Below are 72,089 nucleotides of genomic sequence, written 5' to 3' on the forward strand. Positions count from 1 at the left end.
GCTAACCCTAGTTGTCCTGACGCTAACCCTAGTTGTCCTGACGCTAACCCTAGTTGTCCTGACGCTAACCCTACTTGTCCTGACGCTAACCCTAGTTGTCCTGACGCTAACCCTAGTTGTCCTGACGCTAACCCTAGTTGTCCTGACGCTAACCCTACTTGTCCTGACGCTAACCCTAGTTGTCCTGACGCTAACCCTAGTTGTCCTGATGCTAACCCTACTTGTCCTGACGCTAACCCTAGTTGTCCTGACGCTAACCCTACTTGTCCTGACGCTAACCCTAGCTGTCCTGACGCTAACCCTAGTTGTCCTGATGCTAACCCTAGTTGTCCTGACGCTAACCCTAGTTGTCCTGACGCTAACCCTAGTTGTCCTGATGCTAACCCTACTTGTCCTGACGCTAACCCTAGTTGTCCTGACGCTAACCCTACTTGTCCTGACGCTAACCCTTGTTGTCCTGACGCTAACCCTAGTTGTCCTGATGCTAACCCTAGTTGTCCTGACGCTAACCCTAGTTGTCCTGACTCTAACCCTAGCTGTCCTGACGCTAACCCTAGTTGTCCTGACGCTAACCCTAGTTGTCCTGACGCTAACCCTAGTTGTCCTGACGCTAACCCTAGTTGTCCTGACGCTAACCCTACTTGTCCTGACGCTAACCCTACTTGTCCTGACGCTAACCCTAGTTGTCCTGACGCTAACCCTAGTTGTCCTGACGCTAACCCTAGTTGTCCTGACGCTAACCTTAGTTGTACTGACGCTAACCCTAGTTGTCCTGACGCTAACCCTAGTTGTCCTCATGCTAACCCTAGTTGTCCTGATGCTAACCCTAGTTGTCCTGACGCTAACCCTACTTGTCCTGACGCTAACCCTACTTGTCCTGACGCTAACTCTACTTGTCCTGACGCTAACCCTAGTTGTCCTGATGCTAACCCTAGTTGTCCTGACGCTAACCCTAGTTGTCCTGACGCTAACCCTAGTTTTCCTGACGCTAACCCTACTTGTCCTGACGCTAACCGTAGTTGTCCTGACGCTAACCCTAGTTGTCCTGACGCTAACCCTAGTTGTCCTGATGCTAACCCTACTTGTCCTGACGCTAACCCTAGTTGTCCTGACGCTAACCCTAGTTGTCCTGACGCTAACCCTACTTGTCCTGACGCTAACCCTAGTTGTCCTGACGCTAACCCTAGTTGTACTGACGCTAACCCTAGTTGTCCTGACGCTAACCCTAGTTGTCCTCATGCTAACCCTAGTTGTCCTGACGCTAACCCTAGTTGTCCTGACGCTAACCCTACTTGTCCTGACGCTAACCCTACTTGTCCTGACGCTAACTCTACTTGTCCTGACGCTAACCCTAGTTGTCCTGATGCTAACCCTAGTTGTCCTGACGCTAACCCTAGTTGTCCTGACGCTAACCCTACTTGTCCTGACGCTAACCCTAGTTGTCCTGATGCTAACCCTACTTGTCCTGATGCTAACCCTACTTGTCCTGACGCTAACCCTAGTTGTACTGACGCTAACCCTAGTTGTCCTGACGCTAACCCTAGTTGTCCTGACGCTAACCCTTGTCCTGACGCTAACCCTAGTTGTCCTGATGCTAACCCTAGTTGTCCTGACGCTAACCCTAGTTGTCCTGACGCTAACATTACTTGTCCTGACGCTAACCCTACTTGTCCTGACGCTAACCCTTGTTGTCCTGACGCTAACCCTAGTTGTCCTGATGCTAACCCTAGTTGTCCTGACGCTAACCCTAGTTGTCCTGACGCTAACATTACTTGTCCTGACGCTAACCCTACTTGTCCTGACGCTAACCCTACTTGTCCTGACGCTAACCCTATTTGTCCTGATGCTAACCCTAGTTGTCCTGACGCTAACCCTAGTTGTCCTGACGCTAACCCTAGTTGTCCTGACGCTAACCCTAGTTGTCCTGACTCTAACCCTAGTTGTCCTGACGCTAACCCTAGTTGTCCTGACGCTAACCCTAGTTGTCCTGATGCTAACCCTACTTGTCCTGACGCTAACCCTAGTTGTCCTGACGCTAACCCTAGTTGTCCTGACGCTAACCCTAGTTGTCCTGACGCTAACCCTAGTTGTCCTGACGCTAACCCTAGTTGTCCTGACGCTAACCCTTCTTGTCCTGACGCTAACCCTAGTTGTCCTGACGCTAACCCTAGTTGTCCTGACGCTAACCCTTCTTGTCCTGATGCTAACTCTACTTGTCCTGACGCTAACCCTAGTTGTCCTGACGCTAACCCTAGTTGTCCTGACGCTAACCCTAGTTGTCCTGACGCTAACCCTTCTTGTCCTGATGCTAACCCTACTTGTCCTGACGCTAACCCTAGTTGTCCTGACGCTAACCCTAGTTGTCCTGATGCTAACCCTACTTGTCCTGACGCTAACCCTACTTGTCCTGACGCTAACCCTAGTTGTACTGACGCTAACCCTAGTTGTCCTGACGCTAACCCTAGTTGTCCTGACGCTAACCCTTGTTGTCCTGACGCTAACCCTAGTTGTCCTGATGCTAACCCTAGTTGTCCTGACGCTAACCCTAGTTGTCCTGACGCTAACATTACTTGTCCTGACGCTAACCCTACTTGTCCTGACGCTAACCCTACTTGTCCTGACGCTAACCCTACTTGTCCTGATGCTAACCCTAGTTGTCCTGACGCTAACCCTAGTTGTCCTGACGCTAACCCTAGTTGTCCTGACGCTAACCCTAGTTGTCCTGACGCTAACCCTAGTTGTCCTGACTCTAACCCTAGTTGTCCTGACGCTAACCCTAGTTGTCCTGACGCTAACCCTAGTTGTCCTGATGCTAACCCTACTTGTCCTGACGCTAACCCTAGTTGTCCTGACGCTAACCCTAGTTGTCCTGACGCTAACCCTACTTGTCCTGACGCTAACCGTAGTTGTCCTGACGCTAACCCTAGTTGTCCTGACGCTAACCCTACTTGTCCTGACGCTAACCCTAGTTGTCCTGACGCTAACCCTAGTTGTCCTGACGCTAACCCTAGTTGTCCTGACTCTAACCCTAGCTGTCCTGACGCTAACCCTAGTTGTCCTGACGCTAACCCTAGTTGTCCTGACGCTAACCCTAGTTGTCCTGACGCTAACCCTAGTTGTCCTGACGCTAACCCTACTTGTCCTGACGCTAACCCTACTTGTCCTGACGCTAACCCTAGTTGTCCTGACGCTAACCCTAGTTGTCCTGACGCTAACCCTAGTTGTCCTGACGCTAACCTTAGTTGTACTGACGCTAACCCTAGTTGTCCTGACGCTAACCCTAGTTGTCCTCATGCTAACCCTAGTTGTCCTGATGCTAACCCTAGTTGTCCTGACGCTAACCCTACTTGTCCTGACGCTAACCCTACTTGTCCTGACGCTAACTCTACTTGTCCTGACGCTAACCCTAGTTGTCCTGATGCTAACCCTAGTTGTCCTGACGCTAACCCTAGTTGTCCTGACGCTAACCCTAGTTGTCCTGACGCTAACCCTACTTGTCCTGACGCTAACCGTAGTTGTCCTGATGCTAACCCTAGTTGTCCTGACGCTAACCGTAGTTGTCCTGATGCTAACCCTACTTGTCCTGACGCTAACCCTAGTTGTCCTGACGCTAACCCTAGTTGTCCTGACGCTAACCCTACTTGTCCTGACGCTAACCCTAGTTGTCCTGACGCTAACCCTAGTTGTACTGACGCTAACCCTAGTTGTCCTGACGCTAACCCTAGTTGTCCTCATGCTAACCCTAGTTGTCCTGACGCTAACCCTAGTTGTCCTGACGCTAACCCTACTTGTCCTGACGCTAACCCTACTTGTCCTGACGCTAACTCTACTTGTCCTGACGCTAACCCTAGTTGTCCTGATGCTAACCCTAGTTATCCTGACGCTAACCCTAGTTGTCCTGACGCTAACCCTACTTGTCCTGACGCTAACCCTAGTTGTCCTGATGCTAACCCTACTTGTCCTGATGCTAACCCTACTTGTCCTGACGCTAACCCTAGTTGTACTGACGCTAACCCTAGTTGTCCTGACGCTAACCCTAGTTGTCCTGACGCTAACCCTTGTCCTGACGCTAACCCTAGTTGTCCTGATGCTAACCCTAGTTGTCCTGACGCTAACCCTAGTTGTCCTGACGCTAACATTACTTGTCCTGACGCTAACCCTACTTGTCCTGACGCTAACCCTTGTTGTCCTGACGCTAACCCTAGTTGTCCTGATGCTAACCCTAGTTGTCCTGACGCTAACCCTAGTTGTCCTGACGCTAACATTACTTGTCCTGACGCTAACCCTACTTGTCCTGACGCTAACCCTACTTGTCCTGACGCTAACCCTACTTGTTCTGACGCTAACCCTAGTTGTCCTGACGCTAACCTTAGTTGTCCTGACGCTAACCTTACTTGTCCTGACGCTAACCCTAGTTGTCCTGACGCTAACCCTAGTTGTCCTGACGCTAACCCTACTTGTCCTGACGCTAACCCTAGTTGTCCTGACGCTAACCCTACTTGTCCTGACGCTAACCCTAGTTGTCCTGACGCTAACCCTAGTTGTCCTGACGCTAACCCTAGTTGTCCTGACGCTAACCCTAGTTGTCCTGATGCTAACCCTACTTGTCCTGACGCTAACCCTAGTTGTCCTGACGCTAACCCTAGTTGTCCTGACGCTAACCCTAGTTGTCCTGACGCTAACCCTAGTTGTCCTGACGCTAACCCTAGTTGTCCTCATGCTAACCCTAGTTGTCCTGACGCTAACCCTAGTTGTCCTGACGCTAACCCTACTTGTCCTGACGCTAACCCTACTTGTCCTGACGCTAACCCTACTTGTCCTGATGCTAACCCTAGTTGTCCTGACGCTAACCCTAGTTGTCCTGACGCTAACCCTAGTTGTCCTGACGCTAACCCTAGTTGTACTGACGCTAACCCTACTTGTCCTGACGCTAACCCTACTTGTCCTGATGCTAACCCTAGTTGTCCTGACGCTAACCCTAGTTGTCCTGACGCTAACCCTAGTTGTCCTGACGCTAACCCTAGTTGTCCTGACGCTAACCCTAGTTGTCCTGACGCTAACCCTAGTTGTCCTGACTCTAACCCTAGTTGTCCTGACGCTAACCCTAGTTGTCCTGACGCTAACCCTAGTTGTCCTGATGCTAACCCTACTTGTCCTGACGCTAACCCCAGTTGTCCTGACGCTAACCCTAGTTGTCCTGACGCTAACCCTACTTGTCCTGACGCTAACCGTAGTTGTCCTGACGCTAACCCTAGTTGTCCTGACGCTAACCCTACTTGTCCTGACGCTAACCCTAGTTGTCCTGACGCTAACCCTAGTTGTCCTGACGCTAACCCTAGTTGTCCTGACTCTAACCCTAGCTGTCCTGACGCTAACCCTAGTTGTCCTGACGCTAACCCTAGTTGTCCTGACGCTAACCCTAGTTGTCCTGACGCTAACCCTACTTGTCCTGACGCTAACCCTACTTGTCCTGACGCTAACCCTAGTTGTCCTGACGCTAACCCTAGTTGTCCTGACGCTAACCCTAGTTGTCCTGACGCTAACCTTAGTTGTACTGACGCTAACCCTAGTTGTCCTGACGCTAACCCTAGTTGTCCTCATGCTAACCCTAGTTGTCCTGATGCTAACCCTAGTTGTCCTGACGCTAACCCTACTTGTCCTGACGCTAAACCTACTTGTCCTGACGCTAACTCTACTTGTCCTGACGCTAACCCTAGTTGTCCTGATGCTAACCCTAGTTGTCCTGACGCTAACCCTAGTTGTCCTGACGCTAACCCTAGTTGTCCTGACGCTAACCCTACTTGTCCTGACGCTAACCGTAGTTGTCCTGACGCTAACCCTAGTTGTCCTGACGCTAACCCTAGTTGTCCTGATGCTAACCCTACTTGTCCTGACGCTAACCCTAGTTGTCCTGACGCTAACCCTAGTTGTCCTGACGCTAACCCTACTTGTCCTGACGCTAACCCTAGTTGTCCTGACGCTAACCCTAGTTGTACTGACGCTAACCCTAGTTGTCCTGACGCTAACCCTAGTTGTCCTCATGCTAACCCTAGTTGTCCTGACGCTAACCCTAGTTGTCCTGACGCTAACCCTACTTGTCCTGACGCTAACCCTACTTGTCTTGACGCTAACTCTACTTGTCCTGACGCTAACCCTAGTTATCCTGACGCTAACCCTAGTTGTCCTGACGCTAACCCTACTTGTCCTGACGCTAACCCTAGTTGTCCTGATGCTAACCCTACTTGTCCTGATGCTAACCCTACTTGTCCTGACGCTAACCCTAGTTGTACTGACGCTAACCCTAGTTGTCCTGACGCTAACCCTAGTTGTCCTGACGCTAACCCTTGTCCTGACGCTAACCCTAGTTGTCCTGATGCTAACCCTAGTTGTCCTGACGCTAACCCTAGTTGTCCTGACGCTAACATTACTTGTCCTGACGCTACCCCTACTTGTCCTGACGCTAACCCTTGTTGTCCTGACGCTAACCCTAGTTGTCCTGATGCTAACCCTAGTTGTCCTGACGCTAACCCTAGTTGTCCTGACGCTAACATTACTTGTCCTGACGCTAACCCTACTTGTCCTGACGCTAACCCTACTTGTCCTGACGCTAACCCTACTTGTCCTGATGCTAACCCTAGTTGTCCTGACGCTAACTCTAGTTGTCCTGACGCTAACCCTAGTTGTCCTGACGCTAACCCTAGTTGTCCTGACGCTAACCCTAGTTGTCCTGACTCTAACCCTAGTTGTCCTGACGCTAACCCTAGTTGTCCTGACGCTAACCCTAGTTGTCCTGATGCTAACCCTACTTGTCCTGACGCTAACCCTAGTTGTCCTGACGCTAACCCTAGTTGTCCTGACGCTAACCCTACTTGTCCTGACGCTAACCCTAGTTGTCCTGACGCTAACCCTAGTTGTCCTGACGCTAACCTTAGTTGTCCTGACGCTAACCTTACTTGTCCTGACGCTAACCCTAGTTGTCCTGACGCTAACCCTAGTTGTCCTGACGCTAACCCTACTTGTCCTGACGCTAACCCTAGTTGTCCTGACGCTAACCCTACTTGTCCTGACGCTAACCCTAGTTGTCCTGACGCTAACCCTAGTTGTCCTGACGCTAACCCTAGTTGTCCTGACGCTAACCCTAGTTGTCCTGATGCTAACCCTACTTGTCCTGACGCTAACCCTAGTTGTCCTGACGCTAACCCTAGTTGTCCTGACGCTAACCCTAGTTGTCCTGACGCTAACCCTAGTTGTCCTGACGCTAACCCTAGTTGTCCTCATGCTAACCCTAGTTGTCCTGACGCTAACCCTAGTTGTCCTGACGCTAACCCTACTTGTCCTGACGCTAACCCTACTTGTCCTGACGCTAACCCTACTTGTCCTGATGCTAACCCTAGTTGTCCTGACGCTAACCCTAGTTGTCCTGACGCTAACCCTAGTTGTCCTGACGCTAACCCTAGTTGTCCTGACGCTAACCCTAGTTGTACTGACGCTAACCCTAGTTGTCCTGACGCTAACCCTAGTTGTCCTCATGCTAACCCTAGTTGTCCTGACGCTAACCCTAGTTGTCCTGACGCTAACCCTAGTTGTCCTGACGCTAACCCTAGTTGTCCTGACGCTAACCCTAGTTGTCCTGACGCTAACCCTAGTTGTCCTGACGCTAACCCTAGTTGTCCTCATGCTAACCCTAGTTGTCCTGACGCTAACCCTAGTTGTCCTGACGCTAACCCTACTTGTCCTGACGCTAACCCTACTTGTCCTGATGCTAACCCTACTTGTCCTGAAGCTAACCCTAGTTGTCCTGACGCTAACCCTAGTTGTCCTGACGCTAACCCTAGTTGTCCTGACGCTAACCCTAGTTGTACTGACGCTAACCCTAGTTGTCCTGACGCTAACCCTAGTTGTCCTCATGCTAACCCTAGTTGTCCTGACGCTAACCCTAGTTGTCCTGACGCTAACCCTAGTTGTCCTGACGCTATCCCTACTTGTCCTGACGCTAACTCTACTTGTCCTGACGCTAACCCTAGTTGTCCTGATGCTAACCCTAGTTGTCCTGACGCTAACCCTAGTTGTCCTGACGCTAACCCTAGTTGTCCTGACGCTAACCCTACTTGTCCTGACGCTAACCATAGTTGTCCTGACGCTAACCCTAGTTGTCCTGACGCTAACCCTAGTTGTCCAGATGCTAACCCTACTTGTCCTGACGCTAACCCTAGTTGTCCTGACGCTAACCCTAGTTGTCCTGACGCTAACCCTACTTGTCCTGATGCTAACCCTAGTTGTCCTGACGCTAACCCTAGTTGTACTGACGCTAACCCTAGTTGTCCTGAAGCTAACCCTAGTTGTCCTCATGCTAACCCTAGTTGTCCTGACGCTAACCCTAGTTGTCCTGACGCTAACCCTACTTGTCCTGACGCTAACCCTACTTGTCCTGACGCTAACTCTACTTGTCCTGACGCTAACCCTAGTTGTCCTGACGCTAACCCTAGTTGTCCTGACGCTAACCCTAGTTGTCCTGACGCTAACCCTAGTTGTCCTGACGCTAACCCTACTTGTCCTGACGCTAACCGTAGTTGTCCTGACGCTAAACCTAGTTGTCCTGACGCTAACCCTAGTTGTCCTGACGCTAACCCTACTTGTCCTGACGCTAACCCTAGTTGTCCTGACGCTAACCCTAGTTGTCCTGACGCTAACCCTACTTGTCCTGACGCTAACCCTAGTTGTCCTGACGCTAACCCTAGTTGTCCTGACGCTAACCCTACTTGTCCTGACGCTAACCCTACTTGTCCTGACGCTAACCCTAGTTGTCCTGACGCTAACCCTAGTTGTCCTGACGCTAACCCTAGTTGTCCTGACGCTAACCCTTCTTGTCCTGACGCTAACCCTAGTTGTCCTGACGCTAACCCTAGTTGTCCTGACGCTAACCCTAGTTGTCCTGACGCTAACCCTACTTGTCCTGACGCTAACCCTACTTGTCCTGACGCTAACCCTAGTTGTACTGACGCTAACCCTAGTTGTCCTGACGCTAACCCTAGTTGTCCTGACGCTAACCCTTGTCCTGACACTAACCCTAGTTGTCCTGATGCTAACCCTAGTTGTCCTGACGCTAACCCTAGTTGTCCTGACGCTAACATTACTTGTCCTGACGCTAACCCTACTTGTCCTGACGCTAACCCTTGTTGTCCTGACGCTAACCCTAGTTGTCCTGATGCTAACCCTAGTTGTCCTGATGCTAACCCTAGTTGTCCTGACGCTAACATTACTTGTCCTGACGCTAACCCTACTTGTCCTGACGCTAACCCTACTTGTCCTGACGCTAACCCTACTTGTCCTGACTCTAACCCTAGTTGTCCTGACGCTAACCCTAGTTGTCCTGACGCTAACCCTAGTTGTCCTGACGCTAACCCTAGTTGTCCTGACGCTAACCCTACTTGTCCTGACGCTAACCCTAGTTGTCCTGACGCTAACCCTAGTTGTCCTGACGCTAACCCTAGTTGTCCTGACGCTAACCCTACTTGTCCTGACGCTAACCCTACTTGTCCTGACGCTAACCCTAGTTGTCCTGACGCTAACCCTAGTTGTCCTGACGCTAACCCTACTTGTCCTGACGCTAACCCTAGTTGTCCTGATGCTAACCCTACTTGTCCTGACGCTAACCCTAGTTGTCCTGACGCTAACCCTACTTGTCCTGACGCTAACCCTACTTGTCCTGACGCTAACCATACTTGTCCTGACGCTAACCCTAGTTGTCCTGACGCTAACCCTAGTTGTCCTGACGCTAACCCTAGTTGTCCTGACGCTAACCCTTCTTGTCCTGACGCTAACCCTAGTTGTCCTGACGCTAACCCTAGTTGTCCTGACGCTAACCCTACTTGTCCTGACGCTAACCCTACTTGTCCTGACGCTAACCCTAGTTGTACTGACGCTAACCCTAGTTGTCCTGACGCTAACCCTAGTTGTCCTGACGCTAACCCTTGTCCTGACGCTAACCCTAGTTGTCCTGACGCTAACCCTAGTTGTCCTGACGCTAACCCTTCTTGTCCTGACGCTAACCCTAGTTGTCCTGACGCTAACCCTAGTTGTCCTGACGCTAACCCTAGTTGTCCTGACGCTAACCCTACTTGTCCTGACGCTAACCCTACTTGTCCTGACGCTAACCCTAGTTGTACTGACGCTAACCCTACTTGTCCTGACGCTAACCCTTGTTGTCCTGACGCTAACCCTAGTTGTCCTGATGCTAACCCTAGTTGTCCTGACGCTAACCCTAGTTGTCCTGACGCTAACATTACTTGTCCTGACGCTAACCCTACTTGTCCTGACGCTAACCCTACTTGTCCTGACGCTAACCCTACTTGTCCTGATGCTAACCCTAGTTGTCCTGACGCTAACCCTAGTTGTCCTGACGCTAACCCTAGTTGTCCTGACGCTAACCCTAGTTGTCCTGACGCTAACCCTAGTTGTCCTGACGCTAACCCTAGTTGTCCTGACTCTAACCCTAGTTGTCCTGACGCTAACCCTAGTTGTCCTGACGCTAACCCTAGTTGTCCTGATGCTAACCCTACTTGTCCTGACGCTAACCCTACTTGTCCTGACGCTAACCCTAGTTGTCCTGACGCTAACCCTACTTGTCCTGACGCTAACCCTAGTTGTCCTGACGCTAACCCTAGTTGTCCTGACGCTAACCCTAGTTGTCCTGACGCTAACCCTACTTGTCCTGACGCTAACCCTAGTTGTCCTGACGCTAACCCTAGTTGTCCTGACGCTAACCCTAGTTGTCCTGACGCTAACCCTAGTTGTCCTGACGCTAACCCTACTTGTCCTGACGCTAACCCTAGTTGCCCTGACGCTAACCCTAGTTGTCCTGACGCTAACACTAGTTGTCCTGACGCTAACCCTAGTTGTCCTGACGCTAACCCTTCTTGTCCTGACGCTAACCCTAGTTGTCCTGACGCTAACCCTACTTGTCCTGACGCTAACCCTACTTGTCCTGACGCTAACCTTAGTTGTACTGACGCTAACCCTAGTTGTCCTGACGCTAACCCTAGTTGTCCTGACGCTAACCCTTGTCCTGACGCTAACCCTAGTTGTCCTGATGCTAACGCTAGTTGTCCTGACGCTAACCCTAGTTGTCCTGACGCTAACATTACTTGTCCTGACGCTAACCCTACTTGTCCTGACGCTAACCCTTGTTGTCCTGACGCTAACCCTAGTTGTCCTGATGCTAACCCTAGTTGTCCTGACGCTAACCCTAGTTGTCCTGACGCTAACATTACTTGTCCTGACGCTAACCCTACTTGTCCTGACGCTAACCCTACTTGTCCTGACGCTAACCCTACTTGTCCTGATGCTAACCCTAGTTGTCCTGACGCTAACCCTAGTTGTCCTGACGCTAACCCTAGTTGTCCTGACGCTAACCCTAGTTGTCCTGACGCTAACCCTAGTTGTCCTGACTCTAACCCTAGTTGTCCTGACGCTAACCCTAGTTGTCCTGACGCTAACCCTAGTTGTCCTGATGCTAACCCTACTTGTCCTGCCGCTAACCCTAGTTGTCCTGACGCTAACCCTAGTTGTCCTGACGCTAACCCTACTTGTCCTGACGCTAACCCTACTTGTCCTGACGCTAACCCTACTTGTCCTGACGCGAACCCTAGTTGTCCTGACGCTAACCCTAGTTGTCCTCATGCTAACCCTAGTTGTCCTGACGCTAACCCTAGTTGTCCTGACGCTAACCCTACTTGTCCTGACGCTAACCCTACTTGTCCTGACGCTAACTCTACTTGTCCTGACGCTAACCCTAGTTGTCCTGATGCTAACCCTAGTTGTCCTGACGCTAACCCTAGTTGTCCTGACGCTAACCCTAGTTGTCCTGACGCTAACCCTACTTGTCCTGACGCTAACCGTAGTTGTCCTGACGCTAACCCTAGTTGTCCTGACGCTAACCCTAGTTGTCCTGATGCTGACCCTACTTGTCCTGACGCTAACCCTAGTTGTCCTGACGCTAACCCTAGTTGTCCTGACGCTAACCCTACTTGTCCTGACGCTAACCCTAGTTGTCCTGACGCTAACCCTAGTTGTACTGACGCTAACCCTAGTTGTCCTGACGCTAACCCTAGTTGTCCTCATGCTAACCCTAGTTGTCCTGACGCTAATCCTAGTTGTCCTGACGCTAACCCTACTTGTCCTGACGCTAACCCTACTTGTCCTGACGCTAACTCTACTTGTCCTGACGCTAACTCTAGTTGTCCTGATGCTAACCCTAGTTGTCCTGACGCTAACCCTAGTTGTCCTGACGCTAACCCTAGTTGTCCTGACGCTAACCCTACTTGTCCTGACGCTAACCGTAGTTGTCCTGACGCTAACCCTAGTTGTCCTGACGCTAACCCTAGTTGTCCTGACGCTAACCCTACTTGTCCTGACGCTAACCCTAGTTGTCCTGACGCTAACCCTAGTTGTCCTGACGCTAACCCTACTTGTCCTGACGCTAACCCTAGTTGTCCTGACACTAACCCTAGTTGTCCTGACGCTAACCCTACTTGTCCTGACGCTAACCCTAGTTGTCCTGACGCTAACCCTAGTTGTCCTGACGCTAACCCTAGTTGTCCTGACGCTAACCCTTCTTGTCCTGACGCTAACCCTAGTTGTCCTGACGCTAACCCTAGTTGTCCTGACGCTAACCCTAGTTGTCCTGACGCTAACCCTACTTGTCCTGACGCTAACCCTACTTGTCCTGACGCTAACCCTAGTTGTACTGACGCTAACCCTAGTTGTCCTGATGCTAACCCTAGTTGTCCTGACGCTAACCCTTGTCCTGACGCTAACCCTAGTTGTCCTGATGCTAACCCTAGTTGTCCTGACGCTAACCCTAGTTGTCCTGACGCTAACATTACTTGTCCTGACGCTAACCCTACTTGTCCTGACGCTAACCCTTGTTGTCCTGACGCTAACCCTAGTTGTCCTGATGCTAACCCTAGTTGTCCTGACGCTAACCCTAGTTGTCCTGACGCTAACATTACTTGTCCTGACGCTAACCCTACTTGTCCTGACGCTAACCCTACTTGTCCTGATGCTAACCCTTGTTGTCCTGACGCTAACCCTAGTTGTCCTGACGCTAACCCTAGTTGTCCTGACGCTAACCCTAGTTGTCCTGACGCTAACCCTACTTGTCCTGACGCTAACCCTAGTTGTCCTGACGCTAACCCTAGTTGTCCTGACGCTAACCCTAGTTGTCCTGACGCTAACCCTACTTGTCCTGACGCTAACCCTACTTGTCCTGACGCTAACCCTAGTTGTCCTGACGCTAACCCTAGTTGTCCTGACGCTAACCCTACTTGTCCTGACGCTAACCCTAGTTGTCCTGATGCTAACCCTACTTGTCCTGACGCTAACCCTAGTTGTCCTGACGCTAACCCTACTTGTCCTGACGCTAACCCTAGTTGTCCTGACGCTAACCCTAGTTGTCCTGACGCTAACCCTACTTGTCCTGACGCTAACCCTAGTTGTCCTGATGCTAACCCTACTTGTCCTGACGCTAACCCTAGTTGTCCTGACGCTAACCCTACTTGTCCTGACGCTAACCCTACTTGTCCTGACGCTAACCATACTTGTCCTGACGCTAACCCTAGTTGTCCTGACGCTAACCCTAGTTGTCCTGACGCTAACCCTAGTTGTCCTGACGCTAACCCTTCTTGTCCTGACGCTAACCCTAGTTGTCCTGACGCTAACCCTAGTTGTCCTGACGCTAACCCTACTTGTCCTGACGCTAACCCTACTTGTCCTGACGCTAACCCTAGTTGTACTGACGCTAACCCTAGTTGTCCTGACGCTAACCCTAGTTGTCCTGATGCTAACCCTTGTCCTGACGCTAACCCTAGTTGTCCTGACGCTAACCCTAGTTGTCCTGACGCTAACCCTTCTTGTCCTGACGCTAACCCTAGTTGTCCTGACGCTAACCCTAGTTGTCCTGACGCTAACCCTAGTTGTTCTGACGCTAACCCTACTTGTCCTGACGCTAACCCTACTTGTCCTGACGCTAACCCTACTTGTCCTGATGCTAACCCTTGTTGTCCTGACGCTAACCCTAGTTGTCCTGACGCTAACCCTAGTTGTCCTGACGCTAACCCTAGTTGTCCTGACGCTAACGCTACTTGTCCTGACGCTAACCCTAGTTGTCCTGACGCTAACCCTAGTTGTCCTGACGCTAACCCTAGTTGTCCTGACGCTAACCCTACTTGTCCTGACGCTAACCCTACTTGTCCTGACGCTAACCCTAGTTGTCCTGACGCTAACCCTAGTTGTCCTGACGCTAACCCTACTTGTCCTGACGCTAACCCTAGTTGTCCTGATGCTAACCCTACTTGTCCTGACGCTAACCCTAGTTGTCCTGACGCTAACCCTACTTGTCCTGACGCTAACCCTAGTTGTCCTGACGCTAACCCTAGTTGTCCTGACGCTAACCCTACTTGTCCTGACGCTAACCCTAGTTGTCCTGATGCTAACCCTACTTGTCCTGACGCTAACCCTAGTTGTCCTGACGCTAACCCTACTTGTCCTGACGCTAACCCTACTTGTCCTGACGCTAACCATACTTGTACTGACGCTAACCCTAGTTGTCCTGACGCTAACCCTAGTTGTCCTGACGCTAACCCTAGTTGTCCTGACGCTAACCCTTCTTGTCCTGACGCTAACCCTAGTTGTCCTGACGCTAACCCTAGTTGTCCTGACGCTAACCCTACTTGTCCTGACGCTAACCCTACTTGTCCTGACGCTAACCCTAGTTGTACTGACGCTAACCCTAGTTGTCCTGACGCTAACCCTAGTTGTCCTGACGCTAACCCTTGTCCTGACGCTAACCCTAGTTGTCCTGACGCTAACCCTAGTTGTCCTGACGCTAACCCTTCTTGTCCTGACGCTAACCCTAGTTGTCCTGACGCTAACCCTAGTTGTCCTGACGCTAACCCTAGTTGTCCTGACGCTAACCCTACTTGTCCTGACGCTAACCCTACTTGTCCTGACGCTAACCCTAGTTGTACTGACGCTAACCCTACTTGTCCTGACGCTAACCCTTGTTGTCCTGACGCTAACCCTAGTTGTCCTGATGCTAACCCTAGTTGTCCTGACGCTAACCCTAGTTGTCCTGACGCTAACATTACTTGTCCTGACGCTAACCCTACTTGTCCTGACGCTAACCCTACTTGTCCTGACGCTAACCCTACTTGTCCTGATGCTAACCCTAGTTGTCCTGACGCTAACCCTAGTTGTCCTGATGCTAACCCTAGTTGTACTGACGCTAACCCTAGTTGTCCTGACGCTAACCCTAGTTGTCCTGACGCTAACCCTAGTTGTCCTGACTCTAACCCTAGTTGTCCTGACGCTAACCCTAGTTGTCCTGACGCTAACCCTAGTTGTCCTGATGCTAACCCTACTTGTCCTGACGCTAACCCTACTTGTCCTGACGCTAACCCTAGTTGTCCTGACGCTAACCCTAGTTGTCCTGACGCTAACCCTAGTTGTCCTGACGCTAACCCTAGTTGTCCTGACGCTAACCCTACTTGTCCTGACGCTAACCCTAGTTGTCCTGACGCTAACCCTAGTTGTCCTGACGCTAACCCTAGTTGTCCTGACGCTAACCCTACTTGTCCTGACGCTAACCCTAGTTGTCCTGACGCTAACCCTAGTTGTCCTGACGCTAACCCTAGTTGTCCTGACGCTAACCCTAGTTGTCCTGACGCTAACCCTAGTTGTCCTGACGCTAACCCTTCTTGTCCTGACGCTAACCCTAGTTGTCCTGACGCTAACCCTACTTGTCCTGACGCTAACCCTACTTGTCCTGACGCTAACCCTAGTTGTACTGACGCTAACCCTAGTTGTCCTGACGCTAACCCTAGTTGTCCTGACGCTAACCCTTGTCCTGACGCTAACCCTAGTTGTCCTGATGCTAACGCTAGTTGTCCTGATGCTAACGCTAGTTGTCCTGACGCTAACCCTAGTTGTCCTGACGCTAACATTACTTGTCCTGACGCTAACCCTACTTGTCCTGACGCTAACCCTTGTTGTCCTGACGCTAACCCTAGTTGTCCTGATGCTAACCCTAGTTGTCCTGACGCTAACCCTAGTTGTCCTGACGCTAACATTACTTGTCCTGACGCTAACCCTACTTGTCCTGACGCTAACCCTACTTGTCCTGACGCTAACCCTACTTGTCCTGATGCTAACCCTAGTTGTCCTGACGCTAACCCTAGTTGTCCTGACGCTAACCCTAGTTGTCCTGACGCTAACCCTAGTTGTCCTGACGCTAACCCTAGTTGTCCTGACTCTAACCCTAGTTGTCCTGACGCTAACCCTTTTTGTCCTGAAGCTAACCCTAGTTGTCCTGATGCTAACCCTACTTGTCCTGCCGCTAACCCTAGTTGCCCTGACGCTAACCCTAGTTGTCCTGACGCTAACCCTACTTGTCCTGACGCTAACCCTACTTGTCCTGACGCTAACCCTACTTGTCCTGACGCGAACCCTAGTTGTCCTCACGCTAACCCTAGTTGTCCTCATGCTAACCCATGTTGTCCTGACGCTAACCCTAGTTGTCCTGACGCTAACCCTACTTGTCCTGACGCTAACCCTACTTGTCCTGACGCTAACTCTACTTGTCCTGACGCTAACCCTAGTTGTCCTGATGCTAACCCTAGTTGTCCTGACGCTAACCCTAGTTGTCCTGACGCTAACCCTAGTTGTCCTGCCGCTAACCCTACTTGTCCTGACGCTAACCGTAGTTGTCCTGACGCTAACCCTAGTTGTCCTGACGCTAACCCTACTTGTCCTGACGCTAACCCTACTTGTCCTGACGCTAACTCTACTTGTCCTGACGCTAACTCTAGTTGTCCTGATGCTAACCCTAGTTGTCCTGACGCTAACCCTAGTTGTCCTGACGCTAACCCTAGTTGTCCTGACGCTAACCCTACTTGTCCTGACGCTAACCGTAGTTGTCCTGACGCTAACCCTAGTTGTCCTGACGCTAACCCTAGTTGTCCTGACGCTAACCCTACTTGTCCTGACGCTAACCCTAGTTGTCCTGACGCTAACCCTAGTTGTCCTGACGCTAACCCTACTTGTCCTGACGCTAACCCTAGTTGTCCTGACACTAACCCTAGTTGTCCTGACGCTAACCCTACTTGTCCTGACGCTAACCCTAGTTGTCCTGACGCTAACCCTAGTTGTCCTGACGCTAACCCTAGTTGTCCTGACGCTAACCCTTCTTGTCCTGACGCTAACCCTAGTTGTCCTGACGCTAACCCTAGTTGTCCTGACGCTAACCCTAGTTGTCCTGACGCTAACCCTACTTGTCCTGACGCTAACCCTACTTGTCCTGACGCTAACCCTAGTTGTACTGACGCTAACCCTAGTTGTCCTGATGCTAACCCTAGTTGTCCTGACGCTAACCCTTGTCCTGACGCTAACCCTAGTTGTCCTGATGCTAACCCTAGTTGTCCTGACGCTAACCCTAGTTGTCCTGACGCTAACATTACTTGTCCTGACGCTAACCCTACTTGTCCTGACGCTAACCCTTGTTGTCCTGACGCTAACCCTAGTTGTCCTGATGCTAACCCTAGTTGTCCTGACGCTAACCCTAGTTGTCCTGACGCTAACATTACTTGTCCTGACGCTAACCCTACTTGTCCTGACGCTAACCCTACTTGTCCTGATGCTAACCCTTGTTGTCCTGACGCTAACCCTAGTTGTCCTGACGCTAACCCTAGTTGTCCTGACGCTAACCCTAGTTGTCCTGACGCTAACCCTACTTGTCCTGACGCTAACCCTAGTTGTCCTGACGCTAACCCTAGTTGTCCTGACGCTAACCCTAGTTGTCCTGACGCTAACCCTACTTGTCCTGACGCTAACCCTACTTGTCCTGACGCTAACCCTAGTTGTCCTGACGCTAACCCTAGTTGTCCTGACGCTAACCCTACTTGTCCTGACGCTAACCCTAGTTGTCCTGATGCTAACCCTACTTGTCCTGACGCTAACCCTAGTTGTCCTGACGCTAACCCTACTTGTCCTGACGCTAACCCTAGTTGTCCTGACGCTAACCCTAGTTGTCCTGACGCTAACCCTACTTGTCCTGACGCTAACCCTAGTTGTCCTGATGCTAACCCTACTTGTCCTGACGCTAACCCTAGTTGTCCTGACGCTAACCCTACTTGTCCTGACGCTAACCCTACTTGTCCTGACGCTAACCATACTTGTCCTGACGCTAACCCTAGTTGTCCTGACGCTAACCCTAGTTGTCCTGACGCTAACCCTAGTTGTCCTGACGCTAACCCTTCTTGTCCTGACGCTAACCCTAGTTGTCCTGACGCTAACCCTAGTTGTCCTGACGCTAACCCTACTTGTCCTGACGCTAACCCTACTTGTCCTGACGCTAACCCTAGTTGTACTGACGCTAACCCTAGTTGTCCTGACGCTAACCCTAGTTGTCCTGATGCTAACCCTTGTCCTGACGCTAACCCTAGTTGTCCTGACGCTAACCCTAGTTGTCCTGACGCTAACCCTTCTTGTCCTGACGCTAACCCTAGTTGTCCTGACGCTAACCCTAGTTGTCCTGACGCTAACCCTAGTTGTTCTGACGCTAACCCTACTTGTCCTGACGCTAACCCTACTTGTCCTGACGCTAACCCTACTTGTCCTGATGCTAACCCTTGTTGTCCTGACGCTAACCCTAGTTGTCCTGACGCTAACCCTAGTTGTCCTGACGCTAACCCTAGTTGTCCTGACGCTAACGCTACTTGTCCTGACGCTAACCCTAGTTGTCCTGACGCTAACCCTAGTTGTCCTGACGCTAACCCTAGTTGTCCTGACGCTAACCCTACTTGTCCTGACGCTAACCCTACTTGTCCTGACGCTAACCCTAGTTGTCCTGACGCTAACCCTAGTTGTCCTGACGCTAACCCTACTTGTCCTGACGCTAACCCTAGTTGTCCTGATGCTAACCCTACTTGTCCTGACGCTAACCCTAGTTGTCCTGACGCTAACCCTACTTGTCCTGACGCTAACCCTAGTTGTCCTGACGCTAACCCTAGTTGTCCTGACGCTAACCCTACTTGTCCTGACGCTAACCCTAGTTGTCCTGATGCTAACCCTACTTGTCCTGACGCTAACCCTAGTTGTCCTGACGCTAACCCTACTTGTCCTGACGCTAACCCTACTTGTCCTGACGCTAACCATACTTGTACTGACGCTAACCCTAGTTGTCCTGACGCTAACCCTAGTTGTCCTGACGCTAACCCTAGTTGTCCTGACGCTAACCCTTCTTGTCCTGACGCTAACCCTAGTTGTCCTGACGCTAACCCTAGTTGTCCTGACGCTAACCCTACTTGTCCTGACGCTAACCCTACTTGTCCTGACGCTAACCCTAGTTGTACTGACGCTAACCCTAGTTGTCCTGACGCTAACCCTAGTTGTCCTGACGCTAACCCTTGTCCTGACGCTAACCCTAGTTGTCCTGACGCTAACCCTAGTTGTCCTGACGCTAACCCTTCTTGTCCTGACGCTAACCCTAGTTGTCCTGACGCTAACCCTAGTTGTCCTGACGCTAACCCTAGTTGTCCTGACGCTAACCCTACTTGTCCTGACGCTAACCCTACTTGTCCTGACGCTAACCCTAGTTGTACTGACGCTAACCCTACTTGTCCTGACGCTAACCCTTGTTGTCCTGACGCTAACCCTAGTTGTCCTGATGCTAACCCTAGTTGTCCTGACGCTAACCCTAGTTGTCCTGACGCTAACATTACTTGTCCTGACGCTAACCCTACTTGTCCTGACGCTAACCCTACTTGTCCTGACGCTAACCCTACTTGTCCTGATGCTAACCCTAGTTGTCCTGACGCTAACCCTAGTTGTCCTGATGCTAACCCTAGTTGTACTGACGCTAACCCTAGTTGTCCTGACGCTAACCCTAGTTGTCCTGACGCTAACCCTAGTTGTCCTGACTCTAACCCTAGTTGTCCTGACGCTAACCCTAGTTGTCCTGACGCTAACCCTAGTTGTCCTGATGCTAACCCTACTTGTCCTGACGCTAACCCTACTTGTCCTGACGCTAACCCTAGTTGTCCTGACGCTAACCCTAGTTGTCCTGACGCTAACCCTAGTTGTCCTGACGCTAACCCTAGTTGTCCTGACGCTAACCCTACATGTCCTGACGCTAACCCTAGTTGTCCTGACGCTAACCCTAGTTGTCCTGACGCTAACCCTAGTTGTCCTGACGCTAACCCTACTTGTCCTGACGCTAACCCTAGTTGTCCTGACGCTAACCCTAGTTGTCCTGACGCTAACCCTAGTTGTCCTGACGCTAACCCTAGTTGTCCTGACGCTAACCCTAGTTGTCCTGACGCTAACCCTTCTTGTCCTGACGCTAACCCTAGTTGTCCTGACGCTAACCCTACTTGTCCTGACGCTAACCCTACTTGTCCTGACGCTAACCCTAGTTGTACTGACGCTAACCCTAGTTGTCCTGACGCTAACCCTAGTTGTCCTGACGCTAACCCTTGTCCTGACGCTAACCCTAGTTGTCCTGATGCTAACGCTAGTTGTCCTGATGCTAACGCTAGTTGTCCTGACGCTAACCCTAGTTGTCCTGACGCTAACATTACTTGTCCTGACGCTAACCCTACTTGTCCTGACGCTAACCCTTGTTGTCCTGACGCTAACCCTAGTTGTCCTGATGCTAACCCTAGTTGTCCTGACGCTAACCCTAGTTGTCCTGACGCTAACATTACTTGTCCTGACGCTAACCCTACTTGTCCTGACGCTAACCCTACTTGTCCTGACGCTAACCCTACTTGTCCTGATGCTAACCCTAGTTGTCCTGACGCTAACCCTAGTTGTCCTGACGCTAACCCTAGTTGTCCTGACGCTAACCCTAGTTGTCCTGACGCTAACCCTAGTTGTCCTGACTCTAACCCTAGTTGTCCTGACGCTAACCCTTTTTGTCCTGAAGCTAACCCTAGTTGTCCTGATGCTAACCCTACTTGTCCTGCCGCTAACCCTAGTTGCCCTGACGCTAACCCTAGTTGTCCTGACGCTAACCCTACTTGTCCTGACGCTAACCCTACTTGTCCTGACGCTAACCCTACTTGTCCTGACGCGAACCCTAGTTGTCCTCACGCTAACCCTAGTTGTCCTCATGCTAACCCATGTTGTCCTGACGCTAACCCTAGTTGTCCTGACGCTAACCCTACTTGTCCTGACGCTAACCCTACTTGTCCTGACGCTAACTCTACTTGTCCTGACGCTAACCCTAGTTGTCCTGATGCTAACCCTAGTTGTCCTGACGCTAACCCTAGTTGTCCTGACGCTAACCCTAGTTGTCCTGCCGCTAACCCTACTTGTCCTGACGCTAACCGTAGTTGTCCTGACGCTAACCCTAGTTGTCCTGACGCTGACCCTAGTTGTCCTGATGCTGACCCTACTTGTCCTGACGCTAACCCTAGTTGTCCTGACGCTAACCCTAGTTGTCCTGACGCTAACCCTACTTGTCCTGACGCTAACCCTAGTTGTCCTGACGCTAACCCTAGTTGTACTGACGCTAACCCTAGTTGTCCTGACGCTAACCCTAGTTGTCCTCATGCTAACCCTAGTTGTCCTGACGCTAACCCTAGTTGTCCTGACGCTAACCCTACTTGTCCTGACGCTAACCCTACTTGTCCTGACGCTAACTCTACTTGTCCTGACGCTAACCCTAGTTGTCCTGATGCTAACCCTAGTTGTCCTGACGCTAACCCTAGTTGTCCTGACGCTAACCCTAGTTGTCCTGACGCTAACCCTACTTGTCCTGACGCTAACCGTAGTTGTCCTGACGCTAACCCTAGTTGTCCTGACGCTAACCCTACTTGTCCTGACGCTAACCCTAGTTGTCCTGACGCTAACCCTAGTTGTCCTGACGCTAACCCTACTTGTCCTGACGCTAACCCTAGTTGTCCTGACGCTAACCCTAGTTGTCCTGACGCTAACCCTACTTGTCCTGACGCTAACCCTACTTGTCCTGACGCTAACCCTAGTTGTCCTGACGCTAACCCTAGTTGTCCTGACGCTAACCCTAGTTGTCCTGACGCTAACCCTTCTTGTCCTGACGCTAACCCTAGTTGTCCTGACGCTAACCCTAGTTGTCCTGACGCTAACCCTAGTTGTCCTGACGCTAACCCTACTTGTCCTGACGCTAACCCTACTTGTCCTGACGCTAACCCTAGTTGTACTGACGCTAACCATAGTTGTCCTGACGCTAACCCTAGTTGTCCTGACGCTAACCCTTGTCCTGACGCTAACCCTAGTTGTCCTGATGCTAACCCTAGTTGTCCTGACGCTAACCCTAGTTGTCCTGACGCTAACATTACTTGTCCTGACGCTAACCCTACTTGTCCTGACGCTAAACCTTGTTGTCCTGACGCTAACCCTAGTTGTCCTGATGCTAACCCTAGTTGTCCTGACGCTAACCCTAGTTGTCCTGACGCTAACATTACTTGTCCTGACGCTAACCCTACTTGTCCTGACGCTAACCCTACTTGTCCTGACGCTAACCCTAGTTGTCCTGATGCTAACCCTACTTGTCCTGACGCTAACCCTAGTTGTCCTGACGCTAACCCTACTTGTCCTGACGCTAACCCTAGTTGTCCTGACGCTAACCCTAGTTGTCCTGACGCTAACCCTACTTGTCCTGACGCTAACCCTAGTTGTCCTGATGCTAACCCTACTTGTCCTGACGCTAACCCTAGTTGTCCTGACGCTAACCCTACTTGTCCTGACGCTAACCCTACTTGTCCTGACGCTAACCATACTTGTACTGACGCTAACCCTAGTTGTCCTGACGCTAACCCTAGTTGTCCTGACGCTAACCCTAGTTGTCCTGACGCTAACCCTTCTTGTCCTGACGCTAACCCTAGTTGTCCTGACGCTAACCCTAGTTGTCCTGACGCTAACCCTACTTGTCCTGACGCTAACCCTACTTGTCCTGACGCTAACCCTAGTTGTACTGACGCTAACCCTAGTTGTCCTGACGCTAACCCTAGTTGTCCTGACGCTAACCCTTGTCCTGACGCTAACCCTAGTTGTCCTGACGCTAACCCTAGTTGTCCTGACGCTAACCCTTCTTGTCCTGACGCTAACCCTAGTTGTCCTGACGCTAACCCTAGTTGTCCTGACGCTAACCCTAGTTGTCCTGACGCTAACCCTACTTGTCCTGACGCTAACCCTACTTGTCCTGACGCTAACCCTAGTTGTACTGACGCTAACCCTACTTGTCCTGACGCTAACCCTTGTTGTCCTGACGCTAACCCTAGTTGTCCTGATGCTAACCCTAGTTGTCCTGACGCTAACCCTAGTTGTCCTGACGCTAACATTACTTGTCCTGACGCTAACCCTACTTGTCCTGACGCTAACCCTACTTGTCCTGACGCTAACCCTACTTGTCCTGATGCTAACCCTAGTTGTCCTGACGCTAACCCTAGTTGTCCTGATGCTAACCCTAGTTGTACTGACGCTAACCCTAGTTGTCCTGACGCTAACCCTAGTTGTCCTGACGCTAACCCTAGTTGTCCTGACTCTAACCCTAGTTGTCCTGACGCTAACCCTAGTTGTCCTGACGCTAACCCTAGTTGTCCTGATGCTAACCCTACTTGTCCTGACGCTAACCCTACTTGTCCTGACGCTAACCCTAGTTGTCCTGACGCTAACCCTAGTTGTCCTGACGCTAACCCTAGTTGTCCTGACGCTAACCCTAGTTGTCCTGACGCTAACCCTACATGTCCTGACGCTAACCCTAGTTGTCCTGACGCTAACCCTAGTTGTCCTGACGCTAACCCTAGTTGTCCTGACGCTAACCCTACTTGTCCTGACGCTAACCCTAGTTGTCCTGACGCTAACCCTAGTTGTCCTGACGCTAACCCTAGTTGTCCTGACGCTAACCCTAGTTGTCCTGACGCTAACCCTAGTTGTCCTGACGCTAACCCTTCTTGTCCTGACGCTAACCCTAGTTGTCCTGACGCTAACCCTACTTGTCCTGACGCTAACCCTACTTGTCCTGACGCTAACCCTAGTTGTACTGACGCTAACCCTAGTTGTCCTGACGCTAACCCTAGTTGTCCTGACGCTAACCCTTGTCCTGACGCTAACCCTAGTTGTCCTGATGCTAACGCTAGTTGTCCTGATGCTAACGCTAGTTGTCCTGACGCTAACCCTAGTTGTCCTGACGCTAACATTACTTGTCCTGACGCTAACCCTACTTGTCCTGACGCTAACCCTTGTTGTCCTGACGCTAACCCTAGTTGTCCTGATGCTAACCCTAGTTGTCCTGACGCTAACCCTAGTTGTCCTGACGCTAACATTACTTGTCCTGACGCTAACCCTACTTGTCCTGACGCTAACCCTACTTGTCCTGACGCTAACCCTACTTGTCCTGATGCTAACCCTAGTTGTCCTGACGCTAACCCTAGTTGTCCTGACGCTAACCCTAGTTGTCCTGACGCTAACCCTAGTTGTCCTGACGCTAACCCTAGTTGTCCTGACTCTAACCCTAGTTGTCCTGACGCTAACCCTTTTTGTCCTGAAGCTAACCCTAGTTGTCCTGATGCTAACCCTACTTGTCCTGCCGCTAACCCTAGTTGCCCTGACGCTAACCCTAGTTGTCCTGACGCTAACCCTACTTGTCCTGACGCTAACCCTACTTGTCCTGACGCTAACCCTACTTGTCCTGACGCGAACCCTAGTTGTCCTCACGCTAACCCTAGTTGTCCTCATGCTAACCCATGTTGTCCTGACGCTAACCCTAGTTGTCCTGACGCTAACCCTACTTGTCCTGACGCTAACCCTACTTGTCCTGACGCTAACTCTACTTGTCCTGACGCTAACCCTAGTTGTCCTGATGCTAACCCTAGTTGTCCTGACGCTAACCCTAGTTGTCCTGACGCTAACCCTAGTTGTCCTGCCGCTAACCCTACTTGTCCTGACGCTAACCGTAGTTGTCCTGACGCTAACCCTAGTTGTCCTGACGCTGACCCTAGTTGTCCTGATGCTGACCCTACTTGTCCTGACGCTAACCCTAGTTGTCCTGACGCTAACCCTAGTTGTCCTGACGCTAACCCTACTTGTCCTGACGCTAACCCTAGTTGTCCTGACGCTAACCCTAGTTGTACTGACGCTAACCCTAGTTGTCCTGACGCTAACCCTAGTTGTCCTCATGCTAACCCTAGTTGTCCTGACGCTAACCCTAGTTGTCCTGACGCTAACCCTACTTGTCCTGACGCTAACCCTACTTGTCCTGACGCTAACTCTACTTGTCCTGACGCTAACCCTAGTTGTCCTGATGCTAACCCTAGTTGTCCTGACGCTAACCCTAGTTGTCCTGACGCTAACCCTAGTTGTCCTGACGCTAACCCTACTTGTCCTGACGCTAACCGTAGTTGTCCTGACGCTAACCCTAGTTGTCCTGACGCTAACCCTACTTGTCCTGACGCTAACCCTAGTTGTCCTGACGCTAACCCTAGTTGTCCTGACGCTAACCCTACTTGTCCTGACGCTAACCCTAGTTGTCCTGACGCTAACCCTAGTTGTCCTGACGCTAACCCTACTTGTCCTGACGCTAACCCTACTTGTCCTGACGCTAACCCTAGTTGTCCTGACGCTAACCCTAGTTGTCCTGACGCTAACCCTAGTTGTCCTGACGCTAACCCTTCTTGTCCTGACGCTAACCCTAGTTGTCCTGACGCTAACCCTAGTTGTCCTGACGCTAACCCTAGTTGTCCTGACGCTAACCCTACTTGTCCTGACGCTAACCCTACTTGTCCTGACGCTAACCCTAGTTGTACTGACGCTAACCATAGTTGTCCTGACGCTAACCCTAGTTGTCCTGACGCTAACCCTTGTCCTGACGCTAACCCTAGTTGTCCTGATGCTAACCCTAGTTGTCCTGACGCTAACCCTAGTTGTCCTGACGCTAACATTACTTGTCCTGACGCTAACCCTACTTGTCCTGACGCTAAACCTTGTTGTCCTGACGCTAACCCTAGTTGTCCTGATGCTAACCCTAGTTGTCCTGACGCTAACCCTAGTTGTCCTGACGCTAACATTACTTGTCCTGACGCTAACCCTACTTGTCCTGACGCTAACCCTACTTGTCCTGATGCTAACCCTTGTTGTCCTGACGCTAACCCTAGTTGTCCTGACGCTAACCCTAGTTGTCCTGACGCTAACCCTAGTTGTCCTGACGCTAACCCTACTTGTCCTGACGCTAACCCTAGTTGTCCTGACGCTAACCCTAGTTGTCCTGACGCTAACCCTAGTTGTCCTAACGCTAACCCTACTTGTCCTGACGCTAACCCTACTTGTCCTGACGCTAACCCTAGTTGTCCTGACGCTAACCCTAGTTGTCCTGACGCTAACCCTAGTTGTCCTGACGCTAACCCTAGTTGTCCTGACGCTAACCCTTCTTGTCCTGACGCTAACCCTAGTTGTCCTGATGCTAACCCTAGTTGTCCTGACGCTAACCCTACTTGTCCTGACGCTAACCCTACTTGTCCTGACGCTAACCCTAGTTGTACTGACGCTAACCCTAGTTGTCCTGACGCTAACCCTTGTCCTGACGCTAACCCTAGTTGTCCTGATGCTAACCCTAGTTGTCCTGACGCTAACCCTAGTTGTCCTGACGCTAACATTACTTGTCCTGACGCTAACCCTACTTGTCCTGACGCTAACCCTTGTTGTCCTGACGCTAACCCTAGTTGTCCTGATGCTAACCCTAGTTGTCCTGACGCTAACCCTAGTTGTCCTGACGCTAACCCTAGTTGTCCTGACGCTAACCCTTCTTGTCCTGACGCTAACCCTAGTTGTCCTCATGCTAACCCTAGTTGTCCTGACGCTAACCCTAGTTGTCCTGACGCTAACCCTAGTTGTCCTGACGCTAACCCTTCTTGTCCTGACGCTAACCCTAGTTGTCCTGACGCTAACCCTAGTTGTCCTGACGCTAACCCTACTTGTCCTGACGCTAACCCTACTTGTCCTGACGCTAACCCTAGTTGTACTGACGCTAACCCTAGTTGTCCTGACGCTAACCCTAGTTGTCCTGATGCTAACCCTTGTCCTGACGCTAACCCTAGTTGTCCTGACGCTAACCCTAGTTGTCCTGACGCTAACCCTTCTTGTCCTGACGCTAACCCTAGTTGTCCTGACGCTAACCCTAGTTGTCCTGACGCTAACCCTAGTTGTTCTGACGCTAACCCTACTTGTCCTGACGCTAACCCTACTTGTCCTGACGCTAACCCTACTTGTCCTGATGCTAACCCTTGTTGTCCTGACGCTAACCCTAGTTGTCCTGACGCTAACCCTAGTTGTCCTGACGCTAACCCTAGTTGTCCTGACGCTAACGCTACTTGTCCTGACGCTAACCCTAGTTGTCCTGACGCTAACCCTAGTTGTCCTGACGCTAACCCTAGTTGTCCTGACGCTAACCCTACTTGTCCTGACGCTAACCCTACTTGTCCTGACGCTAACCCTAGTTGTCCTGACGCTAACCCTAGTTGTCCTGACGCTAACCCTACTTGTCCTGACGCTAACCCTAGTTGTCCTGATGCTAACCCTACTTGTCCTGACGCTAACCCTAGTTGTCCTGACGCTAACCCTACTTGTCCTGACGCTAACCCTAGTTGTCCTGACGCTAACCCTAGTTGTCCTGACGCTAACCCTACTTGTCCTGACGCTAACCCTAGTTGTCCTGATGCTAACCCTACTTGTCCTGACGCTAACCCTAGTTGTCCTGACGCTAACCCTACTTGTCCTGACGCTAACCCTACTTGTCCTGACGCTAACCATACTTGTACTGACGCTAACCCTAGTTGTCCTGACGCTAACCCTAGTTGTCCTGACGCTAACCCTAGTTGTCCTGACGCTAACCCTTCTTGTCCTGACGCTAACCCTAGTTGTCCTGACGCTAACCCTAGTTGTCCTGACGCTAACCCTACTTGTCCTGACGCTAACCCTACTTGTCCTGACGCTAACCCTAGTTGTACTGACGCTAACCCTAGTTGTCCTGACGCTAACCCTAGTTGTCCTGACGCTAACCCTTGTCCTGACGCTAACCCTAGTTGTCCTGACGCTAACCCTAGTTGTCCTGACGCTAACCCTTCTTGTCCTGACGCTAACCCTAGTTGTCCTGACGCTAACCCTAGTTGTCCTGACGCTAACCCTAGTTGTCCTGACGCTAACCCTACTTGTCCTGACGCTAACCCTACTTGTCCTGACGCTAACCCTAGTTGTACTGACGCTAACCCTACTTGTCCTGACGCTAACCCTTGTTGTCCTGACGCTAACCCTAGTTGTCCTGATGCTAACCCTAGTTGTCCTGACGCTAACCCTAGTTGTCCTGACGCTAACATTACTTGTCCTGACGCTAACCCTACTTGTCCTGACGCTAACCCTACTTGTCCTGACGCTAACCCTACTTGTCCTGATGCTAACCCTAGTTGTCCTGACGCTAACCCTAGTTGTCCTGATGCTAACCCTAGTTGTACTGACGCTAACCCTAGTTGTCCTGACGCTAACCCTAGTTGTCCTGACGCTAACCCTAGTTGTCCTGACTCTAACCCTAGTTGTCCTGACGCTAACCCTAGTTGTCCTGACGCTAACCCTAGTTGTCCTGATGCTAACCCTACTTGTCCTGACGCTAACCCTACTTGTCCTGACGCTAACCCTAGTTGTCCTGACGCTAACCCTACTTGTCCTGACGCTAACCCTAGTTGTCCTGACGCTAACCCTAGTTGTCCTGACGCTAACCCTAGTTGTCCTGACGCTAACCCTACTTGTCCTGACGCTAACCCTAGTTGTCCTGACGCTAACCCTAGTTGTCCTGACGCTAACCCTAGTTGTCCTGACGCTAACCCTACTTGTCCTGACGCTAACCCTAGTTGTCCTGACGCTAACCCTAGTTGTCCTGACGCTAACCCTAGTTGTCCTGACGCTAACCCTAGTTGTCCTGACGCTAACCCTAGTTGTCCTGACGCTAACCCTTCTTGTCCTGACGCTAACCCTAGTTGTCCTGACGCTAACCCTACTTGTCCTGACGCTAACCCTACTTGTCCTGACGCTAACCCTAGTTGTACTGACGCTAACCCTAGTTGTCCTGACGCTAACCCTAGTTGTCCTGACGCTAACCCTTGTCCTGACGCTAACCCTAGTTGTCCTGATGCTAACGCTAGTTGTCCTGATGCTAACGCTAGTTGTCCTGACGCTAACCCTAGTTGTCCTGACGCTAACATTACTTGTCCTGACGCTAACCCTACTTGTCCTGACGCTAACCCTTGTTGTCCTGACGCTAACCCTAGTTGTCCTGATGCTAACCCTAGTTGTCCTGACGCTAACCCTAGTTGTCCTGACGCTAACATTACTTGTCCTGACGCTAACCCTACTTGTCCTGACGCTAACCCTACTTGTCCTGACGCTAACCCTACTTGTCCTGATGCTAACCCTAGTTGTCCTGACGCTAACCCTAGTTGTCCTGACGCTAACCCTAGTTGTCCTGACGCTAACCCTTCTTGTCCTGACGCTAACCCTAGTTGTCCTGACGCTAACCCTAGTTGTCCTGACGCTAACCCTAGTTGTCCTGACGCTAACCCTACTTGTCCTGACGCTAACCCTACTTGTCCTGACGCTAACCCTAGTTGTACTGACGCTAACCATAGTTGTCCTGACGCTAACCCTAGTTGTCCTGACGCTAACCCTTGTCCTGACGCTAACCCTAGTTGTCCTGATGCTAACCCTAGTTGTCCTGACGCTAACCCTAGTTGTCCTGACGCTAACATTACTTGTCCTGACGCTAACCCTACTTGTCCTGACGCTAAACCTTGTTGTCCTGACGCTAACCCTAGTTGTCCTGATGCTAACCCTAGTTGTCCTGACGCTAACCCTAGTTGTCCTGACGCTAACATTACTTGTCCTGACGCTAACCCTACTTGTCCTGACGCTAACCCTACTTGTCCTGATGCTAACCCTTGTTGTCCTGACGCTAACCCTAGTTGTCCTGACGCTAACCCTAGTTGTCCTGACGCTAACCCTAGTTGTCCTGACGCTAACCCTACTTGTCCTGACGCTAACCCTAGTTGTCCTGACGCTAACCCTAGTTGTCCTGACGCTAACCCTAGTTGTCCTAACGCTAACCCTACTTGTCCTGACGCTAACCCTACTTGTCCTGACGCTAACCCTAGTTGTCCTGACGCTAACCCTAGTTGTCCTGACGCTAACCCTAGTTGTCCTGACGCTAACCCTAGTTGTCCTGACGCTAACCCTTCTTGTCCTGACGCTAACCCTAGTTGTCCTGATGCTAACCCTAGTTGTCCTGACGCTAACCCTACTTGTCCTGACGCTAACCCTACTTGTCCTGACGCTAACCCTAGTTGTACTGACGCTAACCCTAGTTGTCCTGACGCTAACCCTTGTCCTGACGCTAACCCTAGTTGTCCTGATGCTAACCCTAGTTGTCCTGACGCTAACCCTAGTTGTCCTGACGCTAACATTACTTGTCCTGACGCTAACCCTACTTGTCCTGACGCTAACCCTTGTTGTCCTGACGCTAACCCTAGTTGTCCTGATGCTAACCCTAGTTGTCCTGACGCTAACCCTAGTTGTCCTGACGCTAACCCTAGTTGTCCTGACGCTAACCCTTCTTGTCCTGACGCTAACCCTAGTTGTCCTCATGCTAACCCTAGTTGTCCTGACGCTAACCCTAGTTGTCCTGACGCTAACCCTAGTTGTCCTGACGCTAACCCTTCTTGTCCTGACGCTAACCCTAGTTGTCCTGACGCTAACCCTAGTTGTCCTGACGCTAACCCTACTTGTCCTGACGCTAACCCTACTTGTCCTGACGCTAACCCTAGTTGTACTGACGCTAACCCTAGTTGTCCTGACGCTAACCCTAGTTGTCCTGATGCTAACCCTTGTCCTGACGCTAACCCTAGTTGTCCTGACGCTAACCCTAGTTGTCCTGACGCTAACCCTTCTTGTCCTGACGCTAACCCTAGTTGTCCTGACGCTAACCCTAGTTGTCCTGACGCTAACCCTAGTTGTTCTGACGCTAACCCTACTTGTCCTGACGCTAACCCTACTTGTCCTGACGCTAACCCTACTTGTCCTGATGCTAACCCTTGTTGTCCTGACGCTAACCCTAGTTGTCCTGACGCTAACCCTAGTTGTCCTGACGCTAACCCTAGTTGTCCTGACGCTAACGCTACTTGTCCTGACGCTAACCCTAGTTGTCCTGACGCTAACCCTAGTTGTCCTGACGCTAACCCTAGTTGTCCTGACGCTAACCCTACTTGTCCTGACGCTAACCCTACTTGTCCTGACGCTAACCCTAGTTGTCCTGACGCTAACCCTAGTTGTCCTGACGCTAACCCTACTTGTCCTGACGCTAACCCTAGTTGTCCTGATGCTAACCCTACTTGTCCTGACGCTAACCCTAGTTGTCCTGACGCTAACCCTACTTGTCCTGACGCTAACCCTAGTTGTCCTGACGCTAACCCTAGTTGTCCTGACGCTAACCCTACTTGTCCTGACGCTAACCCTAGTTGTCCTGATGCTAACCCTACTTGTCCTGACGCTAACCCTAGTTGTCCTGACGCTAACCCTACTTGTCCTGACGCTAACCCTACTTGTCCTGACGCTAACCATACTTGTACTGACGCTAACCCTAGTTGTCCTGACGCTAACCCTAGTTGTCCTGACGCTAACCCTAGTTGTCCTGACGCTAACCCTTCTTGTCCTGACGCTAACCCTAGTTGTCCTGACGCTAACCCTAGTTGTCCTGACGCTAACCCTACTTGTCCTGACGCTAACCCTACTTGTCCTGACGCTAACCCTAGTTGTACTGACGCTAACCCTAGTTGTCCTGACGCTAACCCTAGTTGTCCTGACGCTAACCCTTGTCCTGACGCTAACCCTAGTTGTCCTGACGCTAACCCTAGTTGTCCTGACGCTAACCCTTCTTGTCCTGACGCTAACCCTAGTTGTCCTGACGCTAACCCTAGTTGTCCTGACGCTAACCCTAGTTGTCCTGACGCTAACCCTACTTGTCCTGACGCTAACCCTACTTGTCCTGACGCTAACCCTAGTTGTACTGACGCTAACCCTACTTGTCCTGACGCTAACCCTTGTTGTCCTGACGCTAACCCTAGTTGTCCTGATGCTAACCCTAGTTGTCCTGACGCTAACCCTAGTTGTCCTGACGCTAACATTACTTGTCCTGACGCTAACCCTACTTGTCCTGACGCTAACCCTACTTGTCCTGACGCTAACCCTACTTGTCCTGATGCTAACCCTAGTTGTCCTGACGCTAACCCTAGTTGTCCTGATGCTAACCCTAGTTGTACTGACGCTAACCCTAGTTGTCCTGACGCTAACCCTAGTTGTCCTGACGCTAACCCTAGTTGTCCTGACTCTAACCCTAGTTGTCCTGACGCTAACCCTAGTTGTCCTGACGCTAACCCTAGTTGTCCTGATGCTAACCCTACTTGTCCTGACGCTAACCCTACTTGTCCTGACGCTAACCCTAGTTGTCCTGACGCTAACCCTACTTGTCCTGACGCTAACCCTAGTTGTCCTGACGCTAACCCTAGTTGTCCTGACGCTAACCCTAGTTGTCCTGACGCTAACCCTACTTGTCCTGACGCTAACCCTAGTTGTCCTGACGCTAACCCTAGTTGTCCTGACGCTAACCCTAGTTGTCCTGACGCTAACCCTACTTGTCCTGACGCTAACCCTAGTTGTCCTGACGCTAACCCTAGTTGTCCTGACGCTAACCCTAGTTGTCCTGACGCTAACCCTAGTTGTCCTGACGCTAACCCTAGTTGTCCTGACGCTAACCCTTCTTGTCCTGACGCTAACCCTAGTTGTCCTGACGCTAACCCTACTTGTCCTGACGCTAACCCTACTTGTCCTGACGCTAACCCTAGTTGTACTGACGCTAACCCTAGTTGTCCTGACGCTAACCCTAGTTGTCCTGACGCTAACCCTTGTCCTGACGCTAACCCTAGTTGTCCTGATGCTAACGCTAGTTGTCCTGATGCTAACGCTAGTTGTCCTGACGCTAACCCTAGTTGTCCTGACGCTAACATTACTTGTCCTGACGCTAACCCTACTTGTCCTGACGCTAACCCTTGTTGTCCTGACGCTAACCCTAGTTGTCCTGATGCTAACCCTAGTTGTCCTGACGCTAACCCTAGTTGTCCTGACGCTAACATTACTTGTCCTGACGCTAACCCTACTTGTCCTGACGCTAACCCTACTTGTCCTGACGCTAACCCTACTTGTCCTGATGCTAACCCTAGTTGTCCTGACGCTAACCCTAGTTGTCCTGACGCTAACCCTAGTTGTCCTGACGCTAACCCTAGTTGTCCTGACGCTAACCCTAGTTGTCCTGACTCTAACCCTAGTTGTCCTGACGCTAACCCTTTTTGTCCTGAAGCTAACCCTAGTTGTCCTGATGCTAACCCTACTTGTCCTGCCGCTAACCCTAGTTGCCCTGACGCTAACCCTAGTTGTCCTGACGCTAACCCTACTTGTCCTGACGCTAACCCTACTTGTCCTGACGCTAACCCTACTTGTCCTGACGCGAACCCTAGTTGTCCTCACGCTAACCCTAGTTGTCCTCATGCTAACCCATGTTGTCCTGACGCTAACCCTAGTTGTCCTGACGCTAACCCTACTTGTCCTGACGCTAACCCTACTTGTCCTGACGCTAACTCTACTTGTCCTGACGCTAACCCTAGTTGTCCTGATGCTAACCCTAGTTGTCCTGACGCTAACCCTAGTTGTCCTGACGCTAACCCTAGTTGTCCTGCCGCTAACCCTACTTGTCCTGACGCTAACCGTAGTTGTCCTGACGCTAACCCTAGTTGTCCTGACGCTGACCCTAGTTGTCCTGATGCTGACCCTACTTGTCCTGACGCTAACCCTAGTTGTCCTGACGCTAACCCTAGTTGTCCTGACGCTAACCCTACTTGTCCTGACGCTAACCCTAGTTGTCCTGACGCTAACCCTAGTTGTACTGACGCTAACCCTAGTTGTCCTGACGCTAACCCTAGTTGTCCTCATGCTAACCCTAGTTGTCCTGACGCTAACCCTAGTTGTCCTGACGCTAACCCTACTTGTCCTGACGCTAACCCTACTTGTCCTGACGCTAACTCTACTTGTCCTGACGCTAACCCTAGTTGTCCTGATGCTAACCCTAGTTGTCCTGACGCTAACCCTAGTTGTCCTGACGCTAACCCTAGTTGTCCTGACGCTAACCCTACTTGTCCTGACGCTAACCGTAGTTGTCCTGACGCTAACCCTAGTTGTCCTGACGCTAACCCTACTTGTCCTGACGCTAACCCTAGTTGTCCTGACGCTAACCCTAGTTGTCCTGACGCTAACCCTACTTGTCCTGACGCTAACCCTAGTTGTCCTGACGCTAACCCTAGTTGTCCTGACGCTAACCCTACTTGTCCTGACGCTAACCCTACTTGTCCTGACGCTAACCCTAGTTGTCCTGACGCTAACCCTAGTTGTCCTGACGCTAACCCTAGTTGTCCTGACGCTAACCCTTCTTGTCCTGACGCTAACCCTAGTTGTCCTGACGCTAACCCTAGTTGTCCTGACGCTAACCCTAGTTGTCCTGACGCTAACCCTACTTGTCCTGACGCTAACCCTACTTGTCCTGACGCTAACCCTAGTTGTACTGACGCTAACCATAGTTGTCCTGACGCTAACCCTAGTTGTCCTGACGCTAACCCTTGTCCTGACGCTAACCCTAGTTGTCCTGATGCTAACCCTAGTTGTCCTGACGCTAACCCTAGTTGTCCTGACGCTAACATTACTTGTCCTGACGCTAACCCTACTTGTCCTGACGCTAAACCTTGTTGTCCTGACGCTAACCCTAGTTGTCCTGATGCTAACCCTAGTTGTCCTGACGCTAACCCTAGTTGTCCTGACGCTAACATTACTTGTCCTGACGCTAACCCTACTTGTCCTGACGCTAACCCTACTTGTCCTGATGCTAACCCTTGTTGTCCTGACGCTAACCCTAGTTGTCCTGACGCTAACCCTAGTTGTCCTGACGCTAACCCTAGTTGTCCTGACGCTAACCCTACTTGTCCTGACGCTAACCCTAGTTGTCCTGACGCTAACCCTAGTTGTCCTGACGCTAACCCTAGTTGTCCTAACGCTAACCCTACTTGTCCTGACGCTAACCCTACTTGTCCTGACGCTAACCCTAGTTGTCCTGACGCTAACCCTAGTTGTCCTGACGCTAACCCTAGTTGTCCTGACGCTAACCCTAGTTGTCCTGACGCTAACCCTTCTTGTCCTGACGCTAACCCTAGTTGTCCTGATGCTAACCCTAGTTGTCCTGACGCTAACCCTACTTGTCCTGACGCTAACCCTACTTGTCCTGACGCTAACCCTAGTTGTACTGACGCTAACCCTAGTTGTCCTGACGCTAACCCTTGTCCTGACGCTAACCCTAGTTGTCCTGATGCTAACCCTAGTTGTCCTGACGCTAACCCTAGTTGTCCTGACGCTAACATTACTTGTCCTGACGCTAACCCTACTTGTCCTGACGCTAACCCTTGTTGTCCTGACGCTAACCCTAGTTGTCCTGATGCTAACCCTAGTTGTCCTGACGCTAACCCTAGTTGTCCTGACGCTAACCCTAGTTGTCCTGACGCTAACCCTTCTTGTCCTGACGCTAACCCTAGTTGTCCTCATGCTAACCCTAGTTGTCCTGACGCTAACCCTAGTTGTCCTGACGCTAACCCTACTTGTCCTGACGCTAACCCTACTTGTCCTGACGCTAACTCTACTTGTCCTGACGCTAACCCTAGTTGTCCTGATGCTAACCCTAGTTGTCCTGACGCTAACCCTAGTTGTCCTGACGCTAACCCTAGTTGTCCTGACGCTAACCCTACTTGTCCTGACGCTAACCGTAGTTGTCCTGACGCTAACCCTAGTTGTCCTGACGCTAACCCTAGTTGTCCTGACGCTAACCCTACTTGTCCTGACGCTAACCCTAGTTGTCCTGACGCTAACCCTAGTTGTCCTGACGCTAACCCTACTTGTCCTGACGCTAACCCTAGTTGTCCTGACGCTAACCCTAGTTGTCCTGACGCTAACCCTAGTTGTCCTGACGCTAACCCTACTTGTCCTGACGCTAACCCTACTTGTCCTGACGCTAACCCTAGTTGTCCTGACGCTAACCCTAGTTGTCCTGACGCTAACCCTAGTTGTCCTGACGCTAACCCTTCTTGTCCTGACGCTAACCCTAGTTGTCCTGACGCTAACCCTAGTTGTCCTGACGCTAACCCTAGTTGTCCTGACGCTAACCCTACTTGTCCTGACGCTAACCCTACTTGTCCTGACGCTAACCCTAGTTGTACTGACGCTAACCCTAGTTGTCCTGACGCTAACCCTAGTTGTCCTGACGCTAACCCTTGTCCTGATGCTAACCCTAGTTGTCCTGATGCTAACCCTAGTTGTCCTGACGCTAACCCTAGTTGTCCTGACGCTAACATTACTTGTCCTGACGCTAACCCTACTTGTCCTGACGCTAACCCTTGTTGTCCTGACGCTAACCCTAGTTGTCCTGATGCTAACCCTAGTTGTCCTGACGCTAACCCTAGTTGTCCTGACGCTAACATTACTTGTCCTGACGCTAACCCTACTTGTCCTGACGCTAACCCTACTTGTCCTGATGCTAACCCTTGTTGTCCTGACGCTAACCCTAGTTGTCCTGACGCTAACCCTAGTTGTCCTGACGCTAACCCTAGTTGTCCTGACGCTAACCCTACTTGTCCTGACGCTAACCCTAGTTGTCCTGACGCTAACCCTAGTTGTCCTGACGCTAACCCTAGTTGTCCTGACGCTAACCCTACTTGTCCTGACGCTAACCCTACTTGTCCTGACGCTAACCCTAGTTGTCCTGACGCTAACCCTAGTTGTCCTGACGCTAACCCTACTTGTCCTGACGCTAACCCTAGTTGTCCTGATGCTAACCCTACTTGTCCTGACGCTAACCCTAGTTGTCCTGACGCTAACCCTACTTGTCCTGACGCTAATCCTACTTGTCCTGACGCTAACCCTACTTGTCCTGACGCTAACCCTAGTTGTCCTGACGCTAACCCTAGTTGTCCTGACGCTAACCCTAGTTGTCCTGACGCTAACCCTTCTTGTCCTGACGCTAACCCTAGTTGTCCTGATGCTAACCCTAGTTGTCCTGACGCTAACCCTACTTGTCCTGACGCTAACCCTACTTGTCCTGATGCTAACCCTAGTTGTACTGACGCTAACCCTAGTTGTCCTGACGCTAACCCTTGTCCTGACGCTAACCCTAGTTGTCCTGATGCTAACCCTAGTTGTCCTGACGCTAACCCTAGTTGTCCTGACGCTAACATTACTTGTCCTGACGCTAACCCTACTTGTCCTGACGCTAACCCTTGTTGTCCTGACGCTAACCCTAGTTGTCCTGATGCTAACCCTAGTTGTCCTGACGCTAACCCTAGTTGTCCTGACGCTAACATTACTTGTCCTGACGCTAACCCTACTTGTCCTGACGCTAACCCTACTTGTCGTGACGCTAACCCTACTTGTCCTGATGCTAACCCTAGTTGTCCTGACGCTAACCCTAGTTGTCCTGACGCTAACCCTAGTTGTCCTGACGCTAACCCTAGTTGTCCTGACGCTAACCCTAGTTGTCCTGACTCTAACCCTAGTTGTCCTGACGCTAACCCTAGTTGTCCTGACGCTAACCCTAGTTGTCCTGATGCTAACCCTACTTGTCCTGACGCTAACCCTACTTGTCCTGACGCTAACCCTAGTTGTCCTGACGCTAACCCTACTTGTCCTGACGCTAACCCTAGTTGTCCTGACGCTAACCCTAGTTGTCCTGACGCTAACCCTAGTTGTCCTGACGCTAACCCTACTTGTCCTGACGCTAACCCTAGTTGTCCTGACGCTAACCCTAGTTGTCCTGACGCTAACCCTAGTTGTCCTGACGCTAACCCTACTTGTCCTGACGCTAACCCTACTTGTCCTGACGCTAACCCTAGTTGTCCTGACGCTAACCCTAGTTGTCCTGACGCTAACCCTAGTTGTCCTGACGCTAACCCTAGTTGTCCTGACGCTAACCCTTCTTGTCCTGACGCTAACCCTAGTTGTCCTGACGCTAACCCTAGTTGTCCTGACGCTAACCCTACATGTCCTGACGCTAACCCTACTTGTCCTGACGCTAACCCTAGTTGTACTGACGCTAACCCTAGTTGTCCTGACGCTAACCCTAGTTGTCCTGACGCTAACCCTTGTCCTGACGCTAACCCTAGTTGTCCTGATGCTAACGCTAGTTGTCCTGACGCTAACCCTAGTTGTCCTGACGCTAACATTACTTGTCCTGACGCTAACCCTACTTGTCCTGACGCTAACCGTTGTTGTCCTGACGCTAACCCTAGTTGTCCTGATGCTAACCCTAGTTGTCCTGACGCTAACCCTAGTTGTCCTGACGCTAACATTACTTGTCCTGACGCTAACCCTACTTGTCCTGACGCTAACCCTACTTGTCCTGACGCTAACCCTACTTGTCCTGATGCTAACCCTAGTTGTCCTGACGCTAACCCTAGTTGTCCTGACGCTAACCCTAGTTGTCCTGACGCTAACCCTAGTTGTCCTGACGCTAACCCTAGTTGTCCTGACGCTAACCCTAGTTGTCCTGACTCTAACCCTAGTTGTCCTGACGCTAACCCTAGTTGTCCTGACGCTAACCCTTGTTGTCCTGATGCTAACCCTACTTGTCCTGCCGCTAACCCTAGTTGTCCTGACGCTAACCCTAGTTGTCCTGATGCTAACCCTACTTGTCCTGACGCTAACCCTACTTGTCCTGACGCTAACCCTACTTGTCCTGACGCTAACCCTAGTTGTCCTGACGCTAACCCTACTTGTCCTGACGCTAACCCTAGTTGTCCTGACGCTAACCCTAGTTGTCCTGACGCTAACCCTACTTGTCCTGACGCTAACCCTAGTTGTCCTGACGCTAACCCTACTTGTCCTGACGCTAACCCTAGTTGTCCTGACGCTAACCCTAGTTGTCCTGACGCTAACCCTAGTTGTCCTGACGCTAACCCTAGTTGTCCTGATGCTAACCCTACTTGTCCTGACGCTAACCCTACTTGTCCTGACGCTAACCCTACTTGTCCTGACGCTAACCCTAGTTGTCCTGACGCTAACCCTAGTTGTACTGACGCTAACCCTAGTTGTCCTGACGCTAACCCTAGTTGTCCTCATGCTAACCCTAGTTGTCCTGATGCTAACCCTAGTTGTCCTGACGCTAACCCTACTTGTCCTGACGCTAACCCTACTTGTCCTGACGCTAACTCTACTTGTCCTGACGCTAACCCTAGTTGTCCTGATGCTAACCCTAGTTGTCCTGACGCTAACCCTAGTTGTCCTGATGCTAACCCTACTTGTCCTGACGCTAACCCTAGTTGTCCTGACGCTAACCCTAGTTGTCCTGACGCTAACCCTAGTTGTCCTGACGCTAACCCTTGTTGTCCTGACGCTAACCCTAGTTGTCCTGATGCTATCCCTAGTTGTCCTGACGCTAACCCTAGTAGTCCTGACGCTAACATTACTTGTCCTGACGCTAACCCTACTTGTCCTGACGCTAACCCTACTTGTCCTGACGCTAACCCTACTTGTCCTGACGCTAACCCTAGTTGTCCTGACGCTATCCCTAGTTGTCCTGACGCTAACCCTAGTTGTCCTGACGCTAACCCTAGTTGTCCTGACTCTAACCCTAGTTGTCCTGACGCTAACCCTAGTTGTCCTGATGCTAACCCTACTTGTCCTGACGCTAACCCTAGGTGTCCTGACGCTAACCCTAGTTGTCCTGACGCTAACCCTAGTTGTCCTGACGCTAACCCTACTTGTCCTGACGCTAACCGTAGTTGTCCTGACGCTAACCCTAGTTGTCCTGACGCTAACCCTACTTGTCCTGACGCTAACCCTAGTTGTCCTGACGCTAACCCTAGTTGTCGTGACGCTAACCCTAGTTTTCCTGATGCTATCCCTAGTTGTCCTGACGCTAACCCTAGTTGTCCTGACGCTAACATTACTTGTCCTGACGCTAACCCTACTTGTCCTGACGCTAACCCTACTTGTCCTGACGCTAACCCTACTTGTCCTGACGCTAACCCTAGTTGTCCTGACGCTAACCCTAGTTATCCTGACGCTAACCCTAGTTGTCCTGACGCTAACCCTAGTTGTCCTGACTCTAACCCTAGTTGTCCTGACGCTAACCCTAGTTGTCCTGATGCTAACCCTACTTGTCCTGACGCTAACCCTAGTTGTCCTGACGCTAACCCTAGTTGTCCTGACGCTAACCCTAGTTGTCCTGACGCTAACCCTACTTGTCCTGACGCTAACCGTAGTTGTCCTGACGCTAACCCTAGTTGTCCTGACGCTAACCCTACTTGTCCTGACGCTAACCCTAGTTGTCCTGACGCTAACCCTAGTTGTCCTGACGCTAACCCTAGTTGTCGTGACGCTAACCCTAGTTGTCCTGACGCTAACCCTAGTTGCCCTGACGCTAACCCTAGTTGTCCTGACGCTAACCCTAGTTGTCGTGACGCTAACCCTAGTTGTCGTGACGCTAACCCTAGTTGTCGTGACGCTAACCCTAGTTGTCCTGATGCTAACCCTAGTTGTCCTGACGCTAACCCTAGTTGTCGTGACGCTAACCCTAGTTGTCCTGACGCTAACCCTAGTTGTCCTGACGCTAACCCTAGTTGTCCTGACGCTAACCCTAGTTGTCCTGACGCTAACCCTAGTTGTCCTGACGCTAACCCTAGTTGTCGTGACGCTAACCCTAGTTGTCCTGACGCTAACCCTAGTTGTCCTGACGCTAACCCTAGTTGTCCTGACGCTAACCCTAGTTGTCCTGACGCTAACCCTAGTTGTCCTGACGCTAACCCTAGTTGTCCTGACGCTAACCCTAGTTGTCCTGATGCTAACCCTAGTTGTCCTGACGGTAACCCTATTGTCCTGACGCTAACCCTAGTTGTCCTGAAGCTAACCCTAGTTGTCCTGACGCTAACCCTAGTTGTCCTGACGCTAACCCTAGTTGTCGTGACGCTAACTCTAGTTGTCCTGACGCTAATCCTAGTTGTCCTGACGCTAACCCTAGTTGTCGTGACGCTAACCCTAGTTGTCCTGACGCTAACCCTAGTTGTCCTGACGCTAACCCTAGTTGTCCTGACGCTAACCCTAGTTGTCCTGATGCTAACCCTAGTTGTCCTGACGCTAACCCTAGTTGTCCTGACGCTAACCCTAGTTGTCCTGACGCTAACCCTAGTTGTCGTGACGCTAACCCTAGTTGTCCTGACGCTAACCCTAGTTGTCCTGCTGCTAACCCTACTTGTCCTGACGCTAACCCTAGTTGTCCTGACGCTAACCCTAGTTGTCCTGACGCTAACCCTAGTTGTCCTGACGCTAACCCTAGTTGTCCTGACTCTAACCCTAGTTGTCCTGACGCTAACCCTAGTTGTCCTGACGCTAACCCTAGTTGTCCTGACGCTAACCCTAGTTGTTCTGACGCTAACCCTAGTTGTCCTGGCGCTAACACTAGTTGTCCTGGCGATAACCCTAGTTGTCCTGGCGCTAACCCTAGTTGTCCTGGCGCTAACCCTAGTTGTCCTGGCGCTAATCCTAGTTGTCCTGGCGCTAACCCTAATTGTCCTGGCGCTAACCCTAGTTGTCCTGGCGCTAACCCTAGTTGTCCTGGCGCTAACCCTAGTTGTCCTGACGCTAACATTACTTGTCCTGACGCTAACCCTACTTGTCCTGACGCTAACCCTACTTGTCCTGACGCTAACCCTACTTGTCCTGATGCTAACCCTAGTTGTCCTGACGCTAACCCTAGTTGTCCTGACGCTAACCCTAGTTGTCCTGACGCTAACCCTAGTTGTCCTGACTCTAACCCTAGTTGTCCTGACGCTAACCCTAGTTGTCCTGACGCTAACCCTAGTTGTCCTGATGCTAACCCTACTTGTCCTGACGCTAACCCTACTTGTCCTGACGCTAACCCTAGTTGTCCTGACGCTAACCCTACTTGTCCTGACGCTAACCCTAGTTGTCCTGACGCTAACCCTAGTTGTCCTGACGCTAACCCTACTTGTCCTGACGCTAACCCTAGTTGTCCTGACGCTAACCCTAGTTGTCCTGACGCTAACCCTACTTGTCCTGACGCTAACCCTAGTTGTCCTGACGCTAACCCTAGTTGTCCTGATGCTAACCCTAGTTGTCCTGACGCTAACCCTAGTTGTCCTGACGCTAACCCTTCTTGTCCTGACGCTAACCCTAGTTGTCCTGACGCTAACCCTAGTTGTCCTGACGCTAACCCTAGTTGTCCTGACGCTAACCCTAGTTGTCCTGACGCTAACATTACTTGTCCTGACGCTAACCCTACTTGTCCTGACGCTAACCCTTGTTGTCCTGACGCTAACCCTAGTTGTCCTGATGCTAACCCTAGTTGTCCTGACGCTAACCCTAGTTGTCCTGACGCTAACCCTTCTTGTCCTGACGCTAACCCTAGTTGTCCTGACGCTAACCCTAGTTGTCCTGACGCTAACCCTAGTTGTCCTGACGCTAACCCTAGTTGTCCTGACGCTAACATTACTTGTCCTGACGCTAACCCTACTTGTCCTGACGCTAACCCTTGTTGTCCTGACGCTAACCCTAGTTGTCCTGATGCTAACCCTAGTTGTCCTGACGCTAACCCTAGTTGTCCTGACGCTAACATTACTTGTCCTGACGCTAACCCTACTTGTCCTGACGCTAACCCTACTTGTCGTGACGCTAACCCTACTTGTCCTGATGCTAACCCTAGTTGTCCTGACGCTAACCCTAGTTGTCCTGACGCTAACCCTAGTTGTCCTGACGCTAACCCTAGTTGTCCTGACGCTAACCCTAGTTGTCCTGACTCTAACCCTAGTTGTCCTGACGCTAACCCTAGTTGTCCTGACGCTAACCCTAGTTGTCCTGATGCTAACCCTACTTGTCCTGACGCTAACCCTACTTGTCCTGACGCTAACCCTAGTTGTCCTGACGCTAACCCTACTTGTCCTGACGCTAACCCTAGTTGTCCTGACGCTAACCCTAGTTGTCCTGACGCTAACCCTAGTTGTCCTGACGCTAACCCTACTTGTCCTGACGCTAACCCTAGTTGTCCTGACGCTAACCCTAGTTGTCCTGACGCTAACCCTAGTTGTCCTGACGCTAACCCTAGTTGTCCTGACGCTAACCCTACTTGTCCTGACGCTAACCCTAGTTGTCCTGACGCTAACCCTAGTTGTCCTGACGCTAACCCTAGTTGTCCTGACGCTAACCCTAGTTGTCCTGACGCTAACCCTTCTTGTCCTGACGCTAACCCTAGTTGTCCTGACGCTAACCCTAGTTGTCCTGACGCTAACCCTACATGTCCTGACGCTAACCCTACTTGTCCTGACGCTAACCCTAGTTGTACTGACGCTAACCCTAGTTGTCCTGACGCTAACCCTAGTTGTCCTGACGCTAACCCTTGTCCTGACGCTAACCCTAGTTGTCCTGATGCTAACGCTAGTTGTCCTGACGCTAACCCTAGTTGTCCTGACGCTAACATTACTTGTCCTGACGCTAACCCTACTTGTCCTGACGCTAACCGTTGTTGTCCTGACGCTAACCCTAGTTGTCCTGATGCTAACCCTAGTTGTCCTGACGCTAACCCTAGTTGTCCTGACGCTAACATTACTTGTCCTGACGCTAACCCTACTTGTCCTGACGCTAACCCTACTTGTCCTGACGCTAACCCTACTTGTCCTGATGCTAACCCTAGTTGTCCTGACGCTAACCCTAGTTGTCCTGACGCTAACCCTAGTTGTCCTGACGCTAACCCTAGTTGTCCTGACGCTAACCCTAGTTGTCCTGACTCTAACCCTAGTTGTCCTGACGCTAACCCTAGTTGTCCTGACGCTAACCCTTGTTGTCCTGATGCTAACCCTACTTGTCCTGCCGCTAACCCTAGTTGTCCTGACGCTAACCCTAGTTGTCCTGACGCTAACCCTACTTGTCCTGACGCTAACCCTACTTGTCCTGACGCTAACCCTACTTGTCCTGACGCTAACCCTAGTTGTCCTGACGCTAACCCTACTTGTCCTGACGCTAACCCTAGTTGTCCTGACGCTAACCCTAGTTGTCCTGACGCTAACCCTACTTGTCCTGACGCTAACCCTAGTTGTCCTGACGCTAACCCTACTTGTCCTGACGCTAACCCTAGTTGTCCTGACGCTAACCCTAGTTGTCCTGACGCTAACCCTAGTTGTCCTGACGCTAACCCTAGTTGTCCTGATGCTAACCCTACTTGTCCTGACGCTAACCCTACTTGTCCTGACGCTAACCCTACTTGTCCTGACGCTAACCCTAGTTGTCCTGACGCTAACCCTAGTTGTACTGACGCTAACCCTAGTTGTCCTGACGCTAACCCTAGTTGTCCTCATGCTAACCCTAGTTGTCCTGATGCTAACCCTAGTTGTCCTGACGCTAACCCTACTTGTCCTGACGCTAACCCTACTTGTCCTGACGCTAACTCTACTTGTCCTGACGCTAACCCTAGTTGTCCTGATGCTAACCCTAGTTGTCCTGACGCTAAACCTAGTTGTCCTGATGCTAACCCTACTTGTCCTGACGCTAACCCTAGTTGTCCTGACGCTAACCCTAGTTGTCCTGACGCTAACCCTAGTTGTCCTGACGCTAACCCTTGTTGTCCTGACGCTAACCCTAGTTGTCCTGATGCTATCCCTAGTTGTCCTGACGCTAACCCTAGTAGTCCTGACGCTAACATTACTTGTCCTGACGCTAACCCTACTTGTCCTGACGCTAACCCTACTTGTCCTGACGCTAACCCTACTTGTCCTGACGCTAACCCTAGTTGTCCTGACGCTATCCCTAGTTGTCCTGACGCTAACCCTAGTTGTCCTGACGCTAACCCTAGTTGTCCTGACTCTAACCCTAGTTGTCCTGACGCTAACCCTAGTTGTCCTGATGCTAACCCTACTTGTCCTGACGCTAACCCTTGGTGTCCTGACGCTAACCCTAGTTGTCCTGACGCTAACCCTAGTTGTCCTGACGCTAACCCTACTTGTCCTGACGCTAACCGTAGTTGTCCTGACGCTAACCCTAGTTGTCCTGACGCTAACCCTACTTGTCCTGACGCTAACCCTAGTTGTCCTGACGCTAACCCTAGTTGTCGTGACGCTAACCCTAGTTTTCCTGATGCTATCCCTAGTTGTCCTGACGCTAACCCTAGTTGTCCTGACGCTAACATTACTTGTCCTGACGCTAACCCTACTTGTCCTGACGCTAACCCTACTTGTCCTGACGCTAACCCTACTTGTCCTGACGCTAACCCTAGTTGTCCTGACGCTAACCCTAGTTATCCTGACGCTAACCCTAGTTGTCCTGACGCTAACCCTAGTTGTCCTGACTCTAACCCTAGTTGTCCTGACGCTAACCCTAGTTGTCCTGATGCTAACCCTACTTGTCCTGACGCTAACCCTAGTTGTCCTGACGCTAACCCTAGTTGTCCTGACGCTAACCCTAGTTGTCCTGACGCTAACCCTACTTGTCCTGACGCTAACCGTAGTTGTCCTGACGCTAACCCTAGTTGTCCTGACGCTAACCCTACTTGTCCTGACGCTAACCCTAGTTGTCCTGACGCTAACCCTAGTTGTCCTGACGCTAACCCTAGTTGTCGTGACGCTAACCCTAGTTGTCCTGACGCTAACCCTAGTTGCCCTGACGCTAACCCTAGTTGTCCTGACGCTAACCCTAGTTGTCGTGACGCTAACCCTAGTTGTCGTGACGCTAACCCTAGTTGTCGTGACGCTAACCCTAGTTGTCCTGATGCTAACCCTAGTTGTCCTGACGCTAACCCTAGTTGTCGTGACGCTAACCCTAGTTGTCCTGACGCTAACCCTAGTTGTCCTGACGCTAACCCTAGTTGTCCTGACGCTAACCCTAGTTGTCCTGACGCTAACCCTAGTTGTCCTGACGCTAACCCTAGTTGTCGTGACGCTAACCCTAGTTGTCCTGACGCTAACCCTAGTTGTCCTGACGCTAACCCTAGTTGTCCTGACGCTAACCCTAGTTGTCCTGACGCTAACCCTAGTTGTCCTGACGCTAACCCTAGTTGTCCTGATGCTAACCCTAGTTGTCCTGACGGTAACCCTATTGTCCTGACGCTAACCCTAGTTGTCCTGAAGCTAACCCTAGTTGTCCTGACGCTAACCCTAGTTGTCCTGACGCTAACCCTAGTTGTCGTGACGCTAACTCTAGTTGTCCTGACGCTAATCCTAGTTGTCCTGACGCTAACCCTAGTTGTCGTGACGCTAACCCTAGTTGTCCTGACGCTAACCCTAGTTGTCCTGACGCTAACCCTAGTTGTCCTGACGCTAACCCTAGTTGTCCTGATGCTAACCCTAGTTGTCCTGACGCTAACCCTAGTTGTCCTGACGCTAACCCTAGTTGTCCTGACGCTAACCCTAGTTGTCCTGACGCTAACCCTAGTTGTCCTGACGCTAACCCTAGTTGTCCTGCTGCTAACCCTACTTGTCCTGACGCTAACCCTAGTTGTCCTGACGCTAACCCTAGTTGTCCTGACGCTAACCCTAGTTGTCCTGACGCTAACCCTAGTTGTCCTGACTCTAACCCTAGTTGTCCTGACGCTAACCCTAGTTGTCCTGACGCTAACCCTAGTTGTCCTGACGCTAACCCTAGTTGTTCTGACGCTAACCCTAGTTGTCCTGGCGCTAACACTAGTTGTCCTGGCGATAACCCTAGTTGTCCTGGCGCTAACCCTAGTTGTCCTGGCGCTAACCCTAGTTGTCCTGGCGCTAATCCTAGTTGTCCTGGCGCTAACCCTAATTGTCCTGGCGCTAACCCTAGTTGTCCTGGCGCTAACCCTAGTTGTCCTGGCGCTAACCCTAGTTGTCCTGACGCTAACATTACTTGTCCTGACGCTAACCCTACTTGTCCTGACGCTAACCCTACTTGTCCTGACGCTAACCCTACTTGTCCTGATGCTAACCCTAGTTGTCCTGACGCTAACCCTAGTTGTCCTGACGCTAACCCTAGTTGTCCTGACGCTAACCCTAGTTGTCCTGACTCTAACCCTAGTTGTCCTGACGCTAACCCTAGTTGTCCTGACGCTAACCCTAGTTGTCCTGATGCTAACCCTACTTGTCCTGACGCTAACCCTACTTGTCCTGACGCTAACCCTAGTTGTCCTGACGCTAACCCTACTTGTCCTGACGCTAACCCTAGTTGTCCTGACGCTAACCCTAGTTGTCCTGACGCTAACCCTACTTGTCCTGACGCTAACCCTAGTTGTCCTGACGCTAACCCTAGTTGTCCTGACGCTAACCCTACTTGTCCTGACGCTAACCCTAGTTGTCCTGACGCTAACCCTAGTTGTCCTGATGCTAACCCTAGTTGTCCTGACGCTAACCCTAGTTGTCCTGACGCTAACCCTTCTTGTCCTGACGCTAACCCTAGTTGTCCTGACGCTAACCCTAGTTGTCCTGACGCTAACCCTAGTTGTCCTGACGCTAACCCTACTTGTCCTGACGCTAACCCTACTTGTCCTGACGCTAACCCTAGTTGTACTGACGCTAACCCTAGTTGTCCTGACGCTAACCCTAGTTGTCCTGACGCTAACCCTTGTCCTGACGCTAACCCTAGTTGTCCTGATGCTAACGCTAGTTGTCCTGACGCTAACCCTAGTTGTCCTGACGCTAACATTACTTGTCCTGACGCTAACCCTACTTGTCCTGACGCTAACCCTTGTTGTCCTGACGCTAACCCTAGTTGTCCTGATGCTAACCCTAGTTGTCCTGACGCTAACCCTAGTTGTCCTGACGCTAACCCTTCTTGTCCTGACGCTAACCCTAGTTGTCCTGACGCTAACCCTAGTTGTCCTGACACTAACCCTACTTGTCCTGACGCTAACCCTAGTTGTCCTGACGCTAACCCTACTTGTTCTGACGCTAACCCTAGTTGTCCTGACGCTAACCCTAGTTGTCCTGACGCTAACCCTAGTTGTCCTGACGCTAACCCTTCTTGTCCTGACGCTAACCCTACTTGTCCTGACGCTAACCCTAGTTGTCCTGACGCTAACCCTACTTGTCCTGACGCTAACCCTAGTTGTCCTGACGCTAACCCTAGTTGTCCTGACGCTAACCCTAGTTGTCCTGACGCTAACCCTACTTGTCCTGACGCTAACCCTAGTTGTCCTGACGCTAACCCTAGTTGTCCTGACGCTAACCCTAGTTGTCCTGACGCTAACCCTACTTGTCCTGACGCTAACCCTAGTTGTCCTGACGCTAACCCTAGTTGTCCTGATGCTAACCCTAGTTGTCCTGACGCTAACCCTAGTTGTCCTGACGCTAACCCTTCTTGTCCTGACGCTAACCCTAGTTGTCCTGACGCTAACCCTAGTTGTCCTGACGCTAACCCTAGTTGTCCTGACGCTAACCCTACTTGTCCTGACGCTAACCCTACTTGTCCTGACGCTAACCCTAGTTGTACTGACGCTAACCCTAGTTGTCCTGACGCTAACCCTAGTTGTCCTGACGCTAACCCTTGTCCTGACGCTAACCCTAGTTGTCCTGATGCTAACGCTAGTTGTCCTGACGCTAACCCTAGTTGTCCTGACGCTAACATTACTTGTCCTGACGCTAACCCTACTTGTCCTGACGCTAACCCTTGTTGTCCTGACGCTAACCCTAGTTGTCCTGATGCTAACCCTAGTTGTCCTGACGCTAACCCTAGTTGTCCTGACGCTAACCCTTCTTGTCCTGACGCTAACCCTAGTTGTCCTGACGCTAACCCTAGTTGTCCTGACACTAACCCTACTTGTCCTGACGCTAACCCTAGTTGTCCTGACGCTAACCCTACTTGTTCTGACGCTAACCCTAGTTGTCCTGACGCTAACCCTAGTTGTCCTGACGCTAACCCTAGTTGTCCTGACGCTAACCCTTCTTGTCCTGACGCTAACCCTACTTGTCCTGACGCTAACCGTAGTTGTCCTGACGCTAACCCTAGTTGTCCTGACGCTAACCCTACTTGTCCTGACGCTAACCCTAGTTGTCCTGACGCTAACCCTAGTTGTCCTGACGCTAACCCTAGTTGTCGTGACGCTAACCCTAGTTGTCCTGACGCTAACCCTAGTTGCCCTGACGCTAACCCTAGTTGTCCTGACGCTAACCCTAGTTGTCGTGACGCTAACCCTAGTTGTCGTGACGCTAACCCTAGTTGTCGTGACGCTAACCCTAGTTGTCCTGACGCTAACCCTAGTTGTCCTGACGCTAACCCTAGTTGTCCTGACGCTAACCCTAGTTGTCCTGACGCTAACCCTAGTTGTCCTGACGCTAACCCTAGTTGTCCTGACGCTAACCCTAGTTGTCCTGACACTAACCCTAGTTGTCGTGACGCTAACCCTAGTTGTCCTGACGCTAACCCTAGTTGTCCTGACGCTAACCCTAGTTGTCCTGACGCTAACCCTAGTTGTCCTGACGCTAACCCTAGTTGTCCTGACGCTAACCCTAGTTGTCCTGACGCTAACCCTAGTTGTCCTGACGCTAACCCTAGTTGTCCTGATGCTAACCCTAGTTGTCCTGACGGTAACCCTATTGTCCTGACGCTAACCCTAGTTGTCCTGACGCTAACCCTAGTTGTCCTGACGCTAACCCTAGTTGTCCTGACGCTAACCCTAGTTGTCGTGACGCTAACTCTAGTTGTCCTGACGCTAACCCTAGTTGTCCTGACGCTAACCCTAGTTGTCGTGACGCTAACCCTAGTTGTCCTGACGCTAACCCTAGTTGTCCTGACGCTAACCCTAGTTGTCCTGACGCTAACCCTAGTTGTCCTGATGCTAACCCTAGTTGTCCTGACGCTAACCCTAGTTGTCCTGACGCTAACCCTAGTTGTCCTGACGCTAACCCTAGTTGTCGTGACGCTAACCCTAGTTGTCCTGACGCTAACCCTAGTTGTCCTGCTGCTAACCCTACTTGTCCTGACGCTAACCCTAGTTGTCCTGACGCTAACCCTAGTTGTCCTGACGCTAACCCTAGTTGTCCTGACGCTAACCCTAGTTGTCCTGACTCTAACCCTAGTTGTCCTGACGCTAACCCTAGTTGTCCTGACGCTAACCCTAGTTGTCCTGACGCTAACCCTAGTTGTTCTGACGCTAACCCTAGTTGTCCTGGCGCTAACACTAGTTGTCCTGGCGATAACCCTAGTTGTCCTGGCGCTAACCCTAGTTGTCCTGGCGCTAACCCTAGTTGTCCTGGCGCTAATCCTAGTTGTCCTGGCGCTAACCCTAATTGTCCTGGCGCTAACCCTAGTTGTCCTGGCGCTAACCCTAGTTGTCCTGGCGCTAACCCTAGTTGTCCTGACGCTAACATTACTTGTCCTGACGCTAACCCTACTTGTCCTGACGCTAACCCTACTTGTCCTGACGCTAACCCTACTTGTCCTGATGCTAACCCTAGTTGTCCTGACGCTAACCCTAGTTGTCCTGATGCTAACCCTACTTGTCCTGACGCTAACCCTACTTGTCCTGACGCTAACCCTAGTTGTCCTGACGCTAACCCTACTTGTCCTGACGCTAACCCTAGTTGTCCTGACGCTAACCCTAGTTGTCCTGACGCTAACCCTAGTTGTCCTGACGCTAACCCTACTTGTCCTGACGCTAACCCTAGTTGTCCTGACGCTAACCCTAGTTGTCCTGACGCTAACCCTAGTTGTCCTGACGCTAACCCTACTTGTCCTGACGCTAACCCTCTTTGTCCTGACGCTAACCCTAGTTGTCCTGATGCTAACCCTAGTTGTCCTGACGCTAACCCTAGTTGTCCTGACGCTAACCCTTCTTGTCCTGACGCTAACCCTAGTTGTCCTGACGCTAACCCTAGTTGTCCTGACGCTAACCCTAGTTGTCCTGACGCTAACCCTACTTGTCCTGACGCTAACCCTACTTGTCCTGACGCTAACCCTAGTTGTACTGACGCTAACCCTAGTTGTCCTGACGCTAACCCTAGTTGTCCTGACGCTAACCCTTGTCCTGACGCTAACCCTAGTTGTCCTGATGCTAACGCTAGTTGTCCTGACGCTAACCCTAGTTGTCCTGACGCTAACATTACTTGTCCTGATGCTAACCCTACTTGTCCTGACGCTAACCCTTGTTGTCCTGACGCTAACCCTAGTTGTCCTGATGCTAACCCTAGTTGTCCTGACGCTAACCCTAGTTGTCCTGACGCTAACCCTTCTTGTCCTGACGCTAACCCTAGTTGTCCTGACGCTAACCCTAGTTGTCCTGACACTAACCCTACTTGTCCTGACGCTAACCCTAGTTGTCCTGACGCTAACCCTACTTGTTCTGACGCTAACCCTAGTTGTCCTGACGCTAACCCTAGTTGTCCTGACGCTAACCCTAGTTGTCCTGACGCTAACCCTTCTTGTCCTGACGCTAACCCTAATTGTCCTGACTCCAACCCTAGTTGTCCTGACGCTAACCCTAGTTGTCCTGACGCTAACCCTAGTTGTCCTGACGCTAAGCCTAGTTATCCTGACGCTAACCCTAGTTGTCCTGATGGTAACCCTAGTTGTCCTGACGCTAACCCTAGTTGTCCTGACGCTAACCCTACTTGTCCTGACGCTAACCCTAGTTGTCCTGACGCTAACCCTACTTGTCCTGACGCTAACCCTAGTTGTCCTGACGCTAACCCTAGTTGTCCTGACGCTAACCCTAGTTGTCCTGACACTAACCCTAGTTGTCCTGATGCTAACCCTACTTGTCCTGACGCTAACCCTAGTTGTCCTGACGCTAACCCTACTTGTCCTGACGCTAACCCTACTTGTCCTGACGCTAAGCCTAGTTGTCCTGACGCTAACCCTAGTTGTACTGACGCTAACCCTAGTTGTCCTGACGCTAACCCTAGTTGTCCTCATGCTAACCCTAGTTGTCCTGATGCTAACCCTAGTTGTCCTGACGCTAACCCTACTTGTCCTGACGCTAACCCTACTTGTCCTGACGCTAACTCTACTTGTCCTGACGCTAACCCTAGTTGTCCTGATGCTAACCCTGGTTGTCCTGACGCTAACCCTAGTTGTCCTGATGCTAACCCTACTTGTCCTGACGCTAACCCTAGTTGTCCTGACGCTAACCCTAGTTGTCCTGACGCTAACCCTAGTTGTCCTGACGCTAACCCTTGTTGTCCTGACGCTAACCCTAGTTGTCCTGATGCTATCCCTAGTTGTCCTGACGCTAACCCTAGTTGTCCTGACGCTAACATTACTTGTCCTGACGCTAACCCTACTTGTCCTGACGCTAACCCTACTTGTCCTGACGCTAACCCTAGTTGTCCTGACGCTAACCCTAGTTGTCCTGACGCTAACCCTAGTTGTCCTGACGCTAACCCTAGTTGTCCTGACGCTAACCCTAGTTGTCCTGACTCTAACCCTAGTTGTCCTGACGCTAACCCTAGTTGTCCTGATGCTAACCCTACTTGTCCTGACGCTAACCCTAGTTGTCCTGACGCTAACCCTAGTTGTCCTGACGCTAACCCTAGTTGTCCTGACGCTAACCCTACTTGTCCTGACGCTAACCGTAGTTGTCCTGACGCTAACCCTAGTTATCCTGACGCTAACCCTACTTGTCCTGACGCTAACCCTAGTTGTCCTGACGCTAACCCTAGTTGTCCTGACGCTAACCCTAGTTGTCGTGACGCTAACCCTAGTTGTCCTGACGCTAACCCTAGTTGCCCTGACCCTAACCCTAGTTGTCGTGACGCTAACCCTAGTTGTCCTGACGCTAACCCTAGTTGTCGTGACGCTAACCCTAGTTGTCGTGACGCTAACCCTAGTTGTCGTGACGCTAACCCTAGTTGTCCTGATGCTAACCCTAGTTGTCCTGATGCTAACCCTAGTTGTCCTGACGCTAACCCTAGTTGTCGTGACGCTAACCCTAGTTGTCCTGACGCTAACCCTAGTTGTCCTGACGCTAACCCTAGTTGTCCTGACGCTAACCCTAGTTGTCCTGACACTAACCCTAGTTGTCGTGACGCTAACCCTAGTTGTCCTGACGCTAACCCTAGTTGTCCTGACGCTAACCCTAGTTGTCCTGACGCTAACCCTAGTTGTCCTGACGCTAACCCTAGTTGTCCTGACGCTAACCCTAGTTGTCCTGACGCTAACCCTAGTTGTCCTGACGCTAACCCTAGTTGTCCTGACGCTAACCCTAGTTGTCCTGACTCTAACCCTAGTTGTCCTGACGCTAACCCTAGTTGTCCTGACGCTAACCCTAGTTGTTCGGACGCTAACCCTAGTTGTCCTGACGCTAACCCTAGTTGTTCTGACGCTAACCCTAGTTGTCCTGGCGCTAACACTAGTTGTCCTGGCGATAACCCTAGTTGTCCTGGCGCTAACCCTAGTTGTCCTGGCGCTAACCCTAGTTGTCCTGGCGCTAATCCTAGTTGTCCTGGCGCTAACCCTAATTGTCCTGGCGCTAACCCTAGTTGTCCTGGCGCTAACCCTAGTTGTCCTGGCGCTAACCCTAGTTGTCCTGGCGCTAATCCTAGTTGTCCTGACGCTGACCCTAGTTGTCCTGACGCTAACCCTAGTTGTCCTAACGCTAACCCTAGTTGTCCTGACGCTAACCCTAGTTGTAATGACGCTAAACCTAGTTATCCTGACGCTAACCCTAGTTGTCCTGACGCTAACCCTACTTGTCCTGACGCTAACCCTAGTTGTCCTGACGCTAACCCTAGTTGTCCTGACGCTAACCCTAGTTGTCCTGAAGCTAACCCTAGTTGTCCTGACGCTAACCCTAGTTGTCCTGGCGCTAACCCTAGTTGTCCTGGCGCTAATCCTAGTTGTCCTGACGCTAACCCTAGTTGTCCTGACGCTAACCCTAGTTGTCCTGACGCTAACCCTAGTTGTCCTGACGCTAACCCTAGTTGTAATGACGCTAAACCTAGTTGTCCTGACGCTAACCCTAGTTGTCCTGACGCTAACCCTCGTTGTCATGACGCTAACCCTAGTTGTCCTGACGCTAACCCTACTTAACCTGACGCTAACCCTAGTTGTCCTGACGCTAACCCTAGTTTTCCTGACGCTAACCCTAGTTGTCCTGACGCTAACCCTAGTTGTCCTGACGCTAACCCTAGTTGTCCTGACGCTAAACCTACTTGTCCTGACGCTAACCCTAGTTGTCCTGACGCTAACCCTACTTGTCCTGAAGCTAACCCTAGTTGTCCTGACGCTAACCCTAGTTGTCCTGATGCTAAGCCTAGTTGTCCTGACGCTAACCCTACTTGTCCTGAGGCTAACCCTAGTTGTCCTGATGCTAACTCTAGTTGTCCTGACGCTAACCGTACTTGTCCTGACGCTAACCCTAGTTGTCCTGATGCTAACCCTAGTTGTCCTGACGCTAACCCTAGTTGTCCTGACGCTAACCCTAGTTGTCCTGACGCTAACCCTAGTTGTCCTGACGCTAACCCTAGTTGTACTGACGCTAATCCTAGTTGTCCTGGCGCTAACCCGAGTTGTCCTCACGCTAACCCTAGTTGTCCTGACGCTAAACCTAGTTGTCCTGACGCTAACCCTAGTTGTCCTGACGCTAACCCTAGTTGTCCTGACGCTAGCCCTAGTTGTCCTGACGCTAACCCTAGTTGTCCTGACGCTAACCCTAGTTGTAATGACGCTAACCCTAGTTGTCCTGACGCTAACCCTAGTTGTCCTGACGCTAACCCTACTTGTCCTGACGCTAACCCTACTTGTCCTGACGCTAACCCTAGTTGTCCTGACGCTAACCCTACTTGTCCTGACGCTAACCCTACTTGTCCTGACGCTAACCCTAGTTGTTCTGACGCTAACCCTAGTTGTCCTGACGCTAACCCTACTTGTCCTGACGCTAACCCTAGTTGTCCTGACGCTAACCCTAGTTGTCCTGACGCTAACCCTAGTTGTCCTGACGCTAACCCTAGTTGTCCTGACGCTAACCCTAATTGTCCTGACGCTAACCCTAGTTGTCCTGACGCTAACCCTAGTTGTTCTGACGCTAACCCTAGTTGTTCTGACGCTAACCCTAGTTGTCCTGGAGCTAACCCTAGTTGTCCTGGCGCTAACCCTAGTTGTCCTGGCGCTAACCCTAGTTGTCCTCTCGCTAACCCTAGTTGTCCTGGCGCTAACCCTAGTTGTCCTGGCACTAACCCTAGTTGTCCTGGCGCTAACCCTAGTTGTCCTGGCGCTAACCCTAATTGTCCTGGCGCTAACCCTAGTTGTCCTGGCGCTAACCCTAGTTGTCCTGGCGCTAACCCTAGTTGTCCTGGCGCTAACCCTAGTTGTAATGGCGCTAACCCTAGTTGTCCTGACTCTAACCCTAGTTGTCCTGACGCTAACCCTAGTTGTCCTGAAGCTAACCCTAGTTGTCCTGACGCTAACCCTAGTTGTCCTGGCGCTAACCCTAGTTGTCCTGGCGCTAATCCTAGTTGTCCTGACGCTAACCCTAGTTGTCCTGACGCTAACCCTAGTTATCCTGACGCTAACCCTAGTTGTCCTGACGCTAACCCTAGTTGTAATGACGCTAAACCTAGTTGTCCTGACGCTAACCCTAGTTGTCCTGACGCTAACCCTAGTTGTCATGACGCTAACCCTAGTTCTCCTGACGCTAACCCTACTTAACCTGACGCTAACCCTAGTTGTCCTGACGCTAACCCTAGTTTTCCTGACGCTAACCCTAGTTGTCCTGACGCTAACCCTAGTTGTCCTGACGCTAACCCTAGTTGTCCTGACGCTAAACCTACTTGTCCTGACGCTAACCCTAGTTGTCCTGACGCTAACCCTAGTTGTCCTGAAGCTAACCCTAGTTGTCCTGACGCTAACCCTAGTTGTCCTGACGCTAAGCCTAGTTGTCCTGACGCTAACCCTACTTGTCCTGAGGCTAACCCTAGTTGTCCTGATGCTAACTGTAGTTGTCCTGACGCTAACCGTACTTGTCCTGACGCTAACCCTAGTTGTCCTGATGCTAACCCTAGTTGTCCTGACGCTAACCCTAGTTGTCCTGACGCTAACCCTAGTTGTCCTGACGCTAACCCTACTTGTCCTGAGGCTAACCCTAGTTGTCCTGATGCTAACTGTAGTTGTCCTGACGCTAACCGTACTTGTCCTGACGCTAACCCTAGTTGTCCTGATGCTAACCCTAGTTGTCCTGACGCTAACCCTAGTTGTCCTGACGCTAACCCTAGTTGTCCTGAAGCTAACCCTAGTTGTCCTGACGCTAACCCTACTTGTCCTGACGCTAACCCTACTTGTCCTGACGCTAACCCTAGTTGTTCTGACGCTAACCCTAGTTGTCCTGACGCTAACCCTACTTGTCCTGACGCTAACCCTAGTTGTCCTGACGCTAACCCTAGTTGTCCTGACGCTAACCCTAGTTGTCCTGACGCTAACCCTAGTTGTCCTGACGCTAACCCTAATTGTCCTGACGCTAACCCTAGTTGTCCTGACGCTAACCCTAGTTGTTCTGACGCTAACCCTAGTTGTTCTGACGCTAACCCTAGTTGTCCTGGAGCTAACCCTAGTTGTCCTGGCGCTAACCCTAGTTGTCCTGGCGCTAACCCTAGTTGTCCTCTCGCTAACCCTAGTTGTCCTGGCGCTAACCCTAGTTGTCCTGGCACTAACCCTAGTTGTCCTGGCGCTAACCCTAGTTGTCCTGGCGCTAACCCTAATTGTCCTGGCGCTAACCCTAGTTGTCCTGGCGCTAACCCTAGTTGTCCTGGCGCTAACCCTAGTTGTCCTGGCGCTAACCCTAGTTGTAATGGCGCTAACCCTAGTTGTCCTGACTCTAACCCTAGTTGTCCTGACGCTAACCCTAGTTGTCCTGAAGCTAACCCTAGTTGTCCTGACGCTAACCCTAGTTGTCCTGGCGCTAACCCTAGTTGTCCTGGCGCTAATCCTAGTTGTCCTGACGCTAACCCTAGTTGTCCTGACGCTAACCCTAGTTATCCTGACGCTAACCCTAGTTGTCCTGACGCTAACCCTAGTTGTAATGACGCTAAACCTAGTTGTCCTGACGCTAACCCTAGTTGTCCTGACGCTAACCCTAGTTGTCATGACGCTAACCCTAGTTCTCCTGACGCTAACCCTACTTAACCTGACGCTAACCCTAGTTGTCCTGACGCTAACCCTAGTTTTCCTGACGCTAACCCTAGTTGTCCTGACGCTAACCCTAGTTGTCCTGACGCTAACCCTAGTTGTCCTGACGCTAAACCTACTTGTCCTGACGCTAACCCTAGTTGTCCTGACGCTAACCCTAGTTGTCCTGAAGCTAACCCTAGTTGTCCTGACGCTAACCCTAGTTGTCCTGACGCTAAGCCTAGTTGTCCTGACGCTAACCCTACTTGTCCTGAGGCTAACCCTAGTTGTCCTGATGCTAACTGTAGTTGTCCTGACGCTAACCGTACTTGTCCTGACGCTAACCCTAGTTGTCCTGATGCTAACCCTAGTTGTCCTGACGCTAACCCTAGTTGTCCTGACGCTAACCCTAGTTGTCCTGACGCTAACCCTAGTTGTACTGACGCTAATCCTAGTTGTCCTGGCGCTAACCCGAGTTGTCCTCACGCTAACCCTAGTTGTCCTGACGCTAAACCTAGTTGTCCTGACGCTAACCCTAGTTGTCCTGACGCTAACCCTAGTTGTCCTGACGCTAGCCCTAGTTGTCCTGACGCTAACCCTAGTTGTCCTGACGCTAACCCTAGTTGTAATGACGCTAACCCTAGTTGTCCTGACGCTAACCCTAGTTGTCCTGACGCTAACCCTACTTGTCCTGACGCTAACCCTACTTGTCCTGACGCTAACCCTACTTGTCCTGACGCTAACCCTAGTTGTCCTGACGCTAACCCTACTTGTCCTGACGCTAACCCTACTTGTCCTGACGCTAACCCTAGTTGTTCTGACGCTAACCCTAGTTGTCCTGACGCTAACCCTACTTGTCCTGACGCTAACCCTAGTTGTCCTGACGCTAACCCTAGTTGTCCTGACGCTAACCCTAATTGTCCTGACGCTAACCCTAGTTGTCCTGACGCTAACCCTAGTTGTTCTGACGCTAACCCTAGTTGTCCTGACGCTAACCCTAGTTGTCCTGGCGCTAACCCTAGTTGTCCTGGCGCTAACCCTAGTTGTCCTCTCGCTAACCCTAGTTGTCCTGGCGCTAACCCTAGTTGTCCTGGCACTAACCCTAGTTGTCCTGGCGCTAACCCTAGTTGTCCTGGCGCTAACCCTATTTGTCCTGGCGCTAACCCTAGTTGTCCTGGCGCTAACCCTAGTTGTCCTGGCGCTAACCCTAGTTGTCCTGGCGCTAACCCTAGTTGTCCTGGCGCTAACCCTAGTTGTAATGGCGCTAACCCTAGTTGTCCTGACTCTAACCCTAGTTGTCCTGACGCTAACCCTAGTTGTCCTGATGCTAACCCTACTTGTCCTGACGCTAACCCTAGTTGTCCTGACGCTAACCCTAGTTGTCCTGACTCTAACCCTAGTTGTCCTGACGCTAACATTACTTGTCCTGACGCTAACCCTACTTGTCCTGATGCTAACCCTACTTGTCCTGACGCTAACCCTACTTGTCCTGACGCTAACCCTAGTTGTCCTGACGCTAACCCTAGTTGTCCTGACGCTAACCCTAGTTGTCCTGACGCTAACCCTAGTTGTCCTGACGCTAACCCTAATTGTCCTGACGCTAACCCTAGTTGTCCTGACGCTAACCCTAGTTGTTCTGACGCTAACCCTAGTTGTCCTGACGCTAACCCTAGTTGTCCTGGAGCTAACCCTAGTTGTCCTGGCGCTAACCCTAGTTGTCCTGGCGCTAACCCTAGTTGTCCTCTCGCTAACCCTAGTTGTCCTGGCGCTAACCCTAGTTGTCCTGGCACTAACCCTAGTTGTCCTGGCGCTAACCCTAGTTGTCCTGGCGCTAACCCTAATTGTCCTGGCGCTAACCCTAGTTGTCCTGGCGCTAACCCTAGTTGTCCTGGCGCTAACCCTAGTTGTCCTGGCGCTAACCCTAGTTGTCCTGGCGCTAACCCTAGTTGTAATGGCGCTAACCCTAGTTGTCCTGACTCTAACCCTAGTTGTCCTGACGCTAACCCTAGTTGTCCTGAAGCTAACCCTAGTTGTCCTGACGCTAACCCTAGTTGTCCTGGCGCTAACCCTAGTTGTCCTGGCGCTAATCCTAGTTGTCCTGACGCTAACCCTAGTTGTCCTGACGCTAACCCTAGTTGTCCTGACGCTAACCCTAGTTGTCCTGACGCTAACCCTAGTTGTAATGACGCTAAACCTAGTTGTCCTGACGCTAACCCTAGTTGTCCTGACGCTAACCCTAGTTGTCCTGACGCTAACCCTAGTTCTCCTGACGCTAACCCTACTTAACCTGACGCTAACCCTAGTTGTCCTGACGCTAACCCTAGTTTTCCTGACGCTAACCCTAGTTGTCCTGACGCTAACCCTAGTTGTCCTGACGCTAACCCTAGTTGTCCTGACGCTAAACCTACTTGTCCTGACGCTAACCCTAGTTGTCCTGACGCTAACCCTAGTTGTCCTGAAGCTAACCCTAGTTGTCCTGACGCTAACCCTAGTTGTCCTGACGCTAAGCCTAGTTGTCCTGACGCTAACCCTACTTGTCCTGAGGCTAACCCTAGTTGTCCTGATGCTAACTCTAGTTGTCCTGACGCTAACCGTACTTGTCCTGACGCTAACCCTAGTTGTCCTGATGCTAACCCTAGTTGTCCTGACGCTAACCCTAGTTGTCCTGACGCTAACCCTAGTTGTCCTGACGCTAACCCTAGTTGTACTGACGCTAATCCTAGTTGTCCTGGCGCTAACCCGAGTTGTCCTCACGCTAACCCTAGTTGTCCTGACGCTAAACCTAGTTGTCCTGACGCTAACCCTAGTTGTCCTGACGCTAACCCTAGTTGTCCTGACGCTAGCCCTAGTTGTCCTGACGCTAACCCTAGTTGTCCTGACGCTAACCCTAGTTGTAATGACGCTAACCCTAGTTGTCCTGACGCTAACCCTAGTTGTCCTGACGCTAACCCTACTTGTCCTGACGCTAACCCTACTTGTCCTGACGCTAACCCTAGTTGTCCTGACGCTAACCCTACTTGTCCTGACGCTAACCCTACTTGTCCTGACGCTAACCCTAGTTGTTCTGACGCTAACCCTAGTTGTCCTGACGCTAACCCTACTTGTCCTGACGCTAACCCTAGTTGTCCTGACGCTAACCCTAGTTGTCCTGACGCTAACCCTAATTGTCCTGACGCTAACCCTAGTTGTCCTGACGCTAACCCTAGTTGTTCTGACGCTAACCCTAGTTGTCCTGACGCTAACCCTAGTTGTCCTGGAGCTAACCCTAGTTGTCCTGGCGCTAACCCTAGTTGTCCTGGCGCTAACCCTAGTTGTCCTCTCGCTAACCCTAGTTGTCCTGGCGCTAACCCTAGTTGTCCTGGCACTAACCCTAGTTGTCCTGGCGCTAACCCTAGTTGTCCTGGCGCTAACCCTAGTTGTCCTGGCGCTAACCCTAGTTGTCCTGGCGCTAACCCTAGTTGTCCTGGCGCTAACCCTAATTGTCCTGACTCTAACCCTAGTTGTCCTGACGCTAACCCTAGTTGTTCTGACGCTAACCCTAGTTGTCCTGACGCTAACCCTAGTTGTCCTGGAGCTAACCCTAGTTGTCCTGGCGCTAACCCTAGTTGTCCTGGCGCTAACCCTAGTTGTCCTCTCGCTAACCCTAGTTGTCCTGGCGCTAACCCTAGTTGTCCTGGCACTAACCCTAGTTGTCCTGGCGCTAACCCTAGTTGTCCTGGCGCTAACCCTATTTGTCCTGGCGCTAACCCTAGTTGTCCTGGCGCTAACCCTAGTTGTCCTGGCGCTAACCCTAGTTGTCCTGGCGCTAACCCTAGTTGTCCTGGCGCTAACCCTAGTTGTAATGGCGCTAACCCTAGTTGTCCTGACTCTAACCCTAGTTGTCCTGACGCTAACCCTAGTTGTCCTGATGCTACCCCTACTTGTCCTGACGCTAACCCTAGTTGTCCTGACGCTAACCCTAGTTGTCCTGACTCTAACCCTAGTTGTCCTGACGCTAACATTACTTGTCCTGACGCTAACCCTACTTGTCCTGACGCTAACCCTACTTGTCCTGACGCTAACCCTAGTTGTCCTGACGCTAACCCTAGTTGTCCTGACGCTAACCCTAGTTGTCCTGACGCTAACCCTAGTTGTCCTGACGCTAACCCTAATTGTCCTGACGCTAACCCTAGTTGTCCTGACGCTAACCCTAGTTGTTCTGACGCTAACCCTAGTTGTCCTGACGCTAACCCTAGTTGTCCTGGAGCTAACCCTAGTTGTCCTGGCGCTAACCCTAGTTGTCCTGGCGCTAACCCTAGTTGTCCTCTCGCTAACCCTAGTTGTCCTGGCGCTAACCCTAGTTGTCCTGGCACTAACCCTAGTTGTCCTGGCGCTAACCCTAGTTGTCCTGGCGCTAACCCTAATTGTCCTGGCGCTAACCCTAGTTGTCCTGGCGCTAACCCTAGTTGTCCTGGCGCTAACCCTAGTTGTCCTGGCGCTAACCCTAGTTGTAATGGCGCTAACCCTAGTTGTCCTGACTCTAACCCTAGTTGTCCTGACGCTAACCCTAGTTGTCCTGAAGCTAACCCTAGTTGTCCTGACGCTAACCCTAGTTGTCCTGGCGCTAACCCTAGTTGTCCTGGCGCTAATCCTAGTTGTCCTGACGCTAACCCTAGTTGTCCTGACGCTAACCCTAGTTGTCCTGACGCTAACCCTAGTTGTCCTGACGCTAACCCTAGTTGTAATGACGCTAAACCTAGTTGTCCTGACGCTAACCCTAGTTGTCCTGACGCTAACCCTAGTTGTCATGACGCTAACCCTAGTTCTCCTGACGCTAACCCTACTTAACCTGACGCTAACCCTAGTTGTCCTGACGCTAACCCTAGTTTTCCTGACGCTAACCCTAGTTGTCCTGACGCTAACCCTAGTTGTCCTGACGCTAACCCTAGTTGTCCTGACGCTAAACCTACTTGTCCTGACGCTAACCCTAGTTGTCCTGACGCTAACCCTAGTTGTCCTGAAGCTAACCCTAGTTGTCCTGACGCTAACCCTAGTTGTCCTGACGCTAAGCCTAGTTGTCCTGACGCTAACCCTACTTGTCCTGAGGCTAACCCTAGTTGTCCTGATGCTAACTCTAGTTGTCCTGACGCTAACCGTACTTGTCCTGACGCTAACCCTAGTTGTCCTGATGCTAACCCTAGTTGTCCTGACGCTAACCCTAGTTGTCCTGACGCTAACCCTAGTTGTCCTGACGCTAACCCTAGTTGTACTGACGCTAATCCTAGTTGTCCTGGCGCTAACCCGAGTTGTCCTCACGCTAACCCTAGTTGTCCTGACGCTAAACCTAGTTGTCCTGACGCTAACCCTAGTTGTCCTGACGCTAACCCTAGTTGTCCTGACGCTAGCCCTAGTTGTCCTGACGCTAGCCCTAGTTGTCCTGACGCTAACCCTAGTTGTCCTGACGCTAACCCTAGTTGTAATGACGCTAACCCTAGTTGTCCTGACGCTAACCCTAGTTGTCCTGACGCTAACCCTAGTTGTCCTGGCGCTAACCCTAGTTGTCCTGGCGCTAACCCTAGTTGTCCTGGCGCTAACCCTAGTTGTAATGGCGCTAACCCTAGTTGTCCTGACTCTAACCCTAGTTGTCCTGACGCTAACCCTAGTTGTCCTGATGCTAACCCTACTTGTCCTGACGCTAACCCTAGTTGTCCTGACGCTAACCCTAGTTGTCCTGACTCTAACCCTAGTTGTCCTGACGCTAACATTACTTGTCCTGACGCTAACCCTACTTGTCCTGATGCTAACCCTACTTGTCCTGACGCTAACCCTACTTGTCCTGACGCTAACCCTAGTTGTCCTGACGCTAACCCTAGTTGTCCTGACGCTAACCCTAGTTGTCCTGACGCTAACCCTAGTTGTCCTGACGCTAACCCTAATTGTCCTGACGCTAACCCTAGTTGTCCTGACGCTAACCCTAGTTGTTCTGACGCTAACCCTAGTTGTCCTGACGCTAACCCTAGTTGTCCTGGAGCTAACCCTAGTTGTCCTGGCGCTAACCCTAGTTGTCCTGGCGCTAACCCTAGTTGTCCTCTCGCTAACCCTAGTTGTCCTGGCGCTAACCCTAGTTGTCCTGGCACTAACCCTAGTTGTCCTGGCGCTAACCCTAGTTGTCCTGGCGCTAACCCTAATTGTCCTGGCGCTAACCCTAGTTGTCCTGGCGCTAACCCTAGTTGTCCTGGCGCTAACCCTAGTTGTCCTGGCGCTAACCCTAGTTGTCCTGGCGCTAACCCTAGTTGTAATGGCGCTAACCCTAGTTGTCCTGACTCTAACCCTAGTTGTCCTGACGCTAACCCTAGTTGTCCTGAAGCTAACCCTAGTTGTCCTGACGCTAACCCTAGTTGTCCTGGCGCTAACCCTAGTTGTCCTGGCGCTAATCCTAGTTGTCCTGACGCTAACCCTAGTTGTCCTGACGCTAACCCTAGTTGTCCTGACGCTAACCCTAGTTGTCCTGACGCTAACCCTAGTTGTAATGACGCTAAACCTAGTTGTCCTGACGCTAACCCTAGTTGTCCTGACGCTAACCCTAGTTGTCCTGACGCTAACCCTAGTTCTCCTGACGCTAACCCTACTTAACCTGACGCTAACCCTAGTTGTCCTGACGCTAACCCTAGTTTTCCTGACGCTAACCCTAGTTGTCCTGACGCTAACCCTAGTTGTCCTGACGCTAACCCTAGTTGTCCTGACGCTAAACCTACTTGTCCTGACGCTAACCCTAGTTGTCCTGACGCTAACCCTAGTTGTCCTGAAGCTAACCCTAGTTGTCCTGACGCTAACCCTAGTTGTCCTGACGCTAAGCCTAGTTGTCCTGACGCTAACCCTACTTGTCCTGAGGCTAACCCTAGTTGTCCTGATGCTAACTCTAGTTGTCCTGACGCTAACCGTACTTGTCCTGACGCTAACCCTAGTTGTCCTGATGCTAACCCTAGTTGTCCTGACGCTAACCCTAGTTGTCCTGACGCTAACCCTAGTTGTCCTGACGCTAACCCTAGTTGTACTGACGCTAATCCTAGTTGTCCTGGCGCTAACCCGAGTTGTCCTCACGCTAACCCTAGTTGTCCTGACGCTAAACCTAGTTGTCCTGACGCTAACCCTAGTTGTCCTGACGCTAACCCTAGTTGTCCTGACGCTAGCCCTAGTTGTCCTGACGCTAACCCTAGTTGTCCTGACGCTAACCCTAGTTGTAATGACGCTAACCCTAGTTGTCCTGACGCTAACCCTAGTTGTCCTGACGCTAACCCTACTTGTCCTGACGCTAACCCTACTTGTCCTGACGCTAACCCTACTTGTCCTGACGCTAACCCTAGTTGTCCTGACGCTAACCCTACTTGTCCTGACGCTAACCCTACTTGTCCTGACGCTAACCCTAGTTGTTCTGACGCTAACCCTAGTTGTCCTGACGCTAACCCTACTTGTCCTGACGCTAACCCTAGTTGTCCTGACGCTAACCCTAGTTGTCCTGACGCTAACCCTAATTGTCCTGACGCTAACCCTAGTTGTCCTGACGCTAACCCTAGTTGTTCTGACGCTAACCCTAGTTGTCCTGACGCTAACCCTAGTTGTCCTGGAGCTAACCCTAGTTGTCCTGGCGCTAACCCTAGTTGTCCTGGCGCTAACCCTAGTTGTCCTCTCGCTAACCCTAGTTGTCCTGGCGCTAACCCTAGTTGTCCTGGCACTAACCCTAGTTGTCCTGGCGCTAACCCTAGTTGTCCTGGCGCTAACCCTAGTTGTCCTGGCGCTAACCCTATTTGTCCTGGCGCTAACCCTAGTTGTCCTGGCGCTAACCCTAATTGTCCTGACTCTAACCCTAGTTGTCCTGACGCTAACCCTAGTTGTTCTGACGCTAACCCTAGTTGTCCTGACGCTAACCCTAGTTGTCCTGGAGCTAACCCTAGTTGTCCTGGCGCTAACCCTAGTTGTCCTGGCGCTAACCCTAGTTGTCCTCTCGCTAACCCTAGTTGTCCTGGCGCTAACCCTAGTTGTCCTGGCACTAACCCTAGTTGTCCTGGCGCTAACCCTAGTTGTCCTGGCGCTAACCCTATTTGTCCTGGCGCTAACCCTAGTTGTCCTGGCGCTAACCCTAGTTGTCCTGGCGCTAACCCTAGTTGTCCTGGCGCTAACCCTAGTTGTCCTGGCGCTAACCCTAGTTGTAATGGCGCTAACCCTAGTTGTCCTGACTCTAACCCTAGTTGTCCTGACGCTAACCCTAGTTGTCCTGATGCTACCCCTACTTGTCCTGACGCTAACCCTAGTTGTCCTGACGCTAACCCTAGTTGTCCTGACTCTAACCCTAGTTGTCCTGACGCTAACATTACTTGTCCTGACGCTAACCCTACTTGTCCTGACGCTAACCCTACTTGTCCTGACGCTAACCCTACTTGTCCTGACGCTAACCCTAGTTGTCCTGACGCTAACCCTAGTTGTCCTGACGCTAACCCTAGTTGTCCTGACGCTAACCCTAGTTGTCCTGACGCTAACCCTAATTGTCCTGACGCTAACCCTAGTTGTCCTGACGCTAACCCTAGTTGTTCTGACGCTAACCCTAGTTGTCCTGACGCTAACCCTAGTTGTCCTGGAGCTAACCCTAGTTGTCCTGGCGCTAACCCTAGTTGTCCTGGCGCTAACCCTAGTTGTCCTCTCGCTAACCCTAGTTGTCCTGGCGCTAACCCTAGTTGTCCTGGCACTAACCCTAGTTGTCCTGGCGCTAACCCTAGTTGTCCTGGCGCTAACCCTAATTGTCCTGGCGCTAACCCTAGTTGTCCTGGCGCTAACCCTAGTTGTCCTGGCGCTAACCCTAGTTGTCCTGGCGCTAACCCTAGTTGTAATGGCGCTAACCCTAGTTGTCCTGACTCTAACCCTAGTTGTCCTGACGCTAACCCTAGTTGTCCTGAAGCTAACCCTAGTTGTCCTGACGCTAACCCTAGTTGTCCTGGCGCTAACCCTAGTTGTCCTGGCGCTAATCCTAGTTGTCCTGACGCTAACCCTAGTTGTCCTGACGCTAACCCTAGTTGTCCTGACGCTAACCCTAGTTGTCCTGACGCTAACCCTAGTTGTAATGACGCTAAACCTAGTTGTCCTGACGCTAACCCTAGTTGTCCTGACGCTAACCCTAGTTGTCATGACGCTAACCCTAGTTCTCCTGACGCTAACCCTACTTAACCTGACGCTAACCCTAGTTGTCCTGACGCTAACCCTAGTTTTCCTGACGCTAACCCTAGTTGTCCTGACGCTAACCCTAGTTGTCCTGACGCTAACCCTAGTTGTCCTGACGCTAAACCTACTTGTCCTGACGCTAACCCTAGTTGTCCTGACGCTAACCCTAGTTGTCCTGAAGCTAACCCTAGTTGTCCTGACGCTAACCCTAGTTGTCCTGACGCTAAGCCTAGTTGTCCTGACGCTAACCCTACTTGTCCTGAGGCTAACCCTAGTTGTCCTGATGCTAACTCTAGTTGTCCTGACGCTAACCGTACTTGTCCTGACGCTAACCCTAGTTGTCCTGATGCTAACCCTAGTTGTCCTGACGCTAACCCTAGTTGTCCTGACGCTAACCCTAGTTGTCCTGACGCTAACCCTAGTTGTACTGACGCTAATCCTAGTTGTCCTGGCGCTAACCCGAGTTGTCCTCACGCTAACCCTAGTTGTCCTGACGCTAAACCTAGTTGTCCTGACGCTAACCCTAGTTGTCCTGACGCTAACCCTAGTTGTCCTGACGCTAGCCCTAGTTGTCCTGACGCTAACCCTAGTTGTCCTGACGCTAACCCTAGTTGTAATGACGCTAACCCTAGTTGTCCTGACGCTAACCCTAGTTGTCCTGACGCTAACCCTACTTGTCCTGACGCTAACCCTACTTGTCCTGACGCTAACCCTACTTGTCCTGACGCTAACCCTAGTTGTCCTGACGCTAACCCTACTTGTCCTGACGCTAACCCTACTTGTCCTGACGCTAACCCTAGTTGTTCTGACGCTAACCCTAGTTGTCCTGACGCTAACCCTACTTGTCCTGACGCTAACCCTAGTTGTCCTGACGCTAACCCTAGTTGTCCTGACGCTAACCCTAATTGTCCTGACGCTAACCCTAGTTGTCCTGACGCTAACCCTAGTTGTTCTGACGCTAACCCTAGTTGTCCTGACGCTAACCCTAGTTGTCCTGGAGCTAACCCTAGTTGTCCTGGCGCTAACCCTAGTTGTCCTGGCGCTAACCCTAGTTGTCCTCTCGCTAACCCTAGTTGTCCTGGCGCTAACCCTAGTTGTCCTGGCACTAACCCTAGTTGTCCTGGCGCTAACCCTAGTTGTCCTGGCGCTAACCCTATTTGTCCTGGCGCTAACCCTAGTTGTCCTGGCGCTAACCCTAGTTGTCCTGGCGCTAACCCTAGTTGTCCTGGCGCTAACCCTAGTTGTCCTGGCGCTAACCCTAGTTGTAATGGCGCTAACCCTAGTTGTCCTGACTCTAACCCTAGTTGTCCTGACGCTAACCCTAGTTGTCCTGATGCTAACCCTACTTGTCCTGACGCTAACCCTAGTTGTCCTGACGCTAACCCTAGTTGTCCTGACTCTAACCCTAGTTGTCCTGACGCTAACATTACTTGTCCTGACGCTAACCCTACTTGTCCTGACGCTAACCCTACTTGTCCTGACGCTAACCCTACTTGTCCTGACGCTAACCCTAGTTGTCCTGACGCTAACCCTAGTTGTCCTGACGCTAACCCTAGTTGTCCTGACGCTAACACTAGTTGTCCTGACGCTAACCCTAGTTGTCCTGACTCTAACCCTAGTTGTCCTGACGCTAACCCTAGTTGTCCTGACGCTAACCCTAGTTGTCCTGATGCTAACCCTACTTGTCCTGCCGCTAACCCTAGTTGTCCTGACGCTAACCCTAGTTGTCCTGACGCTAACCCTACTTGTCCTGACGCTAACCCTACTTGTCCTGACGCTAACCCTACTTGTCCTGACGCTAACCCTAGTTGTCCTGACGCTAACCCTAGTTGTCCTGACGCTAACCCTACTTGTCCTGACGCTAACCCTAGTTGTCCTGACGCTAACCCTACTTGTCCTGACGCTAACCCTAGTTGTCCTGACGCTAACCCTAGTTGTCCTGACGCTAACCCTAGTTGTCCTGACGCTAACCCTAGTTGTCCTGATGCTAACCCTACTTGTCCTGACGCTAACCCTAGTTGTCCTGACGCTAACCCTACTTGTCCTGACGCTAACCCTACTTGTCCTGACGCTAACCCTAGTTGTCCTGACGCTAACCCTAGTTGTACTGACGCTAACCCTAGTTGTCCTGACGCTAACCCTAGTTGTCCTCATGCTAACCCTAGTTGTCCTGACGCTAACCCTAGTTGTCCTGACGCTAACCCTACTTGTCCTGACGCTAACCCTACTTGTCCTGACGCTAACTCTACTTGTCCTGACGCTAACCCTAGTTGTCCTGATGCTAACCCTAGTTGTCCTGACGCTAACCCTAGTTGTCCTGATGCTAACCCTACTTGTCCTGACGCTAACCCTAGTTGTCCTGACGCTAACCCTAGTTGTCCTGACGCTAACCCTTGTTGTCCTGACGCTAACCCTAGTTGTCCTGACGCTATCCCTAGTTGTCCTGACGCTAACCCTAGTTGTCCTGACGCTAACATTACTTGTCCTGACGCTAACCCTACTTGTCCTGATGCTAACCCTACTTGTCCTGACGCTAACCCTACTTGTCCTGACGCTAACCCTAGTTGTCCTGGCGCTAACCCTAGTTGTCCTGGCGCTAACCCTAATTGTCCTGGCGCTAACCCTAGTTGTCCTGGCGCTAACCCTAGTTGTCCTGGCGCTAACCCTAGTTGTCCTGGCGCTAACCCTAGTTGTCCTGGTGCTAACCCTAGTTGTAATGGCGCTAACCCTAGTTGTCCTGACTCTAACCCTAGTTGTCCTGACGCTAACCCTAGTTGTCCTGATGCTAACCCTACTTGTCCTGACGCTAACCCTAGTTGTCCTGACGCTAACCCTAGTTGTCCTGACGCTAACCCTAGTTGTCCTGACGCTAACATTACTTGTCCTGACGCTAACCCTACTTGTCCTGACGCTAACCCTACTTGTCCTGACGCTAACCCTACTTGTCCTGATGCTAACCCTAGTTGTCCTGACGCTAACCCTAGTTGTCCTGACGCTAACCCTAGTTGTCCTGACGCTAACCCTAGTTGTCCTGACGCTAACCCTAGTTGTCCTGACGCTAACCCTAGTTGTCCTGACTCTAACCCTAGTTGTCCTGACGCTAACCCTAGTTGTCCTGATGCTAACCCTACTTGTCCTGCCGCTAACCCTAGTTGTCCTGACGCTAACCCTACTTGTCCTGACGCTAACCCTACTTGTCCTGACGCTAACCCTACTTGTCCTGACGCTAACCCTAGTTGTCCTGACGCTAACCCTAGTTGTCCTGACGCTAACCCTACTTGTCCTGACGCTAACCCTACTTGTCCTGACGCTAACCCTAGTTGTCCTGACGCTAACCCTACTTGTCCTGACGCTAACCCTAGTTGTCCTGACGCTAACCCTAGTTGTCCTGACGCTAACCCTAGTTGTCCTGATGCTAACCCTACTTGTCCTGACGCTAACCCTAGTTGTCCTGACGCTAACCCTACTTGTCCTGACGCTAACCCTACTTGTCCTGACGCTAACCCTAGTTGTCCTGACGCTAACCCTAGTTGTACTGACGCTAACCCTAGTTGTCCTGACGCTAACCCTAGTTGTCCTCATGCTAACCCTAGTTGTCCTGACGCTAACCCTAGTTGTCCTGACGCTAACCCTACTTGTCCTGACGCTAACCCTACTTGTCCTGACGCTAACTCTACTTGTCCTGACGCTAACCCTAGTTGTCCTGATGCTAACCCTAGTTGTCCTGATGCTAACCCTACTTGTCCTGACGCTAACCCTAGTTGTCCTGACGCTAACCCTAGTTGTCCTGACGCTAACCCTTGTTGTCCTGACGCTAACCCTAGTTGTCCTGATGCTATCCCTAGTTGTCCTGACGCTAACCCTAGTTGTCCTGACGCTAACATTACTTGTCCTGACGCTAACCCTACTTGTCCTGACGCTAACCCTACTTGTCCTGACGCTAACCCTACTTGTCCTGATGCTAACCCTACTTGTCCTGACGCTAACCCTACTTGTCCTGACGCTAACCCTAGTTGTCCTGGCGCTAACCCTAGTTGTCCTGGCGCTAACCCTAATTGTCCTGGCGCTAACCCTAGTTGTCCTGGCGCTAACCCTAGTTGTCCTGGCGCTAACCCTAGTTGTCCTGGCGCTAACCCTAGTTGTCCTGGTGCTAACCCTAGTTGTAATGGCGCTAACCCTAGTTGTCCTGACTCTAACCCTAGTTGTCCTGACGCTAACCCTAGTTGTCCTGATGCTAACCCTACTTGTCCTGACGCTAACCCTAGTTGTCCTGACGCTAACCCTAGTTGTCCTGACGCTAACCCTAGTTGTCCTGACGCTAACATTACTTGTCCTGACGCTAACCCTACTTGTCCTGACGCTAACCCTACTTGTCCTGACGCTAACCCTACTTGTCCTGACTCTAACCCTAGTTGTCCTGACGCTAACCCTAGTTGTCCTGATGCTAACACTACTTGTCCTGCCGCTAACCCTAGTTGTCCTGACGCTAACCCTACTTGTCCTGACGCTAACCCTACTTGTCCTGACGCTAACCCTACTTGTCCTGACGCTAACCCTAGTTGTCCTGACGCTAACCCTAGTTGTCCTGACGCTAACCCTACTTGTCCTGACGCTAACCCTACTTGTCCTGACGCTAACCCTAGTTGTCCTGACGCTAACCCTACTTGTCCTGACGCTAACCCTAGTTGTCCTGACGCTAACCCTAGTTGTCCTGACGCTAACCCTAGTTGTCCTGATGCTAACCCTACTTGTCCTGACGCTAACCCTAGTTGTCCTGACGCTAACCCTACTTGTCCTGACGCTAACCCTACTTGTCCTGACGCTAACCCTAGTTGTCCTGACGCTAACCCTAGTTGTACTGACGCTAACCCTAGTTGTCCTGACGCTAACCCTAGTTGTCCTCATGCTAACCCTAGTTGTCCTGACGCTAACCCTAGTTGTCCTGACGCTAACCCTACTTGTCCTGACGCTAACCCTACTTGTCCTGACGCTAACTCTACTTGTCCTGACGCTAACCCTAGTTGTCCTGATGCTAACCCTAGTTGTCCTGATGCTAACCCTACTTGTCCTGACGCTAACCCTAGTTGTCCTGACGCTAACCCTAGTTGTCCTGACGCTAACCCTTGTTGTCCTGACGCTAACCCTAGTTGTCCTGATGCTATCCCTAGTTGTCCTGACGCTAACCCTAGTTGTCCTGACGCTAACATTACTTGTCCTGACGCTAACCCTACTTGTCCTGACGCTAACCCTACTTGTCCTGACGCTAACCCTACTTGTCCTGATGCTAACCCTAGTTGTCCTGACGCTAACCCTAGTTGTCCTGACGCTAACCCTAGTTGTCCTGACGCTAACCCTAGTTGTCCTGACTCTAACCCTAGTTGTCCTGACGCTAACCCTAGTTGTCCTGACGCTAACCCTACTTGTCCTGACGCTAACCCTACTTGTCCTGACGCTAACCCTAGTTGTCCTGACGCTAACCCTAGTTGTCCTGACGCTAACCCTACTTGTCCTGACGCTAACCGTAGTTGTCCTGACGCTAACCCTAGTTGTCCTGACGCTAACCCTACTTGTCCTGACGCTAACCCTAGTTGTCCTGACGCTAACCCTAGTTGTCCTGACGCTAACCCTAGTTGTCGTGACGC

This window comes from Phyllobates terribilis, unplaced genomic scaffold (assembly GCF_046119375.1).
Source record: "Phyllobates terribilis strain yellow unplaced genomic scaffold, ASM4611937v1 Scaffold_42__1_contigs__length_11168841, whole genome shotgun sequence".
Lineage (NCBI taxonomy): Eukaryota > Metazoa > Chordata > Amphibia > Anura > Dendrobatidae > Phyllobates > Phyllobates terribilis.